Below are 72,089 nucleotides of genomic sequence, written 5' to 3' on the forward strand. Positions count from 1 at the left end.
TTGAGAATTTACCTGAACCCCCGAAATCTCAATAGGAGCACTAGGACTCTAGACACATGCTAACAAGTCTGGCTTTACATGGGTTCTGGGAGTCAAACTCAGGTTCCGAATCATGCACAGAAGCACTCTACCACTTGAACCTTCTTCCAAGCACTTCACTCTTTCCTCATGTTGGACATAAACTCCTATGTCTTTCCCCATTGAATTTTTTTTGTATATTTTTAAGTTCTGGGTTTCTTTTAAAGATTTATTTATTCATGTTATGAATATGAGTAAACTGTTGCTGTCTTAAGACACACCTGAGATGGGTCACAGATGGTTTTTATCCTCATGTGGCTGCTGAGAATTGAACTTGGAACCTCTATAAGAGCAGCCAGTATTCTAAACTGCAGAGCCATCTCTTCAGCCCCTTGGTTTTGTTTTTGAGATAGGGTCTCAGAGTGTAATCATCACTGTCTTAGAAACTGCTATATTGGCCAAGGTGTGACAAATGGTAAATGTCACTATCAGACTAATCATCTGAGAAGCACAACCATGTGATCTCTGTGTTACTCTCCTGTTATAACTGGACACAAGGATTTCATAGTCTTGTGATTAAACCCGGAGACAACACATGAAGTAAGTTTTTCTCCACTTCTTTTCTATCGAGACAACCTGGTCTATCCTGTGGCTACTTATATGGTATTTTCTCTCAGAAAATCTCAGTCTCCAGAGTCTCACAGAGCTCCAGGAAACTGAGCATGGGGGCTCACATCTATAATCTCAGCACTTGGGAGGAAGATACACATGGATCTCTGTGAATTCCAGACCAGTCTGGTCTACACAGCAACAAAAAAAGGAGAACAGAAAGGCTCTCTCCTGATCACCCGGCTAAACGGGAGCAGTCACCCTGCTCTCAGTGACTATACAAGGCATTTCTCTCAGTATCTCCTGGATCCCCGGAAGACCTTGTTCAGCACATAGACACAAGTCACAGAACAGAGCTGCAAGCCTTTATTAGAATCAGTCTAAGAGACTGAATGACGAATAAACAGGATCAGGAATTCATCTTCAGGAGAGAAAGAGGACAGCAAGATAGTACTTGGATCACACATGTTGCAAAGATGGGTTGCCCAAAACACATTAATATCTATTCTTCTAATTAACCAGCTAGAAGGTCGAAAATGTTCAATATGTTTTCAGTAGTATAAAATGCCTGGCATTCTTGGCTGGAGACCATGGCTTCCTGGAAAACAAAAAGGCAGAGAGGGACAGAGTTGGCTACAGACAAGGTACAGGACCTCAGCAGGGCTCCCTAACCACCCACAAAGAGACTGCTCCTTATCCACAGGAAAGAAAACCCCATGCAGTGATTTAGGTCTCCAGTAACAAATTCTGCCTCAAGTGAAATGGAGCCCACTCACACCCTTCAGGAGGAAGTCTGAAAACCACCATAGCCAGACAGGAAAGAAGGGGAGAAGGTTCTGGAAAGCATGATAGGGGCTAGGTCTATAGAGGGACAGTAGAGCTGAGTATGAGTTTGGTGATGTCTCCCACACCTGAGAACCTCTCTCCAGGCACATTGGCTGTGTAGCCATGTTAAAAATATGTCCCCCATGTGGACTTGTTAGAGGAAAACCATATTTGATAGCACAGTGATTTTTCAAGACCTGATACTCAAGCAAAATACTTTGGGAAATAGGGTGAGAGCTACACTGTTTAAAATATACATCTCTGCAATCCAGTTATGCTTGAAACAAGAGATGACCAGAGACAACAGTGGTGAGCAACTGTAGGCACTTCCTGGGGTGGGGGTGGCATTTCAGATGTGGTGTGAGGTTTTGTTATAGCACAGATTATGCCCAAAGAAATGGGATTCATCATTGGCTGGGGAATAATAGATGCCAGAGAGTTTCCAAAAAAAGACACTGGAGAGAAATTTCAAGCATCTTAGAGTAGAGATGGGTGTACCAAACCTTTGCAGAGGCCATTCCAAGGACTCCCCTGTTCCTGCTATCGGTGAGAACCCCATGTTTACCCAGCATGTGGGAGTGAACTGCAGGATGGTATAAGGAACAGGCTGGCTGTGTACCTGGCATGCTGCTTTACATGTACTAGGGTGGGCAGGGTTTCAGTTCTCAGTTGCAGGTCACATGACATGTAGTAATGGTTGCATCTATCACTTGTACACAGCCTTACAGCATTTGTTGCATGGGTGAGGAGAGGTAGGCAGAAAATTACCATAATTTTGGGTTCCAGAAATACGGTTCTTAATCCTTCCTCTTTGTAGCAGTCCTGGATTTTTTTCAAAGGCCACCTTTTCTCCTGCAGTAGCATTGAATGCCTGGAGTTCTTGATGCATCAAAAACCTTAATCCAGAGACAACACTTGTATAGCCTTTGAAGTAAGGAACACATGCTTCTGCTGCAAGCACAGAGAGAAAAACACCATTAAAAGACAATGGGATGTTGAAAGCAGAGGCTCAACGTTCCTTGCAGCATCTACAAATGCCTTAACTAACTTTTCTCATAGTCAAACCCTCCCAAAGGCTTCACACTCCCAGAAACAACATGGTTTACATAAGATACACAGATATAGGAGAAAAACATCCATAAGTGGACAGACCTTGATATCTGGCCTTCACATAAACCTAACACTTGCCTCTGCTTCAACTGTGCATCTAAGGTCCCTTCATGATGAGTATCATCATCATCACACCTCTGTGTCAATGTCCCACAAACCCAACTACTTTAACTCAGAGCAGAAAGCATCAATTGTCTTCTGCAGTTCCTTGCCAATGGACGCCTAGGTCTGTCTCGGGCCCCACTTAGATATCTCCATGGAGCTGAGATGGGGTGAACAAGGGTACCACTCTCACTTGTGTGGAAGCTCAGCTCTCCAGTCACCAGCAAGCCCAGCACAAGAAGTGTCCCCTTCATGGTGAAGAGTGCTAAATGCTCCTCTCAGTGCAGATCCTCTTCTTTATTAAAACATTATAGCTCAGAGGCCAGCCACACCCAGCTTCAAACATGCCTCCAGGAGTTCCAAACACCTTTTGGGCATGAACCTAGCACCTGGGGATCTCCTTCCAACTTTCATAGAGGCAGAAGCATGGGGGCCCACCCACTCTGAAGAACAAACAGCCTGAAACAGCCTGATGCCATCAGTTTCTGGAGAGTTGTTTGTACCTTTGCCAAAGAGGATTTAGAGCTGATCTTTGCAAGCAGCCCAAGTGCTGAAAAAATGATTCGTGGTCCTGTATTACTTGTCACCTGTGCTTCCTTGTCAAGCTCCTTACCTATTTTTGATCCAATTGTCCAAGCTACTGAGACCTTTGTATTGAAAGGCTGAGGACATGAAGGCACAATCTACCTCTCTGTGACACTCAGCCAGGGTAGTCCTCAGCTCTTTGGCAGTGTGGATATCCTTGGGGTCTGATGATGATTTTGTATCACAAATTCTGCTTCACTCTACTGTAGCTCATTCCTGTTGTCCTGTTCACCTTGTCCATTCTCAGTTCTGTTAGGAATCATGTCTTAAAAAGGTTTGAACAGTATTGTCCATATGGTGAGAGCACTGAGTGGTAGGGTGAGGGATTCACTCCTGTACATGTTCTCTGCTGTCCACAACCCCTGAAGCTACTGTGATCTGCCTGCCTGTAAACTACACTGCTCCACAGGCCACAGGAAGTGCTGTGTGTATAGACTGTCTCAAGTTCAGGAAAACATACTTATCCTAAGGAAGACATTTCCAGCACAGATATGATTGTCAGTTCTGTGTGGTAGTTTCTGTCTCTTAAGACAGGAAGGTCTTAAATTTAGGCTCACCCTGTTTGCAGTGTGTGATGGTTAATCTTGATGATCGTTCTGACTGGGTTGAAAGTTGCAATAGAAACAAAGTTCTGAGTGGGTGTTTTTAGGTTTGGTCAATTGAGGTGGGTAGACTGACTTTTATGTGGAAGCATTTATATTGTTACATATAGGGTGGACAGAGGTAAACAAGCTGAGAAGAATCATTCATGCCTCTCTGCTTCCTGATTGTAGATGTGACTAACCACCTCAAGTTCCTTCCCTGTGCCTAACTGACTGTGATGGACGGTATCTCTTCAAATTTTGATTAGAAATGTTGCTTCTCACCTGGCATTTTGTCAGTAGTTCACTACAACAGTGGCAGAATAGTTTTTTAGCATGTGCAAAGCCCTAGGTTTATTTTACCAGTACCGCACACATAAACAGGAGCAACCAAAGAGATAGCTCAGTGTGCAAATTGCCTCTTTTGCAAGCATAAAGTCCATTGTTCAAATCCCTAGGACCTATAAGAGAGGTGGCATACATGTCTAATCCCATGTGATCCTCATGTTCAATTAGAGACCTGGTCTCAAAAAATCGTGTGGAAGGCTGTTGAAATAGCTCAGTGATTAAAAGTGCAGTGATTAAAGGTGCAGTGATTGAAGGTGAAGACCTGAGTTCAAATCCCAGAAACTACCTGGTAGAAGAAGAGAATTAACTCCTCCAAATTGTCATCTGACCTTCACATGGACACACACATGCACACGTCTTAGTACTACTCTCCATACACAGGCACATACACAATTACACAAACACATGAACAGACATCAAGAATTGTCTCTGGAACCTGGCATGAGGAAGCATGAACAGGCTCCTAATTAACAAATATAAAACAATTTGAACAAAAAAACTAAACAATATGATATTGGACTCTACTAGAATTTTGAAATAACATATAAACCCATGCTGTTGTGAATGGTTGTGTGGCATATAAATGAGCATCGAAGAATGTCAGTGTTCTTACATCTCACAGAAGAATTCTAGAGGATCTGTAGATGTTTCTGCTGGGAGTAAACCTCCCTTCATTCCTTCACTGTGAGCTACATGTTCTCAAGAAAGCAGCATGATGGGCTTGGGGGACAGGCCAGTAAGTGAAGTAGTTGCTTGGCATACACTCTTGAATCCATGATTTTCAACCCTCAGAACCTGTGAGGACAGCTAGGCATGAAGTGACCCCTTGTAACTCCAGCACCAGAGAGCTGACTAGGCAGTCCATCTAGCCATTAGCAAGCTCCAGTAAGAGTCCCTATCTCAAAATATATAAGGTGGTCTCAGCTATAAAAAGGACACAAAGTCACTTCCCAGCACCCACATGGTAGCTAACAACCATCTGTAACTCCAGTTCCAGAGGATCCAGTGCTTTCCTGTGACCTCCACAGGGAAAGCATTCAGTATTGCATAAGACTCTCATACAGGCACAATCCCCATACACATACATTCAAACTAAATAAAATGTCAAATAAGCACACACATGCATATATGTATGAATACACAGATATAATGTATATACACACATCTACATGGTGGAGGGCAACTGAAGGTCCTCACTCTCTTTCCCTGGCCACTTTGTACATACAGATATAAATGTCATGTGCCTTAGTTAAGATTATTTTTACAGTGATACAACACCATGATCAAATCAGAGTAGCATAGGGCCACTGGGCAGTAGACACTTGCTTAACCACATGATGCCCTTGTCTCCATTCCCAACTCTATACAGAAGAGAGAAGTCCACAGTGGGCACATTCTATAGTCCATCTCAGCCCTCAGGACATGCAAGGTCATAAAAACAAAGACCAGTGGACCAAGCAGAGAGCTCACAATTAGATCTCAATACTTGGCACCTAATAGACCAAACAGTTACAGAAGGTAAATCCTTTTGGCTCAGATAACCAGTAAAATTCAAAGGCTTTGGACTCTAAGTCTTCAGCAAAGTTCATTCTGTCACCATGTGCTGTACAGATATGACAGTCAAGTGCATTTTACAACAAACTATTTAATTGTGCCTTATCAAAGCACATATAATCTTTACTTTTAAAATTAATTACCAACCAAATTCCTTAAGCACAAACACTTATGTAACAGGGATGGGAGAAGAGTAGTTTGAAACCATGGCTGCAAAATATGAGAAGATAGTGTTGCATGTTTTAAGTCAGGTCTTGTTTATAGACTTGAGAGAAGTGAGATAACCCTTTGACCAGTCTAACCAGCATTTGTGAAGACCTCCTATGTGTGCTGACTCTGGGAGAGAGGAAGCCCTTGCTCTCCTGAGCCTTCAGACATCTAAAGAACAGCAAAAGTCAGCCAAGGAAAGAGGAGCTATAGAAGAGGAAATGGGATTCAGAGCCTTTGCTATGGTGAAGGTCAGGAGTGTTCTTATATACAAGGTATCCATGTGGACTGTAGGGTTGTAAATCAGGTTGTGTTCATATGACAAATGACCCAAGACTAGGTCATGTATGTAGGAAAGAGTTTAATTTGCCTCATGGTCTAGAATCTTGAAGGGAGAGAATAGGGCAACTTCAGGTACCCAGGGACTTGTGTTATATGAACAAAGGGTGAACTGCAGAAAGGCAACAGGGGATTGTGCAAGACTGAGAGCAGAGGCTCTACCTTCCTTCTCAAAGACCTACCATATATTTCTCAGTCCTGGCACAGCAGGGAAAAAGACTCAATATGGGTGTTTGGTGTTTGCCTTAAACATGGTTAAAGCTATAGCTGGCCCTCCCTCTAATATGTTGGGTTTTTGGTGCAGTCTGGGGATTTAAGTGACAAATTTTCCAGGAAGATGAAGGGAAAACATTTCAGGCAGTGAGGGCAGAGCATATGAAGGCCCTGGTTCTCTCTTGGGTCACAATTATGGAAAAGTGGTGTCATACCTAATGTAGAGACTCTATAAATGATAAACATGCTAGTTAAATGGTAAATTCCAGGTTCAGGTGTACATAGAGCAGTCAGATGAGTTGCAAATTCCAAAGGAATGAGGTGAAGACATAGTGCTTCCCACCTGTGGTCCCCACTTGTGGGAAGTTAAGGCAGGTGTGTCCCAGTTACCTGTGTGGGATCCCCTCAATCACAAAGAAAAATTGTGCTCAGGTCGGGAGATGCTCTCCCAGAATGCCTTCAACTTCTTCATTGCCCACCATGTTTCACAACAAGGAGCAGAAAGTGGCTATAAATGAAATATATTTTTTAGTTAGCCTCTATAAAAGACACAAAGATTTGTATATTATTTGATTAGGTGTAAACCTACATTAGACAGGTTGTGTACTATTTTGACTTGCATACAATCCATAGGCCCAATTTTAATTGCTGTTTAAGTGTTGCCCAGGGTTATTTCTGCTCCATCAGCCTGTACTCATGGTCCACAGCTCCTGGTCATGTGCTTCTGAGCCATCAGGACCCATGGCAGCCTTCCCCTTTCTCCATCTTCTTCCTCTTCCTCTCTCCTCTTCTCTTGCCTTATGACCCCTACCTGTGACACCCAGCCCAGAAAAAAAGCCCAGAATACCTCTCTTCTCTCCATCATTGCCTGGCATTCACATTTTCTTAGATAGTCAGAGATTTAGATGAACTGATTTACTAAGCAACATCTGGTGTATGTGAGAATTTGTTAAGGAGATTGGCAAGTAGTTGGAGGTTTGGGAGATTCCTTTCCCTGGGGTCCAGTACTCAGCATTTGAATACACATCAGCAAGGGACTAACTCCAACAGGTAGCTGGTGGTAGAGGCAGCAGTGGTATACTCTCCTGGGCAGCCCTATTACTATCATGGAACCCTGAGGCCTACCTGTGCTGCAGATCCTCCACATCATAGAAAGGAATTGGAGCCTTTCTGGCACTCTGCCATGATGAGTCTCCAGTCCCTAGTGTAGTCTCCAAAGACTGTACAGTTTCCTAGCCCTCTTCCGGCAATTGGGGTCTAATTATCCTGTCCTCTGGATCCCTTGTGTTCTTCCTCAGAATCTGCCTCTGCCCTCTCTACATTCCATGATCCTACCTACTGTCTCCTGAATTTTCCCTATCAAATGCTTCAGCAACCATAGAGCAGTAAGACTCTTGGCCTATTTCAGAGCTCATCCTGCTAGCCCTTCAGCCTTCACATGTCTACCTCAGGCTTTGCTTTGCTGTCTTCAGCCTCTTGCATTAGTGTTTGTTCAGCCCACACTTCCTAAAGAAGGACAAAAGAGCTGTCAAAAGAACCCTTTCATGAAGCCTAAAATAGAAATGCCAGGGGGGGGGGCAGTCTATCTCCTGTCTGAGTGAATGGGCTTAAGCAGTCTGCTTCCAAGGTGGGTGGAGCAGGGGGCCTACCACAGCCTTGCCTCTTAGAACCCTTCCCAACTGTCCCCTTATGTCCCTGTGCAGTTGGAGATGCTCTCCTTCTGGCCCAAGTATAGGGGGTTGAAGGGTCATCTGGAATTCTGTGGTAGCAAAGATCAGCTGGACACACTGGCACAGATGGACTGATGCTGAGCCTTCAGGAGCTTGGGAATCCAGCTGAGATTGGACTCTAATTTTTACAGGGTAGCTGTGGAATATTCAAAATGGCCATCATGCAGGTTTTTTTTTATCAGTAGTCAGAATAGCTAGATCAGCAATGCATAGTCTGGCAGTGACCAATTAGGGGACCAGGTAGCTCAGAACTGAAATATCCTTGCTTAGTTATGAGAAAATGAGTACAAGGCACTTGAAGTGAGAACTTAATGAACATACTAACGATGTTTATTAACAGGGTGTATCTGTGTAATTTTGGGTAGCCTAGAACTCTTTGTGTAGACCAGATTGACCTCTGACTCACAAAGATAGGAGGCTCTTATTCCAAAATACTGAGATCAAAGATGAGAATTACCATACCTGTACATTGCAAACTGATTTTGACAATGATTTCCACCAGCTCCAAAGATAGTTGAATCTGCCACACATACACATAAACAGACAGACAGACAGGCCCACAGACAGACAGAAGCCAGATAGTTAGGTAGGCAGGCAGGACCACACACTCATTTCTCAGGAAGCTTATGAGGTCAAGAACAACCTGGGCTAGATCTTTAAAAAACAACAACAACAAAAACAAAAAAAAATAAAAAACAACAAACAAACAAAACGGAAAACCTCAACAATGGGTTTAAGAAGTCAAGTTTAGGCAGAAGTGAAAGGACTTGCCTTTTATTCCACTATTCACATGGGAGGGAGTCACAAAGACTTCTGTGAGTTCAAGGCTAACCTGATCTACATATTTCCAGGACAACCTGGTCCTAGAAGGTAGGCCCCCTGCTCCACCCATCTTGGAAGCAGACTGCTTAAGTCCATTCACTCAGATAGGAGATACACTGGCCCCCCTGGCATTGCCATTTTAGGCTTCATAAAGGGTTCTTTTTTAATTACGTATTTTTCTCAATTACATTTCCAATGCTAGCCCAAAAGTCCCCCATGCCCTCCTCCCCACTCCCCTACCCACCCATTCCCACTTTTTGGCCCTGGCATTCCCCTGTACTGGGGCATATAAACTTTGCAAGTCCAATGGGCCTCTCTTTCCAATTTTGGCCGACTAGGCCATCTTTTGATACACATGCAGCTAGAATCAAGAGCTCTGGGGTACTTGTTAGTTCATAATGTTATTGCACCTACAGGGTTGCAGATCTCTTTAGCTCCTTGGATACTTTCTCTAGTTCCTCCATTGGGAGCCCTGTGATCCATCCAATAGCTGACTGTGAGCATCCACTTATGTGTTTGCTAGGCCCCGGCCTAGTCTCACAAGAGACAGCTATATCAGGGTCCGTTCAGCAAACACTTGCTAGTGTATGCAATGGTGTCATTGTTTGGAGGCTAATTATGGGATGGATCCCTGGATATGGAAGACTCTAGATTGTACATCCTTTTGTCTCAGCTCCAAACTTTGTTTCTGTAACTCCTTCCATGGGTGAGTGTTTCCAATTCTAAGAAGGGGCAGAGTGTCCACACTTTGGTCTTCTTCTTCAGTTTCATGTGTTTTGCATCTTGTAACTTATATCTCGCTATATTAAGTTTCTGGGCTAATATTTACTTATCAGTGAGTACATATCATTTGAGTTCTTTTGTGATTGTGTTACCTCACTCAGGATGATGCCCTCCAGGTCCAACCATTTGCCTAGGAATTTCGTAAATTCATTTCTTTTAATAGCTGTGTAGTACTCCATTGTGTAAATGTACCACATTTTCTGTATTCATTCCTCTGTTGAGGGGCATCTGGGTTCTTTCCAGCTTCTGGCTATTATAAATAAGGCTGCTATGAACATAGTGGAGCATGTGTCCTTCTTACTGGCTGGGACATCTTCTGGATATATGCCCAGGAGAGGTATTGCGGGATCCTCCGGTAGTACTATGTCCAATTTTCTGAGGAACCGCCAGACTAATTTCCAGAGTGGTTGTACAAGCTTGCAATCCCACCAACAATGGAGGAGTGTTCCTCTTTCTCCACATCCTCGCCAGCATCTGCTGTCACCTGAGTTTTTGATCTTAGCGATTCTGACTAGAGTGAAGTGGAATCTCAGTGTTGTTTTGATTTGCATTTCCCTGATGATTAAGGATGCTGAACCTTTTTTCAGGTGCTTCTCACCCATTCGGTATTCCTCAGGTGAAACTTCTTTGTTTAGCTCTGAGCCCCATTTTTTAATGGGGATATTTGATTTTCTGGAGTCCACCTCCTTGAGTTCTTTATATATATTGGATATTAGTCCCCTATCTGATTTAGGATAGGTAAAGATCCTTTACCAATCTGTTGGTGGCCTTTTTGTCTTATTGACAGTGTCTTTTGCCTTGCAGAAGCTTTGCAGTTTCATGAGGTCCCATTTGTCATTTTTCGATCTTATAGCACAAGCCATTGCTCTTCTATTCAGGAATTTTTCCCCTGTGCCCATCTCTTCAAGGCTTTTTCACACTTTCTCCTCTATAAGTTTCAGTGTCTCTGGTTTTATGTGGAGTTCCTTGATCCCCTTAGATTTGACCTTAGTACAAGGAGATAGGAATGGATTGATTCTCATTCTTCTACATGATAACCACCAGTTGTGCCAGCACCATTTATTTTGACAGCTCTTTTGTCCTTCTTTAGGAAGTGTGGGCTGTGTTGAGAGACCCTATCTCAGAAAAAACCTACAACAACAACAAAAATGTCAAATTGAAGGATGCCTACAAAAGCAAGGTAAGCATGGGTTAAAGAGACTGGTTCAAGGGAAGGCACAAAGCATATAGAAGATAGAGGCAGAACAAAGACAGGGCAGGGGTCACATGTCCAGTGGTCTGAAGTTTGGCTTGTTTAGAACTGACTATGAATATGGCTCTTGAGGTTCCCAGTGTGACAGGAGGATATAGGTCTCATTCTGGAGGTCTGATTGAGAGACCATTTGATACTCTCCCTACTCAGACTTTCCCTTTGCTGTCAAATGACAAGTCACATTTTTCATGTCTTAAGAAGATTAATAAGAAGGCAAACAAGCTGAGATAGGTTATTGACCAGAATCTTGCCAAAATACATATCTCCCAATGACGCAAGCACACACCCCCAGGAAGTTCCAAGATGTATACTGGGAGGGGCATTGAGAGGCTCAGACACAGGATGCTCCCTTCCCACAGGCAGTTAAAGAAAGGGACCAAGGCGTGTAGGATCACCTGCCACCATTATCATGAAGCTTGCTGGTGCTGTGGTGATCCTCAGGCTGCCCTACTCCTCCTGACTTCAGGGGGAGGTTGGTATTACCATGTGGGGGTCAGGGATGCAAGCAATCCAGGATCTCACACCCTCTGTCGCCTGCGATATACTGATGCAGGTCTTTCAAGTTAGGGTCACCTTGTCTTTGTGTTCCAGATTGTGGCATTTGTCCAGCTATAAAAGAGGATGTTCATCTATTTTTAAATGGAACTTCAGAAGAGTATGTTGAGTACGTGAAACAATACAAAGATGACCCTGTAATACTGGAAAATAGTGAAAAAATCAAGCAATGTGTTGGTAGCACCTTGACAAAGGAAGACAAGATACATGCAACTACTTTCATAGTTAGTATCTATGTGTCTGGTTAGAGGCAAAGCTTGTGCTCTTACACACCACTGAAGCTTCACTGAGAATCAAGAAATGTGACACACCTGATTGAGGATGTCAGGAGGATAGGGCAGGAAGGAACTCTCAGGCTGCCTGAGCTGGCCCTGGCTGCTCAGCTCAACCAAGCCACAGTAGATCCATGACTGAGTTTGGCCTCCATCAGCCTTCCTGACGCAGCCTTCCAAGTCTAGCTGCAGAAGCTTGACACCTGGAACCCTTCTCTAGCCTGGGTCTTTTATCCTAAATTTTGAAGCCTACCACTCCAGCTCCAAAAAAGTGATATGTTATCCTGTTCTCTGAACTTTGAAGGCCACTTTGTGGAATCCACATGTGGACATACAAGGGTAGAATTAAAGTGAACCCCCTCATGTCCCTAAAACAGGTGTGTTAAGGCCTGCCTTTAGCTGCAGATATTTGAGGGTCATCATCAACATTTGACAGCAGTCAGTTTGCTTGTGGGGCCCCAGCTGCACAGAGGCTCACATGGGGCTCTGTCAGCTCCTCCCCATTAGGTCCCACTGGGACTATGTTGTATTACAAGTTGGCTCCTCCCATCTGGCTGGATTTGAGGCTTTTTACAAAGCTTGTCTCAACAGGTTGAAGACAAGCCTCCCTGATCTTGGTCAGATACAAGAGCAATTGCAAATTTGCTGCAGGTCTTTCTAGGAGGTGTCTCAGTGCATGGTCAGTGGGGCATGAGGTCTCCTTCACTCCTAAGGTCTCACTTGGATTGCTGTTTGCAAGAAAAAATAGAAGCCAGCCAGTTATGTTGATGGCTACAACTTTGCTCTCAAAGAAGCCACTTTTCTGCTCATCTGCATAGATGAAGCAGGCTATAGCCCTTCCCTCCAGATGTCTAAGAACAGGAATCCAACAATAAAACCTTGCAATTCAGAGGGGAGCCTGGATTTTTGGATTCAAGGTTGGGTCTAATTGGTTGAAGGATATTGCAGGGACAACCTCTGGGACATTGAGATTTCACAGCTCAATTGTGGTACTGCCAATATGCAAATAATTTCTATGATTGTGTGATATTTGGAATTCTGGGAACTCTTCAGAAGGTTGATAAACACTAGGGCCACAAGAGTTGGGTGTTTGCTTGTTAATTGGTGGCTGTTGTTGGTTATAGATTGTTAAGTAGTTATCCTCAAAGAAGTAACAAGAATAAAAATTTCACATCCTGATGATGTAGGTCAAACTTGTCCCAAAGACTCAATACCCCTAATCAACAGGAAGTATTCAAATGATATCACCCACTTTGTAACCTCTGGATTAATGCATGGATCTCTTTTTTTCCATATCTACTGTTAGGAATACAAAAGGGTACAAGGAAAGAGGTAGAGAGAGCATAGAAGAAAGAACACACAAGGAAGGAAAAAGACAGCTATACCCTGTAGTCTATAATAGTCTCAAACATGCTTACAAGTTCAAAGTCTCTTCTGAGATTCATGCAATCTCTTAACTGTAATTGCATGTAAAATAAGATAAAAATGTAAATCACATAATTCCCACAAATATGTCACAGGATAAATTTTACCATTCCAAAAGTAGCATAGTAAGGAAACACTGGACCCAAGCCAAACAGAAAAGCAGCTGAGAAAACTCCAAACTCTGCATTCTGATGTGTGATGTCAAAGCACTCTTCAGATTTCCAATTCCTTTCAGCTTGTTGACTGCAACACACTTCTTTTTCTTGGGCTGGTTCCACTCCCAGTTAACAGCTCTCCTCAAAAGGTTTTCCACTGCTCTGGTACTGCTGACATCTTGGGGTCTCCAAGGCAATCCAAACTTCACCTTCATACCTTCGTTCAAATGCCTCTCTTGGTCTCCATGCAAAGATATTGCTGACAAATGCCTGACATCAGAGGCTTTCTTGAGTTGAAAAAGTAGATCCTATAAGCCCTTTCCTGACACTGAAGCCAGAACCACATGGCTGGAGCTGCTAAGGTTTGCTGTTTGTGGGGGCTGAAACATGATTCACTTGATCAATCACAACTTCACCAGTATTTTGTTTTTTATAATCTCCTTTACTGCATGTGTTTGGCTTTCCTGGAACTTACTCTGTAGACCAGGCTAGATTTGAACTCTGAAATATTCCTGTCCTTTAAGGGTGTATGCCATCATGCTGCACCATAAGCATTTCTTATTTCCTTTTCACAAGTTAGAAGCTTAGCTTGTCACCGCTCTTTTATTCCATTTAATATCAGACCTTCCATAATCTGTTTACCTTCCTTAACACAAGATTTACCTCTATTCCACTTCTTGTTACCACTTTTCTCCTTGTCCTGAACATTTTCTAATTTTCCTTGCTTAGCGTGCTTATTTTTGTTATAAATTTTCATAACACTAAGGACTAATAACCACACAATAAGTCAATTCTAGGCTGTTTTGAGATTTCCTTTGCCAAGAGAATTAATAAATAAAAGTCTTTACTTTAGCCTCAGGCTGACTCTTTGGACAAGAGTAGAAAGCACCCTCATTCTTCAACAAAATATCCTATGAACCATCTATAGGCCACACATTTATATTCTCTGAAACCACTTTAAACAAGGTCCCACCTTTCAAATCACCCTCAACACTTCACTCTTGAGATTTCCTACTAAGGTAGCCTACCTGTTAAGCCCTTCTTCCCTAATTCAAAATTCTAAAGTCCATATTCCTCCAAATAAAAGCATGGTATGTCAGTACCCCAGTCCTTGCATCTAACTTTTATCTTAATTATCTTTTTATTGCTATGGAAAGAACCTTGATGAAGGCAATCATATTAATGCAAACCTTTAATAGGGGCTGGATTACAATTTCCAGGTTCAGTTCATTATCATCCACGCAGGAAGCATGGGAGTGTGCAGGCAGGCATATTACTGGAGAAGAAGGTGAGAGATCTGTTTTGCCCTGCAGGCTGCAGAAGGAGACTGGGTATAACATGGGGATATCTTAAGTACATTTAAGATGTCAAAGGCTGGCTCCACAGTGACACATTTTCTTCAATAAGACCACACCTACTATAACAAGGCCAATTTTCATAATAGTGCCACTCAGTATGGGTCAAGAATTCAAACATATGTATCTCTGGAGACCATTCTTATTCAAACCACCAGAAACTCCCACTGCACCTTTTAAATCATAGTTCAGTCTACATGCACATCTATAGTACATATGTAGAAAAGAGTGTGAAGGACAGTGGTGTGACTGGAGCCTGTCAAGTGCTGTCATCTTTAGCCAATTCACATTAGGTGTGACAAGTAAGCAACTGTCAATAAATGGTGTGACTTTAATTTGTTCAATGCCTACTACTTTTTCCAGACAGGGTTTCTCTGTGTAACCCTGGGTGTCCTAGAACTCACTCTGTAGACCAGGCTGGCCTTGAACTCAGAAATCCTCCTCCATCTGACTCCTAAGTACTGGGATTAAAGGCATTTGCCACCACTGCCCTGCCACTGCCTCTTTTAATTATGGTTCTTAAATGATTCAACCTCCTTTCTACACATCTCAATCAGAGGTAGTAGAACAGAAAGGATAAAGGGCAAGTAGACCTGTTTTAAAATGGTTCTTTGGAGCGAATCCATATGTGTTGTCAGCAAATCAGCAGACCAACTTCTTAGATTTGGCATATGCTGCTTGTATAATGTTCATTTGGTCCCAAAAACTTCACAAAAAAATCTGTATGTCCATCCACATGTAAGACACTGAGGGAACTTGCCTCTAGTTTGTTTTGATAGGTAAATAGAGGCCCAGCATACCACCAGAAGTTTTTTGGTGTTTCTCTCTAGGGGTACCCAATGAATGGAGCTCAACTACATTATATAAGGCAGAACAATACATGTGTGTAGTCGACAAAGAATCCTTGATCACCTGTCCTTTCACATGCTTGTTTCAGTAGAACATCCTTTCATCTGTGTCTGCTTCAGTGAAAAGTTCCTTCATGAATCTGCCTTAGCCTTTCATTTGGGTTTGTTTCAACACAACCTTCCTTCAGGTGTTTGCCCAAGCATAACACCATCCAAAACAATTGGCTTGCCAAAGAACCCTGAAGTTTCTACTTCAAATGGGGCTTGAAGGTCAAAACAACTGGGCCGGATCTGAGCCCTGAACACCCCTACCATTTTAACCTGCTCCCTTTTGAGATCCTGATCATACCTCAATTCCCTTGGTGTTTACTGGGCCCTCCCTGGAGTTATTCCAACTTACTGATAGGAACCTCTTCTTGAGGCTCCAAGCCCTTCAGTCAATTAAACATGAGATTTGGCCCAAACTGTGTATCTTAAATGTTCCAGGAATGCCCAGACCCCTTACCACTTCCAGACTGGTGAATGGGTCTACATAAGGAGGCATCAGCACAGTTGCTGGACCTCTGGTAGAAGGGACCCTTCCTGGTGCTGCAAACCACTCCCACAGCCCTCAAGGTGGACTTTATCAGCTTGGGTGCACAGGTCCCATGTGAAACCTGCAGAAGTCCCACTCCATGGGAACACTCACTGGATGGTACAGAAGAAGGATAATCTGCTCAAGCTCAAGATCACTCAACCTTGATTGTGCCCACCTGGTGGTACCTTTGTATTCTGGTTCCTTCTCCCCTCTTATGTGCACATCTGCCAAACCTGTTACAGCACTCACTGTCTCTATTCTGTTGGGGATGGGGATGGCCAGCACAACCACTGGGAACTCAGCTTTGCTCTTACAAAGGAAAAATATTATAAAAGTCTGAAGGCAGCCATTGATTTAAATATAGGAGAAATAGAAACTTCCATCAGGCACCTTCTTAGTAACTAACCTTGAGGGTCTAATTGAAAGTCAACCCCTATATACAGGAAAATAAACCTCTTACTTTTGCATCAATCTGAGTTTTCTTGTCTCACTTGGGGCCATTGTGAAATAATTACTGCTGACTAAGGGTCAGAGTCTTAAAGTACACACTCGCAAGGACATACATACACTTAATGTGATTGACTTATTTTGGAAGACAGGGTTTCTCTATCTCAGATCTATCCTGAAACTCACTCTGTAGACCTGAGTGACCTCAACATCAAATATCTGCCTGCCTCTGCCTCCCAAGTGCAGGGTGTAAAGGACTGAACCACTACCACCTAGACAAACATATAATTAAAAAATCTTTTGAAAATCAATAATGAAAATACATCAGGAAAACAAACAACCAAAATGTTACCTCAAGCTACAGAACTCAAGTGAATATGCCAGGATCAATGTCCTGTATACAATGTTTTCATGACCTTGATATAAAAAATCTTCTGACAAGCAGTGCTGGTACACAGCCTCAGTCCCAGCACCATTATGGAAGGGAAGGCATATCTCTGTGAGTTTGAGGCCATCAAGGTATCTGTGTTGAGTTCAAGACAGCCTGAGCTACATAGAAAACCCGGTCTCAATATAGAAAAAAGGAAACTAAAAAAGATGCAAACCCAGTCCCTGAAGAACAGTTTTTTCTAGACATGGCTTAGCAAAGAGAAACATGGTGTCTTGGAATTAAATTCTGTCTATGTATGTGACCAAGCCACCTAAGACAGTCAATGCGTTCTCCAGGGAGGGAATGATGATCAAAAAGAAGAAGGTACAATTAGACAACATTATAACATGACTCCAGCCAATTCTGAGGCTGAAGTAAGTTTATATTTTTCAAGTCAACTTTTATACCATTTTAATGATATGCAAATAGTAAGATAAGTTCTAGGTTAAGGGAAAAGCAACGTAATAAACAAAGTACCAAGATCACTGTTTCTAGGGGCATATCAGAATGATCAACAAATCTGAGACTACTTTTCTGTCCTGACCCAATGTTAAGTTACTTCCAAGTTTCCTGAAGTGGTCCTAAGAGCTCTCCACAAGGAAGTCTTCTGGACTTCATTTCAAATTGCTTTTTTTTTCACATCAATTTTCAAAAATATGAGGGACAAGCAATGTAGCAAAACAAAATGGAATTTTTTTCTTATTTGGGTTTAAGTTAGTCAGTCAGCAAAGATGTTCTCTATTGGACTCTAATAGGACACTGAGTTTGAGTTTCTTACTCATAGAAAAGACACAAACATTGGGGAAAAATTGAAACCAAACCTAAAATTTGAATATGGCGGCTTCATCCCTTGCATCATCTTCTTCTCCCATGGTCCTTTCTAGCCCAAATCCAATGAAATCCAGATCCCATCTATGTCTTTTATGCTTAGTTATTGGCTGTTGGCATCTTTATTTACCAATCAGAAATAACTTGGGGGCAGAATCATAGGTCTACATGCAGACTCTAGTTCTTGGATGGGTGGAGAGTCTACCCTTAGCATTACAACAGACATTAAGATAAAGCCTCAAAAATTCTCCTTTTTAGTCTGATAAATGGCTCCCTTTTCATAGATATAAATTGAATAACATTATGACAGTTATGCAACTCATAAAGTATGATATACACCTATAAAGTCCAGTCCATTATATTTGGCAATTTAGATAAAGTATTTTCTCATCTATGCTAACTTATTGAGTTTACAATTCTGTACCTTCCCAGCATTCCTTCCCCCTGTTCTATAGGAGTACCCAAGCAGCATCCACTGTTCTTCTATGGGTGTCTGCATCTGTCTGAGTCTGATGTTATTTTGAGCTTCTCGGAGGACAGCTTTAATAGACTTGTGTCTGCAAGCATATTAGAATATCATTAATATTGTGAGTGATTGATACTTGTCCATCGGATGGAATTTAAATTTGACCCATTGTTGGTTGGTCATTTCCTCAGTCTCTTCTCCATCTCCACATCCCAACCAGGTCTCTGTTTCAAATGTTTCTTAGTTAAGGTCTTCCAGCTGTGAACAGACACCATGACCAAGGCAACTCTTATAAGGACAACACTGAATTGGGGCTGGCTTATAAGTTCAGAGGTTCAGTTTATTATCATCATAGTAAGAACATGGCAGCATACAGGCAGACATGGAGCAGGAGTTTCTAAGAGTTTTACATCTTCATCTAAAGACTGCTAGCAAAATACTGGCTTCCAGGTAGCTAGGATGAGTGTCTTAAAGCCCATATCCAGAGTGACACACCTACTCCAAGACCACACCTACTCCAACAGAGCCACACCTACTAATAGTGCCACGCCCTGGACCAAGCATAATTAAACCATCACAAAAAGCCAGCCTCTTTATAAAGGAATAGGAAGAAGGTTCAGATGAGGGAAAGCAAAAGAAGAGGAGCAGAAGCACATAGCCTGGAGAAACCACAAGTTATCTGAGGTCTCATAGATGTAGACGATGGTAGTGTATTAGTAGATCTGCCCAATCTTGGCACACAGCATGCATTCACATTAATGGTGTTGTGTTTTCATCGCCTAAGCATATTTGGGATGGACATTTACTGCAAGAGAAGGCTCTTAGTACTGTGCTGTGAGAGATGAGGGCACACAGGCAGTTTTCAGCTTTCTCTGGTTATTTCTTTGTAGGAAAATATTCAAATGTTTCTGGCTACACAGGCCAGAAAGTGGAGAAAGAATAAAGACATGATAGTACCTTGACTTGGAAATCAAAGTCAGTCATTACAGTTCATGATGCTTTCCTCTGGTCAAAGTAGGAATCTCTTCCAATGTCTGGGAGTAGTAGGCATTGGCCAAATAGTGGATTTATAATAGATAGAAGAAATCAGATTCTTGTGATGGTATTAAAAATAATTTCTTTTGTACTGAACCATGTCTTTTATTAAAGCTTGGTTGAAGCAGAATTTCTGTGCCCTCTACTGTGCGTAAATTATAAAATGTGAGAGACTTGTTGTTGTTGTTGTTGATGTTGGTGATGGTGGTTTTGTATTGTGAGTCAGGGTGACTATGTGTAGCCATGGCTGCCATGGAATTCTCTCTATTGACCAGTCTGGGCTCCAACTCAGAGATATTTCTGCTTCTGCCTCCCAAGTGCTGAAATTAAAGATCTGGTCTACCACTGACCAGCATGGTAGGTGCTATTTAATGTACAAAACTAAGAAATCACTGTAGTCAAGATAATGAATACCTTCACTGCTCCTAATGTGACCGCTTTATAGTCTCCCCTTTCCTAATTGACCATCAGGGGGTTCATTGATTGTTTTCTCCTTTTAGAGGATCTTGTAAATAAAATAATTATCATTGATTTGTGTACAACCATGAGGATTTTCCATTAATATAAGTGTGGGATTGTGTGTTGTAAGACAGTTTCTCCTGTGTCATTAGTCCAAGGACTTTTAGCTCCCTTCAGGTTGGGACTGTTGTAAATAAAGCTGTTCTGCGCATTCATTCATTTGTTCCTGTCTTCTGTGTGTCAATATTAAGGCATTAAAGACCTGCATGTCTCATTTCTACATTTGAGACTTTACCTTCTAGATATGATGGAACAAGAAATTCATTGACGAAGGAACATACTACATACATGTATCAAGAGAAGGTACACACAGAGCTATGTGAGAAAAACCATTGTTGGGTGGGAGACAGAAAAACATGAGGCAGAGGCAACACCCTTTTCTTAGGAACTTCTTGGGCACAGGAAACAGTTCTTGGACTTACTGTTTTGAATAATCTCAACAGGTTTCAGATCCAGGACCATGCCTGGTCCTGAGACGGTATTTTAGAAAAATACTGGGTAGGGTGTTAAAAGGTTAAGATGTTCTGTTTTCTCAGAGTCATTGGTTTGCCTGTGAGAGCTTTGTCTCTAGGAAGGCCAGCCTTCTTTAGGAAGCCCTAGATTTTGTCATGTCCCATCAGGAAACAGATGAACAAAGCAATGGCTCCATGCTTGTCAGTCTTAAACACTGACCAATTTGGCTTGTTTGTATGACTTTCAGTCCCTCAGCCTGCTCACCAGCACTTGCTCTGTTCAATGAATCTTCTCATTTTTTTCCACTATTATACAGAATAAGAGTTATGTTACTATGTTGTATTCCATTTTAACAAATGGCATTGAACATTTTAATTTACACAGAGTTCCAGTCCCCTCTCCCTTTTACTTGTTGGGTTGCTGTTTTGTGTTTGAGTGTATAAGAAAGAGTGGGCATGCATATACCACAGCATGCATGTAGAGATCGGAGGATAATTCTCAGCCATTGTTTAGAAGAGGACTCTGGCTCTCTGATATTGTGGAATGCCAAGGTAGCTGGTCGACAAACTTTTTAGAATTTACCTGAGCCTCCAAACTCTGAACAGGAGCACTATGACTCTAGACACATGCTAACAAGTCTGGCTTTACATGGGTTCTGGGAGTCAAACTCAGGTTCCCAATAATGCACTGAAGCACTCTACCCATTGAACCTTCTTCCAAACACTTCACTCTTTCCTCATTATGGGCATTGACTTCTATCTCTTTCCCCATTGATTTTTTTAAGTTTATTATTTTAATATTATATATTTTAAGTATATTATTAAGTTTTGAGTTTCTTTTAGAGATTTATTTATTTAAGTTATGAATATGAATAAACTGTTGCTGTCTTCAGACACACCTGTAGTGGGTCACAGATGGTTTTGATCCTCCATGTGGTTGCTAGGAATTGAACTTAGGACCTCTGGCAGATAAGCCAGCACTTTTAACTCCTGAGCCATCTCTTCAACCTCTTGGTTTTGTTTTTGAGGTAGGGTCTCAGAGTTTAAACATCACTATCTTAGAAACTGCTGTATTGGCCAGGGTGTGACAAATGGATAAATGTCACAATCAGACAAAGATTATCTGAGAACCACACCCATGTGATCCCTGCATTAATCTCCTGTAATAACTGGATACAAGGAGTCCATATTCTTGTGATAAAGCCCGGAGACAACACATGATGTAAGTATTTCTCCACTTCTTTTCTATCCTGACAACCTGGTGAATTCTGTGGCTACTTACATGCTATTTTCCCTCAGACAATCCCAGTCTCCAGAGTCTCACAGAGTAAACTGAGCATGGTGGCTCACATCTATAATCCCAGCAGTCGGGAGGAAGAGACACATGGATCTCTGTGAATTCCAGGCCAGCCTGGTCTACACAGCAACAAAAAAAGGAGACCAGAAAGGCTCTCTAATGATCAACCAGCTAATCAGGAGCAGTCACCCTGCTCTCTGTGACTACACAAGTCATTTATCTCACTATCTCCTGGATCCTCTGAAAAACTTGTTCAGCACATAGACAGAAGTCACAGAACAGAGCTGCAAGCCTTTATTAGAATCAGTCTAAGAGACTGAATGATGAAGGAACAGGAACAGGAATCCAACTTCAGGAGAGAAAGAGGACAGGTCAGCAAGATGGCACTAGGATTACACATGTTGCAAAGATGGGTTGCCCAAAACACATTAACTCTTCTATTCCTCTAATAACTTGGAAAGAAGGTCTAAAATGGACCTTATGGAGCCACTATTATAGAATGCCTTGCACTCAGGGCTGGAGTCCATGGCTTCCTGGAAAACAAAAAGGGAGAGAGGGACAGAGTTGGCTACAGGCAAGGTACAGGACCTCAGCAGCCACCCACAAAGAGACTACTCCTCATCCACAGGAAAGAAAATCCCATGCAGTGATTCAGGTCTTTAGTAACAAATTCTGCCTCAAGGGAAATGGAGCCCATTCACACCCTTCAGGAGGAAGTCTGAAAACCACCATCATAGCCAGACAGGAAAGAAGGGGAGAAGGTTCTGGAAAGCATGATAGGGGCTAGGTCTATAGAGGGACAGTAGAGCTGAGTATGAGTTTGGTGATGTCTCCCACACCTGAGCCCCCCTCTCCAGGCACACTGGATGTGTAGCCATATTAAAAATATGTCCCCCATTTGGACTTGTTAGAGGAAATTCATTTTTGGATAGCACTGTGGTTTTTCAATATCTGATACTCAAGTAAAATACTTTTGGAAATAGGGTGAGAGATGCACTGTTCTAAATATACATCTCTGCAATCCAGTTATGCTTGAAGCAAGAGGACAGGAGACAACAGTGGTGAGCAACTGTAGGCACCCCCTGAGGTGGGGGTGGCATTTCAGACATGGTGGGAGGTTTTGTTATGTCACAGATAATGCCAGCAGAAATGGGATTCATCGAAGACAGGGGAACTATAGACTTGAGAGTGGTTCCAAAAAAGACACTGGCACATAGAGAGAAATTTCAAGCATCTTAGAGTAGCGCTGGGGTTCCAAAACCTGTGCAGAGTCCACCATCCCAAGGACTCCCCTGTTCCTACTATGGGTGAGAACCCCATGTTTACAAAGCATGTGGGAGTGAACTTTAGGGTGGTGCAAGGAACAGTCTAGCTGTGTACATGGCATGCTGCTTTACATGTACTAGGGTGGGCAAGGGTTTCAGTTCTCAGTTGCAGGTCACATGACATGTAGTAATGGTTGCATTTATCACTGGTGTACAGCCTTATAGCATTTGTTGCATGGGTGAGTAGAGGTAGGCAGAAAATTACCATAATTTCAGGTTCCATAAATATGTTTCTTAATCCTCCCTCTTTCTAGCAGTCCTGGATTTTTTCAAAGGCCACCTTTTCCCCTGCAGTAGCATTGAATGCCTGGAGTTCTTGATACAATCTTTTTACGGAGAGAGCACTTGGATAGCATTTGAAGAAAAGAACACATACTTCTGCTGCAAATAGTGACAGAAAAACACCATTAAAAGACAATGGGATGGTCGAAGTACAGGCTCAATGCTCCTTGCTGCATCTACAAATGCCTTAACTGACTTTTCTCAAAGTCAAATCCTCCCTAAGGCTCCAGTCTTTAAGATATTACATAGTTTACATGAGATACATATATCTAGCAGAAAACCATCCATGAGTGGACAGGCCTTGATATTTGACCTTCACACAAGCCCAACACTTGCCTCTGCTTCAACTGTGCATCTAAGGTCCCTTCATCATGTATATCATCACCAGCACAACTTATCTCCACATCCCACAAACCCAACAGTTCTAACTCAGTGCAGAAAGCATCAATTGTCTTCTGCAGCTCCTTGCCAGTGGACTTCCAAGGACACCTAGGTCTGTCTCAGGGCCCCACATAGATATTTCCAAGGGACTGAGATGGGGTGAACAAGGATACCATTCTCACTTGTCTGGAAGCTCAGCTCTCCAGTCACCAGCAAGCACAGCAGAAGTATCCCCTTCATGCTGAAGAGTGTTAATGCTCCTCTCAGTGCAGAGTCTCTTCTTTATAATCCATTAAAGCTCTGAACCCAGCCACACCCAACCCCAAACCTGCCTCCATGTGTTCCAAACACATTTTGGGCAAGAACCTAGCACCTGTGGATCCCCTTCCAACTTCCATAGAGGCAGATACATGGGGGCTCCTCCCACTCTGAAGAACAAACATCCTGAGAGAGTCTGATGTCATCAGTTTCTGGAAAGAAGTTGTTTGTACCTTTCCCAAAGAGTGTTTAGAGCTCTTCTTTGCAGCCTGAGTGCAGAACCAAATACCGTGTGGTCCTGTTTTATTTGTCACCTGTGCTTCCTTGCCACAGTCCTTACCTCTTTGTGATCCAATTGTCCAAGCTACTGAGACCTTTGTATTGGAAGGCAGAGGACATGGAGGCACCATCTACCTCTCTGTTACACTCAGCCAGGGTAGTCCCCAGCTCTTTGGCAGTGTGGATATCCTTCGGGGCTGATGATGATTTTGCACCACAAATTCTGTTTCACTCCACAGTAGCTCATTCCTGTTGCTGTTTGCCTTGTGCCCTCTTAACTCTGTTAGGAACCATGTCTTAAAGAGGTTTGAACACTCTTGTCCACGTGGTGAGAGCAGTGAGTGTTAGGGTGAGGGATTCACCCTGTCCATGAACTCTGCTGTCCACCACTGCTCAGGCTACTGTGAACTGCCTGCTTGTAAACTACACTGCTCCACAGGCCACAGGAAGTGCTGTGTGTATATACTGTCTCAAGTTCAGAACAACATACATACATTTTCAGCACAGATATGATTGCAAGCTGTGTGTGGTAGTGCATGTTTCTTAAGACAGGAAGTTCTGTTTGCAGTGTGTGATGGTTAATCTTGATCATTCTGAGTGGGTTGAATGTTGCCATGGAAACATAGTTTTGAATGGGTGTTTTTAGGCTTGGTCATGGAGTTGGTTAGACTTCCTTTTATGTGGAAGCATGTACTATGGTTACATAAAGGGTGGAAAGAGGTAAAGAAGCTGAGCAAAATCATTAGTGCCTCTCTGTTTCCTGATTGTAGATGTGACCAACCACCTCAAGTTCCTTCACTGTGAATAACTGACCGCGATGAACTGTATTTCTTCAAACTGTGAGCAGAACTGTGGCTTCTCATCTGGCATTTTGTCACTAGTTCCCTACAATATTTGTAGAATGTTTTTTAGCATGAGCAAAATGCTTGGGTTATTCCACAGCACCACACTTATAAACAGGGGCAACCAAATAGTGTGAAAGTTGCTTATTTTGCAAGCATAAATGCCTGGGTTCAAATCCCTAGGACCCATGAGAGTGGTGGTACCCATACCTAATCTCATGTGAGCTTCAGGTTCAAGCCTTGTCTCAAAAGGTAAGGTGGAAGGATGTTGAGATAGCTCAGCAGTTAAAGGTGCAGTGATTGAATGGAAAAACCTAAGTTCAAATCCCAGAACCCACCTGGGAGAAGAAGACAATTAACTCCTACAAATTGTCATCTGACCTTCACACACACACACACACACACACACACACACAAACACAAACACATACACACAGACATGTTAGTACCACTGTACATAAACAGGCACATACAGAAGTACACAAACACATCAACAGATATCTAAAAATTTCTGTGGAAACTGGCATGAGAAAGCATGGATAGGATAGGCTCCTAATTGACAAATATAAAACAATTTGAACAACTAATTAAACAACATGATATTGGATTGTACTAGAATTTTGAAATAGCCTATAAACCCATGGTGTTGTGAATGGCTGCATGGCATATAAATGAGCTTGGATGAAAGTGTTCTTACATCTCACAGAAGAATTCCAGAGGATCTGTAGATGTTTCTCCTGTGAGTTGACCTCCATTCAGTGCTTCACTGTGAGCTACATATCCTCAAGAAAGCAGCAGGGTGGGCTTGTGGGACAGGCCAGTCAGTGAAGTAGTTGTTGGGCATACACTCTTGAATCCATGATTTTCAAGCCTCAGAAACTGTGAGGACAGCTAGGCACAAAGCAACCCCTTGTAACTCTAGCACCAGAGAGCTTACTGGCCAGTCCATCTAGCCATTAGCAAGCTCCATTAAGAGGCCCTGTCTCAAAAAATATAAGGTGGTCTCATGTGGGAAGCCGTTGCAGAGTGGCAGTTGCAGAGTGGCAGTTGGCTACTACTGGCCACCACACATAAATAGGCAGTGAAGGTTCTTTTGCCAAGACAAGTTAACCAATCAGATGTGAGACTCGCCTCTCCTAGGCCTATGTAAGCAGCACCAGTTCTGGGCTCAGGGTCTTTTCGCCTCTACAATCGAGCTCTCCCAATAAACGTGTGCAGAAGAATCCTGTTGCAGCGTCGTTCTTCCTGGCCAGTCGAGCGCGTGCAAGAAGTGGTGCCGAAAACCCGGGAAAAGAAACATCTTCAGGCACGAGCGAAGACCCCCTGCTACAGGGAGGATTCAGAACTGCATCACGGGGAAGGAGCGGTTAATAAAGGTTCCTGTAAAACAGACTGCTGAGAAGGATCCAGCATGGATTCAGAACTCTTCAGCTGGGGAACGGTGGTAATGAAGTGTTCCTCCAAAACAGACTGCTGAGAAGGATCCAGTGTGGATTCAGAACTTTTCAGCTGGGGAATGGTGGTAATAAAGGTTCCCGTAAAACAGACTGCTGAGAAGGATCCAGCGTGGATTCAGAACTCTTCAGCTGGGGAACGGTGGTAATAAAGGTTCCAGTAAAACAGACTGCTGAGAAGGATCCAGCGTGGATTCAGAACTCTTCAGCTGGGGAACGGTGGTAATGAAGTGTTCCTGCAAAACAGACTGCTGAGAAGGATCCGACTGCGTGGATTCAGAACTTTTCAGCTGAGGAACGGTGGTACCAGGTGAAGAAAATCTACTTTGGGTTCGTGAAAGATCAAGATGAATCCGAAGATGATCCTTCTCCTGATGATTGAGACCAGGATAAGTATACCTTTGTGGGCCATAAGTTCGCCCTAGGTCATTTAGCAGTTACTGTCACACAGTACTGCGGTATCCAGAGACGGGCAACTTTCCTCGTGCACAGACCAACCTAAGATGACGGGAAAGGCTGTGACATTAGAGGAACGACCTAAAACAGGAGCCACGGCAGATGGACATAATTACACAGGCCTAGACCAGCCTCATTTTATTAAAACAAAAAGGAGGAGATGTGGGAAGCCGTTACAGAGTGGCAGTTGCAGAGTGGCAGTTGGCTACTGCTGGCCACCACACATACATAGGCAGTGAAGGTTCTTTTGCCAAGACAAGTTAACCAATCAGATGTGAGACACGCCTCTCCTAGGCCTATGTAAGCAGCACCAGTTCTGGGCTCAGGGTCTTTTCGCCTCTACAATCGAGCTCTCCCAATAAACGTGTGCAGAAGGATCCTGTTGCAGCGTCGTTCTTCCTGGCCAGTCGAGCGCGCGCAAGAGTCCCAGCTATAAAATGGACCCAGAATCATTTCCCAGCACCCACATGGCAGCTAACAACCATTTGTTTCTCCAGTTCCAGAGGATCCAGTGCTCTCCTGTGACCTCCACAGGGAATGCTTTCAGTACTGCATAAGACACTCATGCAGGCACAATCCAAATACACATAAAGCCAAATAATATGTCAAATAAGTACATACATATGCATATATGTATGAATACACAGATATAATGTATATACACACATCTACATAGTAGAGAGCAACTGAAGGCCCTCACTGTCTTTCCCTGGCCACTTTGTACATACAGATATGTCAGTTGTCTTAGTTAAGATTACTGTTACAGTGATACAACACCATAATCAAATTAGAGTAGCATCGGGTCACTGGGCAGTAGACAATTGCTTAATCACATGATGCCCTTGTCTCCATTCCCAACTCGATACAGAAGAGAGAAGCCCACAGTGGGCACATTCTACAGGCCATCACAGCCCTCAGGACATGCAAGGTCATAAAACAAAGACCAGTGGAACAAGCAGAGAGCTCACAATTAGATCTCAGTACTTGGCACCTAATTACCCAAACAGTTACAGGAGGTATATCCTGTTTGGCTCAGATAACCAGTGAAATTCAAGGGCTTTGGACTCTTTGTGTCCTCAGCAAAGTTCATTCTGTCACTGAGTGTGCACACCTCCGCTATGGCACAGTGGGGACAAAGGCTCAATGTGGGTGTTTGGTGTGTGCCTTAAAAATGGGAAAGCTGTAGCTGGACCTCCCTCTGATATGTTGGTTTTTTTATGCAGTCTGAGGATTTAGGTGACAAATTTCCCAGGAAGATGAAGCGAAAGCATTTCAGGCAGTGAAGTGCGTTTTACAACAAACTACTTAATTGTGCCTCATCACACACATATAATCTTTACTTTTAAAAATAAATACCAGCCAAATTACTTAAACACAAACACTTCTGTAACATAGGCTTGGGGGAAGATTAGTTTGAAGCCAAGGCTGCATTATATGACATGATAGTACTGTGTGTTTTAAGTCGGGTCTTGTTTATAGACTTGAGAGAATTGAGATAGCCCTTTGGCCAGTATAAACAGCATTTGTGAAGACCTCCTATGTGTGCTGACCCTAAGAGAGAGGAAAGACTTGCTCTATTGAGACTTCCAACATCCAAAGAACACCAAAAGTCTGTCAAGGAAAGAGGAGCTATAGAAGAGGAAGAGGGATTCAGAGCCTTTGCTATGGTGAAGGTCAGGTGTGTTCTTATATACAAGGGATCCACATGTACTCTAGGGTTATAATTCAGGTTGTATTGCTATGACAAATGACCCAAGACTAGGTCATGTATATAGTAAAGAGATTAATTTGCATCATGATCTGGAATCTTGAAGGGAGAGGATCAGGAAACTTCAGGTAGCCAGGGACTTGTGTTATCTTAACACAGGGTAAGCTGCAGAAAGGCAACAGGGGATTGTGGAAGACTGAGAGCAGAGGCTCTACATTCCTTCTCAAATACCTATCATACACACCTCCGCTATGGCACAGTGGGGACAAAGGCTCAATGTGGGTGTTTGGTGTGTGTCTTAAACATGGGAAAGCTGTAGCTGAACCTCCCTCTGATATGTTGGGTTTTTTTATGCAGTCTGAGGATTTAGGTGACAAATTTCCCAGGAAGATGAAGCGAAAGCATTTCAGGCAGTGAAGGAGAGCATATGAAGGCCATGGTTCTCTCTTGGGTCACAATTATGGGAAAATGGTGTCATACATAATGTAGATACTCTATAAATGAGAAACACGCTGGTTAAATGATAAATTCCAGGTTCAGTTGTACACAGAGCAGTCAGATGACTGACAAAGTCCAAAGCAATGAGGTGAATACATAGTGGTCCCCACTATGGTCCCCACCTGTGGGAAGTTGAGGAGGTGTGGCCCCATTACCTGTCTGGGATCCCCTCTATCACAAAGATGACAATTGTGCTCAGATAGGGGGATGCTCTCCCAGGCTGGTTTCAGCTTCTTCACTGCCCACCATGTTTGAAAACAAGGAGTATAAACTGGCTATAAATGAAATATATATTTTAGCTAGCCTCTATAAAAGACAGAAAGGTTTTGTTTATTATTTGATGAGCTGTAAACCCAGATCAGACAGGTTTTGTACTATTTTGTCTTGCATACAATCCATAGGCCCCATGTTACTTGCTGTTTAAGTGTTGCCTGCGACACCCAGCCCAGAAAAAAAAAAAAAAGCCCAGAATGCCTCTCTTCTCTCCATCATTGCCTGGCAGTCACATTTTCTTAGATAGTCAGAGATTTAGGTGAACTCATTTACTAAGCAACATCTGGTGTATGTGAGAATTTGTTAAAGAGATTGGCAAGTAGTTGGAGGTTTGGGGGATTCCATTCCATGGGGTCCAGTACTTAGCATTTGAATACACAGCAGCATAAGACTAACTCCAACAGGTAGCAGATGGTAGAGGCAGCAGTGGTATACTCTCTTGAGCAATCCTCTTACTAGCATGGGACCCTGAGTCCTACCTGTGCTGTAGATCCTCAACAGCATGGACAGGAAGCTGAGCCCTTCTGGCACTCTGCAATGATGAGGCTCTAGGCCCTAGTGTAGTCTCCAAAGTCTGTACAGCTTCCTAGACATCTTCTGGCCATTGTGTTCTAATTATCCTGTCCAATGGATCCCTTTTGTTCTTCCTCAGAGTCTGCTTCTGCCCTCTCTTCATTCCATGACCCTACCTGCTTCCTCCTGCATTTTCCCCATCAAATGTTTCAGCTACTATAGAGCAGTAAGACTCTTGGACTATTTCAGAGCTTATCCTGCTGACCCTTCAGCCTTCACATGTGTGCCTTAGGCTTTGCTCTGCTGTCTTCAGCCTCCTCCATTGGTGTATGTTCAGCCCACACTTCCTAAAGAAGGACAAAAGAGCTGTCAAAAGAACCCTTTCATGAAGCCTAAAATGGCAATGCCGGGGGAGGGGGGGCAGTGTATCTCCTATCTGAATGACTGGGCTTAATCAGTCTGTTTCCAAGGTAGGTGGAGCAAGTAGCCTACCACAGCCTTGCCTCTTAGCACCCTTCCCAACAGTCCCCTTATGTCCCTGTGCAGTGGGAGGTGCTCCTCTTCTGGCCCAGGTAGAGGGGTTTGAAGGGTCATCTGGAAATCTTTGGTAGCAAAGATCAGCTGGACACACTGGCACAGATGGACTGATGCTGAGCCTTCAGGAGCTTGGGAATCCAGCTGAGATTGGACTCTAATTTTAACAGGGTAGCTGTGGAATATTTAAAATTGCCAGCATGCTTGCTTTTTGATCAGTAGTCAGAATAGCTAGATCAGCAATGAAGAGTCTGGCAGTGGCCAATTAGGGGGCCAGGTACCTCCAAAATGAAATATCCTTGCTTAGTTATGAGAAAATGAACACAAGGCACTTGAAGTGAGAACATAATGAACACACTAATGATGTTTATTAACAAGGTCTTCCTGTGTAATTTTGGGTAGCCTATAACTTTCTGTGTAGACCAGATTGACCTCTAACTCACAGAGATAGGAGGGCTCTTACTCCAAAATACTGATATCAAAGGTGACAGTTACCATACCTGCTCATTGCTAACAGATTTTGACAATGATGACAACTAGCCCCAAAGAAAGTTGAATCCACCAGATATATACATAAACAGACCAAACGACAGACAGACAGACTGACAGATAGACAGACAGGCAGAAGACAGATAGTTTGGTAGGCAGGCAGGTCCACACACACACTTCTCAGGAAGGTGATAAGGTCAAGACCAACCTGCAAGATCTTTTTTTAAAAAAATCAAAAACTAAAAAACAACAAACAAACATAACAGAAAGCCTCAACAATGTGTTTAAGAAGTAAGGTTTAAGCAGAAATGAAAGTACTTGCCTTTTATTCCAATTTTCACATGGGAGGCAGTCACAAAGACTTATGTGAGTTCAAGGCTAACCTGATATTCATATTTCCAGGACAGGCTGGTCTGTGTAGAGACACCATAACTCAAACAAACAAACAAACAACCCAACAACCAAGAACAAAAAGATCAAATTACAGGATGCCTACAACATCAGGAGAAGCATGGATTGAAGAGACTGGTTCAAGGGAAGGCATGAAGCATTTGGAAGGTAGAGGCAGAACAAAGACAGGGCAGGGGTCACATCACCAGTGGTCTGAAGTTTGGCTTGTTTAGAACTGACTATGAGTATGGATCTTGAGGTTCCCAGTGTGACAGGAGGACACAGGTCTCATTCTGGAGGTCTGATTGTGAGACCATTTGACCCACTCCCTAGTCATACTTTCCCTTTGGCTGTCAAATGACAAGTGATATTTGTCATATCATAAGAAGTTCACTAAGAAGGGAAACAAGCTGAGATGGGTTGTTGACCAGGATCTTTCCAAAATACATATCTCCCAATAATGTAAACACACCCTCAGGAAGTTCCAAGATGTGTATTGGGAGGGGCATGGAGAAGTTCAGACATGGTCACCTCCTTGCCCACTGAGCAGACCAAGGCAGTAATACAAGGGGAACAAGCTGTGTAGGAGCACCTGCCACCACTATCATGAAGCTTGCTGGTGCTTTGATGATCCTTGAGGCTGCCCTATTCCTCCTGACTTCAGGGGGAGGTGGGTATTACTGTGTGGGGTCAGGATGCAAGCTATCATGGCTCTCACACCCTCTATTCCCTGGGATATACTGATGCAGGTCTTTCAAGTGAGGGCCATCTTATCTTTATGTTCCATATTGTGGCATTTGCCCAGCTATAAAAGAGGATGTTAATCTATTTTTTAATGGAACCTTAGAAGAGTATGTTGATTATGTGAAACAATAAAAAAGATGACACTGAAATACTGGAAAATACTGAAAAAAAATCAAGAAATGTGTGGATAGCACGTTGACAGAGGAAGACAAGGCACATGAAACTGCTTTCATCATTTGTCTCCATGTGTCTGGTTAGGGGCGGGGCTTGTGCTCTTGCACACCACTGAAGCTTCACTGAGAATCCAGATATGTGACAATCCTGATTGACGATTTCAGGAGGATGGGGCAGGAAAGGACTCTCAGACTGCCTGAGCTGGGCCTGGCTGCTCAGCTCAACCAATCTACAGTAGATCCATGACTGAGTTTGGCCTCCATCAGCCTTCCTGACACAGCCTCCCAAGCCTAGCTGCACAAGCTTGGCCCCTGGCATCCTTCTCCAGCCTGGGACTTTTATCATAACATTTCATCCCTACCACTCCAGCTCCAAAAAAGTTATCCTGTTCTCTGAACTTTGAAGGCCACTTTGTGGAATCCACATGTGGACATACAAGGGTAGAATTAAAGTGAACACCCTCATGTCCCTAGAACGGGTGTGTTAAGACCATGCCTTTAGCTACAGATATTTGAGGGTCATCATCAACATGTGACAGGAGTTAGTTTGCTTGTGTGGCCCCAGATGCTCACATGGGGCTCAGTCAGCTCCTACCCATTTGGTCCCACTGAAACTATGGTGTCTCACAAGTTGGCTCCTCCCATCTGGCTGGATTTGAGGCTTTTTACAAAGATTGTCTCAACAGGTTGGTGACAAGGCTCCCTGGTCCTGGTCAGATACAAGATCAATTGCAAATTTGCTGCAGGTCTTTCTAGGAGGTGTCTCAGTGCATGGTCAGTGGGACATGATGTCTCCTTCTTCCCTGAGGTCTCACTTGACTTTCTGTTTGCAGGAAAAAATAGAAGCCAGCACGGCATGTTGATGGCCACATCTTTGCTCTCAAGGAGGCCACTTGCCTACTCACCTGCATAGATGTAACATGCCATAGCCCTTCCACCCAGGTGACTAAGAACAGGAAACAAACAATAAAAGCCTTGAAATTCAGAGGGGGATCTGGATATTTGGATTCAAGGTTGGGTCTGATTTGGTTGAAGGATATTGCAAGAACAACCTCTGTGACATTGAGGTGTCACAGCTCAATTGTGGTGCTGCCAAAATGCCCTGCAGAATGCATTAGAGAATGCTAAGAGACCATAGTCACTACACTAGAGTGTCTGTCACCCTCATGGGACAGTGTCCACAAGGCACATACATGACCTCCCAGACTGAACTCCCCAGGAACATGGAACTGAATAGGACCAGGAATACAAAGGGTCTGTTGAGGTCCACAGAGGCTTTAGATAGCAGAATCTGTCCCTGTTCCCTAGTGTTTGGTACATTAGCATCACTTGGTGTTGTGCGTGTCTGTGTGTCACTGTGTGTCCCATGTAGAAAATAAAATAAAAGTACCTATTTCAAAGGCTGTTGTGAGGCTTCCTGCCCCTCACAGTAAACAGAATTTCAGCCTGGAACTCATATTGGGCCTGGCCAGAACAGAATTCAGGTTATCCTAATATCAACTACCCTGTTTGTAGCACAGTTAAATCTCCCTATATACATAAAGAATATGTTAACCACAGAATGAAATTCCTCAAAAGTTTAGCACTGGGAACAGTGATTTGTTTATATTTTCTTCAGGAAATGAAAAACTTTGGATGCAATGAAAACTTGTTAAGATTTGAATTGAGTTGGGGAGGTCTCCTGAAAACCTTGATCAGTAAACCAAAAAGGTGCTTATTTCAGTGAAAGCATCTCTGTTTACAAATTCTTTGTGAAAATTGCAGAATTAATTGCTTAAAACAGATACAGGTAAATGTCGTGAGAATTTTGAACTTTTGGTTCCTTTTAAAAAAACCACAGATATACTGGAATATGGATTTGTTTTAATCCCAGGTGTAGGATATGAGGGGAGCCTCACATTTTCCACTGTTTTGACTATGATTTGTTTCACTCTCTAGTACAGGCATAATTTTGCCAGCTGCAGAGTTTATGTGATTTGTGATGTGTCCTATGGGGACATTTTAGAGGCTGTATAGTTGCTATGGTCCTGAAAGGGGTGCTTGATTGTTATTGGTCATGGTCTTTGAAGTAGTCAGGTGCAAAATAGAAATAGTAAGAAGAAATTGTATATCCTGACAAGAAATATCAATGTTGCCCCAGGGAGTTCATTGCTCAAATTATCAAGAAGTAGTCTAATGATAATATTGCCACCTTTCTGACCCCTGACTTTATTCTGGGACTTTATTTCCTTTTCCCTCCATGTTGTTTTCAAAACAAACAAACAAAGAAACAAATAAAAGAACAAAAACAGTCTCTCATCCAGTGTTAGGAGTTTGAAATGATGGAAGAAAGAGGATGGGGAAGGGTGGAAGAAACAAGAACCCACAAAGTAGCTAACAAAAGGTACAGTGAATTCTGATCACACACCAATAGCCCTATCTCCTAATACTGCCCCATTAGAAGTGATTTTGTGTGGAAAGTTTCAAGAAACATGAAATTTTGAAGCCACAGCAGTTTCACTGTAGGTTCTTATAAGCCTAACTACATTCCTACCTTTCAGCCACATCCTACAAGATCATTATTTTTCTTGAATGTTTTGGAAGTTTTCTTAGAAGGGTCAGATCTTTTTCCATAGAAAACATCCTGTGCCAGAGAGAATCCATTGCTGGAGCTCTGCTTCTGTTCCTGGGTAAGCTTTAGCCCTATACATCCTCTGACAGCTTTGAAAAAGCAGCCATGATACTGAGCTATACAAGTTGGTCAGCATCTTCAGGAAGCTGAAGAAAACGACAAATGCCACCTGCATATTGTTGATATTCAGAAGAGTTTTTCTAAAACCCCCTGAATTATTGGATGACCATCAGAGAAAGGAAAATTCCAAAATGCCTATGAACATTCACACTAATTTATGTTTTGGAGCAGATAAATCCTAACATTATATATATATATATATATATATATACATATATACACGCACCTATACACACACACACACACACACACACACACACACACACACACACATATATATATATATATGTCTAATATATATGTACACACACATATATATAATTTAACTCTTATTATTTGTAATTAATATATTATAATATAATATCTAAAATATCTAATATTATACAAATGTATTTAACATATATATGTGTAATTTAACTCTTGGGCTCTAAATGTAGCTATGTGTACAGAGTGCTTGCCAAACATGCACAAGGACCTGGGTTTGATGTTCAGAATTCCACAAAAATGTGACGGTGGCATACATCTGAGTAAACACCACGTGGAGGTACAGATTGGAATATCAGAAGTTCTTCATCATCCTTAGCTACATAGCAGGTTTGAGGGCACCCTGAGTTACAGCAGAGCTCCACTTCAAAAATTATTCTTAAAAAGCTCACTTTTTGGAGTTAAAAAGATGTGTTAATGGTTAAGAGAAATGGCTGGTCATTCAGAGGACTCAGGTTGATTCCCATGTACCACATGGCAACTCAAAACCTGCTATGATAAAATTGATATAATACATCACAATACACAATAATACATAATGCATGATTTGACTCTATCTGCCTTGGGGATTTAGGAAGATAATGTACATGGTGGCAAAAGGAGCAGATGTGATAGAATGAGGTGTTTTGGAAATGGAAAAATACCAGGACCAGGTGCAAGGAGATAGATGAACATTACTTGGGATGATTTAAGGTTTACATAGGTTTAGGAGAGAGGGGGCAGAAATATCCAGGATTGGCAAAGATCATTGGTAGAAGGCTGGGGGTACCAAAATACCCTATAGCATGGGAAATAATTTCAGGAATCTTAGATGCTAGATGAATGGGTTCTTATCAGAAGGAAGTTAAACTTGCAATATTAATCATGGTCTTATGGAATTCTGCAAGTAGAGGTATGAATGAGGTTTGAATTCCCCAGACAAGGTAGAGAAGGGTTTGTATAAGCCTAGAGCATATGCATGCCATGTTTTAACAGTGCATAAACCAAACGAAGAAATATGTAGAGAGATTTTAGACCCACTTCTGGTAACTTGGTAGGAATTTGAAATTGAGCCAGGACAAAGAAGTAGGCTTCATGCAAGTATTTGACTTTAGGCTAGGATAGGGAAGTAGGCTCAGATATCTTGGTCATCCAGTTAAGCCCCTATAAGCAGTGATCATGGGACTTTGTTTACTTCCTTGCTTGTTCCTTAACTATTTGTGTGTATTGCCTTGTTTGTTCCTTAACCTAGAACTGACTTTATTACTTGCCTGTAATTAAAATGGTATACAAGCAGACTTGGGAAAAAACAAACCTGCTTCAGTCTCAGAACCTGCTGGGGTCATGCTACAATGTTGTCTAATTTTCTTTTTTCTTTTTAATCCTTGCTCCTGCCCTGGAGAACCTTTTGACTGACTGAGCTGACTTTGTCAGATCTCATCTTAACGTTGGACCTCTATTAAGTGGAATAAAGTGAAGGACACCTTGGGGATTGGAAGTGCAGAGGTAATTCTCATAGATGCTCTTAGTCTTTGGACCCTGAGTAGAGATAGTTTACACCCTAGACATGAGAAAGTATAGGTTTCAGAAAAGCAGTCCTTCCTAATTGTCCAGGGATGGTTTGACAATGAATGTAAACTGTTTCAGAGCTCCTCTAAGGACAAACAGAGGTTAGGAGATATGGTGTTCCTCTCTGGATCCTAGTGGAGGAATGCTTATTTCTGGTTCTGGTTCTTTTAGGTAGGATATCTAAGTCCCTTTGACACTCTAGTTCTCTCCTCTCTGTCTGTTGTTTGTCCTTGGCATGCCAATCTGTCCATGTCTGTCAGTTTATGTCTGTGTTTTTGTTCCATTGTTTGTTGCACTGTGTTTCGTGTTCAAAAGAAAAAAAATCGTTAAGACTTAACTGCTGGTTGTTTACCCCTTGATTTGTTTTTAACTCACTGAAAAAAATACTCTCAGTTGGTCTTTGGACCCCTAAACCTGAAGCTAGGAGTCTAGCACAGCTGGAGAAGCTCTGTTAGGAGCTGATTGTCTAGACAAGCCCTCTTAAAGTGTAAACCGGCCAGCAGGTTCTCAGCTTCTATGGTAAGGAAGCTGATATCTATTTCCTTCACAAAATTCTGTGACTATCATTGTTGGGTTCATAAGGTGACAAGGTGTTCCTCTCTTGAAATTAGAGCTAGGAAAAAAGTAAGAAAATTTTATTTTGTCTAAATAAGTAAATACATTCAGCTACTTCGGGTTTATTTCTGACTGTTGTAGGAAATATTTAATATGCCAACCTGCCATCTCTACTGCCCCGTGGGTCCACATTCCCACGCTAGTACTGGTGCTGGCAGGCCTCAACACTATGTTCCCACAGGGTCATGCCCCATGTATTCTCACCTCTGAGCTACTCTCTCCCATCTAGCGAATTTATCTAGTTTCTACTCAGCTGTTCACACACCCCATGATAAGCCATCTCAACACCTAATTATCCAATAGAAACATGACTCTCAAAGCTTAGTTATCCAATGAGATTTATATAACAATGAAATTACAATTTACTACATGTCAAAACAATAATTTCTGAGCCAAGTGATAAAGAGAAGACTTTAACCCAATTTTTCTAACCTTGTGAAAATCTTAACTACTCGTGGCTTTTTAAAACCATGCTCGGTGGGACCTCTCTATTGCCAGGTGTGGTGGCACACACCTTTAATCCCAGTACCCAGGAGGCAGAGGCAGATGGATTTCTGAGTTCGAGGCCAACCTGGTGTACAAAGTGAGTTCCAGGACAGCCAGGGAAGAGAAACCCTGTCTCAAAAAACAAAACAAGCAAGCAAACAAACAAACAAAACAAACAAACAAACAAAACAAGCAGAAACAGAAAACAAAAAACAAAACATGTTAAGGTAGTTTTAAAAAATCAGGATCTTCTTCGTGTTCATCTGTCTCCATGTTGGCTTCTCTCCCTCCTCCTGTTACCTCTCTATCTCTCTCCCTAGTTCCTAGCTCTGCCTCCTTTTTCCTGTCTAATCACAGGACTGCTACTGCCCTAACGTGTTTGGACAGGGAAAATCCTGCAACATCTGACTGATTTTAAATTATGTTCTGCATGTCTTTGCTATATATTATTGGCTTATAAATTATTGGGGATAATTAAAATTTTGTAATGTTGGTTAGAGAAATTTGGCTTAAAACTGGTAACTCAGGTTTGGAGTCATTCAGAACAACAACATGGAACTGGACAGATGGCTCAGTGGTTAAGAGCACTGACTGCTCTTTCATAGATCCTGAGTTCTATTTCCAGCAAGCACATGGTGACTCACAAACATCTGTAATGGGATCTGATGCCCTCTACTGGTGTATCTGCAGACAGTTACAGTGTACTCTTATGAATCACATAAGAAAATTAATCTTATGAAAAAATGAAGAAGAAGAAGAAAGAAAGAAAGAAAGAAAGAAAGAAAGAAAGAAAGAAAGAAAGAAAGAAAGAAAGAAAGAAAAACAACACGTGGAATGAGCTTTATAGACCAGGCAAACAGGACTTTAAAGATCCCTATAAATTGAGCAACATTGTATGTAATTCTTATCTTAGAATCTAGACTTATAAAATATAGGATTTAAGGCCATGTCTCTGTGCTGAGGTATTTGAGACTGCACCATTATGTGTTTGTCTGTATGAACTGGCAGCCAAAATTTGTAGCGGGGGTGATGCCTTTGCTACTGATTTTGGAGAGAATGGAATGTTTGTTGGAAGTTGAGTTTGCTTTCCAAAGTTGTGGTTTTACTCTGATGTTTCCAGGGAACCTTGAAGATTGTGGTTTAAGCACCAGTGTTCTATTGGCTGCAGTTTCTAGTTTGATCCCAGGCTCAGGATTCTAACTTACATATTTGGAATTAGGAGGACAGATCAGGCTGTGTGAAAGGTTGATGAGGCTATGTTAGTTATGAAGGCATTATAGCCTAACTTGCCTACTCCATCTGCCATTAAGGAAATGCATATAGAATTATTGTGGATTTGGAGGATTGTTTTTATACTAATCCTTTGCATCCTGTTGAGTGTGGGAGGTTCACATTTAGTGAGATTGTTTGTAATTTTAAAGAACGAATGAAGTGATATCATTAGAAAGTTTTGCCTCAAAGAATGGCCAATAGCCCTGTACTATGTCAAAAATTTGTTGCTGCTTCAATACAAGAAGACTTTGAATCTTTCAGTGTATATTATTCATTATATGGATGGTATTATATTAGCTGATTTCTCTGAAGGCATTGTACTACAAGCCTTTGCTCTTATACAACAAACTTTGAAAGCTTGGTGATTTAAAGCTGCTCCAGAAAAGATTAAAAAACCATATCCCTCTCAATATTTGGGACATCAGTTATATCCTTAAAAATGTTGGTACAGAATATTCATATAAGAAAAGATAATTTACTTACTTTAAATGCTTTTCAAAAGCTGTTAGGGAATGTTAATTAGCTAAGAGATTATCTTAAGCTTACCTCAGGAGAACTTAAGCCTCTGTTTGATATTCTTAAGAGGGATGCAAATTCTAATTTTCCTCGACAATTAAGTGATGTGGGATGAATAGCTTTCCAGAAAGTAGATGAAGTTATTAGTCAAAAACATATACATTATATACACTATGATCAATTGTTGGGTGTTTGTGTTCTTGCTCCTTCTCATGCACCCACAGCAGTTCTTTGGCAAAAGTTCACATTAATGTGAATTCATCCTTCTTCATTTCTTTTTTTTTATGGCAATATTTTCTGTTTTTATTTTAAAACAAACAAATCATCTCATTTTTTATTTATAATATAATACATGTGTTATATGTATACAAAAGATCCCTTTGAAGATTTCAAGAGTTATGAAAAATCCTAGATTTCAAGAGTTTTAGAATAAAAAATTTTTTGAATATTTACATTTTTAAAATATTTTTATTATTTTCTTTATTTACATTTCAAAAGTTATCCACATTTCCAGGTTTCCCTCTAAAAATCCCTTATCCCACCAGTCCCCCTTCCCTCCTGCCCCCAATCCAACCACTCCCATTAAAGAACCTGGCATTCCCCTATACTGGGGCATAAAACCTTCCCAAGACCTAGGGCCTCTGCTCCCACGGATGACTGACTAGGACATCCTCTGTGTCTTCTTCAGGTTTTCTATTCCTGCACAAACATCATAACTTCGAAGCAAGTTGAGAAGGAAAGGGTTTATTCAGCTTACACTTTCTACATTGCTGTTGAAACTGGAATTCAAGCAGGACTCCGCCAAATTTAGGAAATTAGTCTGAACAGGTGAGAGGGTGCACCACAGAACCGGACAGCTTCTGGGACAGGCTGAGGCACAGAGCTGCTGAGGCAGCACCCTTTTCGGGCTGCAGACAGCCGGCCACCCTTCCGACCAGAGGACAGGTGTCCACCTAGCTCGGAAGCCCTCAGCCTCAGGAGCAGCGGGCCCCATCTTGGTTCCGGTACTCTGCGGAACTTAGGAACTTAGTCTGCAAAGGTGACAGTATGCACCACAGAAGCTGACAGCTTCTGGGACCTGCCAAAGCAACACAGTTTCTGGGAAAGGTCCTGTTTTGGGCCTTCTTCTTCGGCCAGGAGGAGGTCAAAACACAAGATATCTATGCACCTTCACTGTAAGAGGAGAGCTTGCCAGCAGAGAGTGCTCTGAGCACTGAAACTCAGAGGAGAGTGTCTGTCTCCCAGGTCTGCTGATAGACTGTAACAGAATCACCAGAAGAACAATCTCTAAACAGAGGCAACTATAACAACTAACTCCAGAGATTACCAGATGGCGAAAGGTAAAGGTAGGAATATTACTAACAGGAACCAAGACCACTAACCATCATCAGAACCTAGCATTCCCACTTCACCCAGTCCTTGGGAACCCCAACACACCCGAAAACCTAGACCCAGATTTAAAAGCATATCTCATGATGATGGTAGAGGACATCAAGAAGGACTTTAATAACTCACTTAAAGAAATACAGGATGTACTGGCTAGTTTTGTGTCAACTTGACACAGCTGAGGTTATCACAGAGAAAGGAGCTTCAGTTGAGGAAATGCCTCCATGAGATCCAACTCTAAGGCATTTTCTCAATTAGTGATCAAGGGGGAAAGGCCCCTTGTGGGTGGGACCATCTCTGGGCTGGTAGTCTTGGATTCTATAAGAGAGCAGGCTGAGCAAGCCAGGGGAGGCAAGCCAGTAAAGAACATCCCTCCATGGCCTCTGTATCGGCTCCTGCTTTCTGACCTGCTTGAGATCCAGTCCTGACTTCCTTGGTGATGAACAGCAGTATGGAAGTGTAAGCCGAATAAACCCTTTCCTCCCCAACTTGCTTCTTGGTCATGATGTTTGTGCAGGAATAGAAACCCTAACTAAGACACAGGAGAACACTGCTAAAGAGTTACAAGTCCTTAAAGAAAAACAGAAAAACAAAATCAAACAGGTAGAAGTCCTTACAGAAAAAGAGGAAAACATGTCCAAACAGGTGATGGAAATGAACAAAACCATACTAGACCTAAAAAGGGAAGTAGACACAATAAAGAAAACTCAAAGTGAGGCAACACTGGAGATAGAAACCCTAGGAAAGAAATCTGGAACTATAGATTCAATCATCAGCAACAGAATACAAGAGATGGAAGAGAGAATATCAAGTGCAGAAGATTCCATAGAGAACATCGGCACAACAATCAAAGAAAATGGAAAATGCAAAAAGATCCTAACTCAAAATATCCAGGAAATCCACGACACAATGAGAAGTCCAAACCTACAGATAATAGGAGTGGATGAGAATGAAGATTTTCAACTCAAAGAACCAGCAAATATCTTCAACAAAATTATAGAAGAAAACTTCCCAAATCTAAAGAAAGAGATGCCCATGAACATACAAGAAGCATACAGAACTCCAAATAGACTGGACTAGAAAAGAAATTCCTCCCGACACATAATAATCAGAAGAACAAATGCACTAAATGAAGATAGAATATTAAAAACAGTAAGGGAGAAAGCTCAAGTAACTTATAAAGGCAAGCCAATCAGAATTACACCAGATTTTTCATCAGAAACTATGAAAGCCAGAAGAGCCTGGACAGATGTTATACAGACACTAAGAGAACTCAAATTCCAGCCAAGGCTACTATACCCAGCCAAACTCTCAATTACCATAGATGGAGAAACCAAAGTATTCCACGACAAAATCAAATTCACACATTATCTTTCCACGAATCCAGCCCTTCAAAGGATAATAACAGAAAAGAAGCAATACACGGACGGAAATCATGCCCTAGAAAAAGCAAGAAAGTAATCCCTCAACAAACCAAAAAGAAGACAGCCACAAGAACAGAATGCCAACTCTAACAACAAAAATAAAAGGAAGCAACAATTACTTTTCCTTAATATCTCTTATTATCAATGGACTCAATTCCCTAATAAAAAAACATAGACTAACAGACTGGCTACACAAACAGGACCCAACATTCTGCTGCTTACAGGAAACCCATCTCAGGGAAAAAGACAGACACTACCTCAGAGTGAAAGGCTGGAAAACAATTTTCCAAGCAAATGGTCTGAAGAAGCAAGCTGGAGTAGTCATTCTAATATCGCATAAAATCGACTTCCAACCCAAAGTTATCAAAAAAGACAAGGAGGGACACTTCATACTCATCAAAGGTAAAATCCTCCAAGAGGAAATCTCAATTCTGAATATCTACGCTCCAAATGCAAGGGCAGCCACATTCATTAAAGACACTTTAGTAAAGATCAAAGCACACATTGCACCTCACACAATAATAGTGGGAGACTTCAACAAACCACTTTCATCAATGGACAGATCGTGGAAACAGAAACTAAACAGGGACACAGTGAAACTAACAGAAGTTATGAAACAAATGGACCTGACAGATATCTACAGAACATTTTATCCTAAAACAAAAGGATATACCTTCTTCTCAGGACCTCACGGGACCTTCTCCAAAATTGACCATATAATTGGTCACAAAACAGGCCTCAACAGATACAAAAATATTGAAATTGTCCCATGTATCCTATCAGACCACCATGGCCTAAGACTGATCTTCAATAACAACATAAATAATGGAAAGCCAGCATTCACGTTGAAACTGAACAACACTCTTCTCAATGATACCTTGGTCAAGGAAGGAATAAAGAAAGAAATTAAAGACTTTTTAGAGTTTAATGAAAATGAAGCCACAACTTACCCAAACCTATGGGACACAATGAAAGCATTTCTAAGAGGGAAACTCATAGCGCTGAGTGCCTCCAAGAAGAAACAGGAGAGAGCACATACTAGCAGCTTGACAACACATCTAAAAGCTCTAGAAAAAAAGAAAGCAATTTCACCCAAGAGGAGTAGACGGCAGGAAATAATCAAACTCAGGGGTGAAATCAACCAAGTGGAAACAAGAAGAACTGTTCAAAGAATTAACCAAATGAGGAGTTGGTTCTTTGAGAAAATCAACAAGATAGATAAACCCATAGCTAGACTCACTAGAGGGCACAGGGACAACATCCTAATTAACAAAATCAGAAATTAAAAGAGAGACATAACAACAGATCCTGAAGAAATCCAAAACACCATCAGATCCTTCTACAAAAGGCTATACTGAACAAAACTGGAAAACCTGGACGAAATGGACAAATTTCTAGACAGATACCAGGTACCAAAGTTAAATCAGGATCAAGTTAATGATCTAAACATTCCCATATTCCCTAAAGAAATAGAAGCAGTCATTAATAGTCTCCCAGCCAAAAAAAGTCCAGGACCAGATGGGTTTAGGGCAGAGTTCTACCAGACCTTCAAAGAAGATCTAATTCCAGTTCTGCACAAACTATTCCACAAAATAGAAGTAGAAAAAACTCTACCCAACTCATTCTATGAATCCACAATTACTCTGATAAATAAATCACAGAAAGATCCAACAAAGATAAAGTACTTCAGACCAATTTCCCTTATGAATATTGATGCAAATATACTCAATAAAATTCTCGCTAATCGAATCCAAGAACATAGTAAAGCAATCATCCATCCTGCCCAAGTAGGTTTTATTCCAGGGATGCAGGGATGGTTTAATATATGGAAATCCATCAACGTAATCCATTATATAAACAAACTCAAAGACAAAAACCACATGATCATCTTGTTAGGTGCAGAAAAATCATTCGAGAAGATCCAACACCCATTCATGATAAAAGTCTTGGAAAAATCAGGAATTCAAGGCCCATACCTAACCATGAAAAAGCAATCTATAGCAAACCAGTAGGGAACATCAAAGTAAATGGTGAGAAGCTTGAAGCAATCCCACTAAAATCAGGGACTAGACAAGGCTGTCTCTCCCCATACCTATTCAACATTATACTTGAAGTCCTAGCCAGAGCAATTAGACAACAAAAGGAGATCAAGGGGATGCAAATTGGAAAAGATGAAGTCAAAATATCACTTTTTGCAGATGATATGATAGTACATATAAGTGACCCTAAAAATTCCACCAGAGAACTCCTAAACCTGATAAACAGCTTCAGAGACGTACCTGGATATAAAATTAACTCAAACAAGTCAAAGGCCATACTCTACACAAAGAATAAACAGGCTGAGAAAGAGAATAGTGAAACAACACCCTTCTCAATAGTCACAAATAATATAAAATATCTTGGCATGACTCTAACTAAGGAAGTGATAGATCTGTATGATAAAAAACTTCAAGTCTCTGAAGAAAGAAATTAAAGAAGATCTCAGAAGATGGAAAGATCTCCCATGCTCATGGATTGGCAGGATCAGCATTGTAAAAATGGCTATTTGCCAAAAGCAATCTACAGATTCAATGCAATCCCCATCAAAATTCCAACTCAATTCTTCAACGAATTAGAAAGGGCAATCGGCAGATTCTTCTGGAATAACAAAAATCTAGGATAGCAAAAACTCTTCTCAAGGATAAAAGAACCTCTGGTGGAATCACCATGCCTGACCTAAAGCTTTACTACAGAGCAATTGTGATAAAAACTGCATGGTACTGGTATACTGACAGGCAAGTAGACCAATGGAATAGAATTGAAGACCCAGAAATGAACCCACACACCTATGGTCACTTGATATTCGACAAGGGAGCCAAAACCATCCAGTGGAAGAAAGACAGCATTTTCAACAAATGGTGCTGGCACAACTGATTGTTATCATGTAGAAGAATGCGAATCGATCCATTCCTATCTCCTTGTACTAAGGTCAAATCTAAGTGGATCAAGGAACTTCACATAAAACCAGAGACACTGAAACTTATAGAGGAGAAAGTGGGGAAAAGCCTTGAAGATATGGGCACAGGGAAAAAATTCCTGAATAGAACAGCAATGGCTTGTGTGTAAGATCGAGAATTGACAAATGGGACCTCATGAAACTACAAAGCTTCTGCAAGGCAAAAGACACCGTCAATAAGACAAAAAGACCACCAACAGATTGGGATAGGATCTTTTCCTATCCTAAATCACATAGAGGACTAATATCCAATATATGTAAAGACCTCAAGAAGGTGGACTCCAGAAAATCAAATAACCCCATTAAAAAATGGGGCTCAGAACTGTACAAAGAATTCTCACCTGAGGAATACCGAATGGCAGAGAAACACCTGAAAAAAATGTTCAACATCCTTAATCATCAGGGAAATGCAAATCAAAACAACCCTGAGATTCCACCTCACACCAGTCAGAATGGCTAAGATCAAAAATTCAGGTGACAGCACATGCTGGCATGGATGTGGAGAAAGAGGAACACTCCTCCATTGTTGGTGGGATTGCAGGCTTGTACAACCACTCTGGAAATCAGTCTGGCGGTTCCTCAGAAAATTGGACATAGTACCAGCAATACCTCTCCTGGGCATGTATCCAGAAGATGTCCCAACCGGTAAGAAGGACACATGCTCCACCATGTTCATAGCAGTCTTATTTATAATAGCCAGAAGCTGGAAAAAACCCAGATGCCCCTCAACAGAGGAATGGATACAGAAAATGTGGTACATTTACACAATGGCATACTACTCAGCTATTAAAAAGAATGAATTTATGAAATTCCTAGGCAAATGGATGGACCTGGAGGGCATCATCCTGAGTGAGGTAACCCAATCACAAAGGAACTCTCACAATATGTACTCACTGATAAGTGGATATTAGCCCAGAAACTTAGGAAACCCAAGATATAAGACACAATTTGCTAAACATATGAAACTCAAGAAGAATGAAGACTGAAGTGTGGACACCATGCCCCTCCTTAGAATTGGGAACAAAACACCCATGGAAGGTGTTACAGAGACAAAGTTTGGAGCTGTGATGAAAGGGTGGACCATCTAGAGACTGCCATATCCAGGGATCCACCCTATAATCACCTTCCAAACGCTGACACCATTGCATACACTAGCAAGTGTTTGCTGAAATGACCCAGATATAGCTGTCTCTTGTAAGACTATGCAGGGGCCTAGCAAACACAGAAGTGGATGCTCACAGTCAGCTATTGGATGGATCACAGGGCTCCCAATGGAGGAGCTATTGACAGTACCCAAGGAGCTAAAGGGATCTGCAACCCTATAGGTGGAACAACATTATGAACTAACCAGTACCCCAGAGCTCTTGACTCTAGCTGCATATATGCATATGATAGTCGGCCATCACTGGAAAGAGAGGCCCATTGGACTTGCAAACTTTATATGCCCCAGTACAGGGGAACGCCAGGGCCAAAAAAAAAAAAAAAATGGGAATGTGTGGGTAGGGAAGTGGGGGGGGGATGGTATGGGGGACTTTGGGGATAGCATTGGAAATGTAATTGAGGAAAATATGTAATAAAAAAAAGAAATAAAAATGTCTCCAGACAAAATGTCAGCTAAAATTAAACAATAAATTGTGTTGGTTACCATTAAGATTCATCATGACATCCTTCCCATGGCATGGAAATTTGTTACAATTAGTTATTGATCAAATTAACTCATAATAAGTTTAATTGTCTTTCACTTGCTCAAACAAGGAGCAAAAATTCATCCTTAACTGATCTGTATACCTTGTATACTCTGTATGAATATCTTATTAGTACTCATATTTTGTTGTACAATTCATATATTGCAGAATATGAATATGCAGTTCTGATAAGAATCATCCTTGGGACTGCTGAAATGACCTGATGTTCTTACTCCCTGCCTCCTGAAGCTATTTCAAGAGACTTGCTCCCAGAACAGCTTCAGGAATAGCTGGTGATTCCTGATCAACTTAGTTTATGCAACCTTTTAGACAATCCAGTCAAAACTTCGTTCAAGTACTGAGCCTTCTAAGCCTACAGAGAGTGAAGCTAAACATAGTTTTCTTAAGTCTAACTGATTTTTCCCATTTTCCTACCCTTCCCAACTCATTCATATATATATATATATATATGTTTTCATTGCCCCATTGATAGAAGAAGCCATGGAGAATCATCATTCCTTTTTCTTGGGGTTGAGTGTCTGGTTAAGGCTATTTTATAAATTGTAGTTGGGTTGTCATTTTAAGAGATAATTTGGAAATGGTCATAATTTTGAACAGGGAGGATACTAAATAGAGAGCTTAACGTGGGGACTTCTAGCATTCCTTTCCTCTTCATTATCTTTTCTTTCTCAGGTAAAATGAAGGGGGTTGAAGGGGATAATAATTATAGTATCAATTTTGAAGAAAATGACTTTATAATTTACTCTTATTCTGAGATGAATACTTTTCAAAATCATCCCAGCCAACAAATCAGAATCTTACTCTCACCTAATGTCTGTGCCACCTTCCAAGCAGAACCATTGTTCATTGAAACAGTTGATGAATGACTTCATGGATAAACCATCTTAATACACAGACCATTTCCTAAATGAATTTAACCTGATCCCTGCAGGCTGAGAATGATGACAACCACTCAAGTCAAATAGCTTTGACTCTAGCAGAACACCTATATCCAAAAAACGGTGCCTACAGTTCATTCCTTGGCAGAGCAAATCTGTCAACTCTCACCTTATCTACTATGGAGATAAAATCCTTAGGTGATATGAGGGACATTAAAGTACTATTACCATGAATTCCAATGTCCAAAAACTGTTCTTATTTTGTGTTTATTACCACAGTAAGAGCCAAGCTTTTAAGCTCTACTAAAAACAAAACAAACAAAATGACTTTATATATTTATGTTCATTGAAAAATCTAATAGTGATATATTATTTTAAAATATCATACAGATAATATATTTGGAGTTATTTAAAATTTATACTGAGAAAACCGTATGTATTTTCAGTATTACTGTAGACAAACATCTACATAAGACTGTTCCATTGCATGTTGTTATATGTCAAATAAGTTTTAAAATACTCATTTTTGTTTTTCTAATATTTTATACATTTTAAAGAATATGATAAAAATGAAAGTTATTGCACAGTTGGGTTATAATAGGGAAAGGAGAATGTGATGCATGTCTATTTTCTATAAATAAGTTTTTAAACCTTAATAAATTCAGATAAATTGAAATTATGTATCTTTCATCATCATAATGCAATAAAATTTAAATCAAAGATAAAAATAAATTAGATATATGGGATAAATTATTAATTTTATTATTTTTTCTGTGTGTAACATATTTTATTTTTTCTGTTTCTTTTTTATTAGATATATGAATTTTATTCTTAAACAAAGCATTTCATAGCCATAATTTTATATTGGTAGAAATCTTTATTATTGATGCAAAAATGAAGTTATAATTTCTTACACTGGTACAAAATTTATACATTGATATAGGTTTAAGGTTTTCATTGGTATAAACCTTTGTACATTGATACAAAATTTAAAATTAATTTTGTTACTCTAAGATCGGCATTGTGCCTATGCAGCTCATTTAAGAATACAAGGCTTTGGCCCTATTTTCTATTGTTTGCTATTGCAAACTCTTTAGGATGAATAAATAATGCTGGTTAAGTTCCAGATAGTGAACTCATGGTTATATTAGATTCTGATTTAATTATAATAAAGTCTTTTCAATATTATTTAATTAGTTATTTCTAAGAGTATTCAAGGTTTAAGGGTTCAGATATACTTTATATATATTGTCTTCAAAAGCATTGGAAATTTACAGAATATGACACTTAAAATGAAGTCAATATTTATAGAATTTTTGACTAGGAGATATACTTGCTCCTGATAGTACACCCTTCATGGTACAATAAAGTTATTGAGTATTATAACCTCCATATAGAGTTGTTCCAATTGTGGCAAGGTAGCCACTAGGCAATAATTGCCCTAATTCATTTACAGACAAAAAATACTGCCCAGCAAAGGACACACAACGCAGGATAGTCAACAGTTTACCTCTGCCAAGGATGTGTTCTGCATAATCCCTGTTTCACTCAAGGTCTGCCAGATGGCTCTTGGCCAGAAGATGTTTTGACGAATAGGAGACTGTCCAGGTATTCAGATGCCTCTGCAAATTGGTTACGTTTTGGAAGCTATGTTATTGTGCTTCCTACATATTCAGTTAATATTTAATTCATTCTTGGATCTCTGACCAGGTGGAAGACTAGTTATAGTCTCATAATCAAACTTAAGTTGTTTAGCATTAAGGAAGATGGTATAGATGAAAGGATGTTTTAAAAATAGTAATGCAAGGTAAAATCAAAACATAATAATGGTTTAGAATTGCAAACTCTTTATGTTAGGAAGATGGTAGTGCAATGGTGACCCACGCTACCATCTCGCCAGCAAAACTCACGCAGGCCACTCGGATCCTTCTGCAGTACAGCTTTAATACATCTCGAGAGATAGATGATCAGCTTCAGGAGAGGAGACCCAGAGAGCAGAAAACCCTTCCCTTTTATAGGCTGCGAAAAAACGGTTGGAGACGTGCACCACTGGGATTGGCTGCCCACTATCAGTCAGTTAACGCCACGAGAAAGGCAGGGCTGAGGTAATGGAACGATACCCTGACACCTGCGCACATTTTACTATGAGCAACGGATGTCAGCGCCATCTTGTATCGGCGACTGTGAGGGCGGCTCCTCACACAATGGACCTAAATTGGTAAAACTGATGGACTGGTCATTATTATTGTATGTCATACCGCATTGTTTATATTATTATCTTTAATGTATATCTAAGAGAACAGGCTTTCTAATGGACAAAAGGGGAGAATTTTATAGATTTGGTCTAATTTTAATTTGGTGTTCAAAATTACATGGTATCCACACGTCTTTATGGATGATGCTGAGGAACCCTGCTCCAAGTTGGGTATGGTTGGTAAATAAAGTTGTCAGTAGCCAATGGCTGGGCAGGGCAACAAGGATGAGACATTTGTGTTCCCAGAGGCATTGAAAAATGTGCCCTTCCCCCAGCCTTGAGTAGGCTAAAAAAAAAAAACCCAGGATGGTTTTATAACCTAGCTGGAATCATCTGGCTTTGCCACATTTACAATTTCCTACAGGAGCTTTGAGGAGTTGACTGCCCACTGAGCATGCTTTGCAGCTCAATCCATATGAAACAAAGAATAGGGTCTGTAGGCTTTCCCTATATGAACACAGTGCTGAAAATTAAACTTTGAGCCTTGATCAGAAACATTGTCTTGACTCCCTGTTTTTCTCACACCCAACCTTTTAAATGTCCAGCCCCCCTTTCAGGTAACCCAGTTGATCCATGGCTGCTGGACAGCTACAAATTGCAGCTGAATGAGGGCACTAAAATCAGGGGGTCCCACTGAGAAATGCTCTCTTGAGTGGAGCTCCACAGAAAACAGAAGAAAAGTAACAGTATCCTGCATGGTGGTAAGCAGCAAACAGCATTAATGCTAGCACTGGTTGTAAAGTTTATTTATTTATTTATTGGAGGCTGTTGTTGCAGGAGGTGAATTAAGAGAGGATACAGGCTAGGTTGAGTAAGTGTTGACCCAATATAGAATTACCCTAGGGGGTGACAGCACAATTGGGATGGGGAAATTTTATATAGGCATTTCACTGCAGCCAAGAGCTGCATTAGGTGAGAGGAGCAGGGTTTAAAAAACAGGTGTTAGAAAAATTCTTAGCTCAAGAAGATTTATGCTGTGCATGGGTCCCAGAAGTAAGAATGGGAAATAAACAAATGGCATGAGAAAGATAGAGAGAGAGAGACAGAATAGGTTTCAGAAAAAGCAGTTGTCACCTGGCCAGAAAGCATTAGCAAAAAGAAGGAAAATGGTCAGAGTTCTCTTTGAGACAGGAGGAAATCAGGAGACATCCTGCTTCTTCTCTGTCTCCTACTGGAGATATCCTTAGTTCAGGTTCAAGATCTCTTCCCTGTTTGTGTATTGTTCGTCCTTGTTTCAACAATCTGTCCATTTATGTCTGGTTTTATTTCATAGTTTGAATAATTGTTCTGTGTTTCATGTTGAAAAGAAAAAAAATGGTTAAAACTTCATCTGATGGCTATCTACCCCTTGATTTAGTTTAACTTGTTTAGAAGTCAGTCTCCATTTGGTCAGCAGGAAATGATAAACTATCCTGGACTGTAGCTGGGAGTTAAGCAGAGGTGGAAAATCTCTGTCAGGAGCTGAAATGCTGTTTTTAAAGGGGCCAGCACTTCTCAAGTTCAATGCCAAGTAAGCTGATTGCTGTTTTTTCCTAGAATAATCTCTGCAACTGTGATTACTGGATTCAGCAAGTGACAAGATTCCTTTTCTCTTGAAATTACAGCTAGAAAAGATAAGAATTTTTGTTTGGTCTTAATATACAAGATATTTTTAGTCACTTCATTTTTGTTTCTGCCTGGTTTGAAAGGTATAAATATGATCTGCATGTCTTGGTTATAGAGTATTGGCTTTTAAGTTATTGGGTATGATTAAAAATTTGTAATATTGGTAACAGAAAGTTAGCTTAGAACTGATAAGTCAGTGTTGGAGACATTCTAGAGAACAACACACCACATGAGCCAACCCATGAAAAGAAATCCCTAATGATACTCTAAATTGGTATAAATTTTATGTAATTCTTATTTTAGAAACTAGACTTATAAAGGATAGGATTTAAAACAATTTCTCTTTAATGAGGTATTAAAAGTTGCACTTTCATGCATTCATATATAAGAATAGAGAGCCAAACTTTGTAACGTGGATGTAATGCTGTTAGTATTGATTTTTAAAGAGAATGGATTGGATACACTTTTAAAAATTGGGTCTTACTTTCCAAAGTTTTGGTTGTGCTCTGGTGTTATAAGAGAAATTTGGATATTATAGTTAAACTGCCAGTGTTCCATTGCCTGCAGTTTGCAGTTTGACTACAGTCTCAGGATTTCTAACTCACCCATATGTGTAATTAAGAAAAAAAAAATCAAACAATTAGAGATGATTGCAAGAGTAATAAAAGATTTAAAAACAGGTGTAGCACACTATTGGTCTGCTGCCCCTTTTGCACAAGCTTTACTGGGTACAGTGGTAGAAGAAAATGAAACTCTCAAGATTGGAAAAGAGAGCTCAGTGGGAGTTTATCTGAGATCAAACAAGGTGATGAACATTTCAGGAATTTGTAGATGAACTGCTAAAAGCAGCTGGTAGAAATTTTGGAGATGGAAACTGGACCCTCATACAATCAGGGTGTGGCTATGGCTGCTACCTTACAAGGGACTACAGTATAAGCAATGCTGTCACAACATCAAGGCGAAAAGGAATGTTTTAAGGCATTTTTAGGAAACACTGTCCAAAAACTAGAGTCATAGACAGGCAGCAGAATCACTCACATGGAATCTGTCCTTACTTCAGAAAGGGTAAAGAAACATTTACATTTGATTCAATGCAAAGCCTCAGAGTAGGAATGCTTGGGTGGCATTCCTTTTGTCTTGGTAAAGAGTGAGAGAAGACAAGGTGGCTTTGGTTCCTCTGATGTGTACTGGGCTCAATCTACTAAATAAGAGATTTAACCTTAAATTACTAATTGAAGAAAAAAGTTTTAAAGGATTGTAGACACTGGAGGTGATGTACTCACTTGCCTTCAAGGGATTGGTTATTCCATTAATCTATTTTTAAATTTAATTTTAGTTTTTATTAGATATTTTCTTTATTTGCATCTCAAATGCTATCATGAAAGTTCCCTATACCCTCCCCCCACCCCGCCCTGCTCCCCTACCCAACTACTCCCACTTCTATCCCTGGCATTGCCCTGTACTGGGGCATATAAAGTTTGCAATACCAAAGGACCTCTCTTCCCAGTGATGACCGACTACCATCTTCTGCTACATATGCAGCTAGAGACACGAGCTCTGGGGGTACTGGTTAGTTCATAGTGTTGTTACAAATGTAGGGTTGCAGACCCCTTCAGCTCCTTAAGTGTTTTCTCTAGCTCTTCATTGGGGGCCCTGTGTTCCATCTAAAAGATGACTGTGAGCATCCAATTCTTTATTTGCAAGGTGCTGGCATAGCCTCATAGAAGACAGCTATATCAGGGTCCCTTCAGCAAAATCTTGCTAGCATATGCAATAGTGTCTGGGTTTGGTGGCTGATTATGGGATGGATCTGGGGTGTGGTAGTCTCTGGATAGTCCATCTTTTCGTCTTAGCTCCAAACTTTGTCTCTATAACTACTTTCATGGGTATTTTGTTCCCTATTCTAAGGAGGAATGAAGTATCCACACATTGGTCTTCCCTCTTCTTGATTTTCTTGTATTTTGAAAACTGTATCTTGGGTATTTTAAGTTTCTTGGCTGATAGCCACTTATCACTGAGTGCATATCTAATGATTTCTTTTGTGATTGGGTTACCTCACTCAGGATGATATCCTCCAGATACATCCATTTGCCCAAGTATTTCATAAATTCATTGTTTTTAATAGCTGAGTAGTACTCCATTGTATAAATGTACCATAATTTCTGTATTCATTCCTCTGTGAGGGTCATCTAGGTTCTTTCCAGCTTCTGGCTATTATAAATAAGGCTGCTATGAGCATAGTGAAACATGTGTTCTTATTACCAGTTGGAACATCTTCTGGGTATATGCCCAAGAGAGAGGTATTGCTGGATATTCTGGTAGTACTATGTCCAATTTTCTGAGGAACCACCAGACTGGTTTCCAGAGTGGTTGTACAACCTTGCAATATCACTAGCAATGGAGGAGTCTTCCTCTTTCTCCACATCTTTGCCAGCATCTGCTGTCACCTAGATTTTTGATCTTAGCCATTCTGACTGGTGTGAGTTGGAATCTCAAGGTTATATTGATTTGCATTTCCCTGATGATTAAAGATGTTGAACCTTTTTTTTTTTTTCAGGTGCTTTCCTGGGGGAAGGACAATAGGACACTCAATCATCATGCAATCAGACATACCTCCCAGAGACTGCCAAACAGCTTCCAGACTAACCTCTGTGCAGTGCTTAGCCTTACAACTCTACGGAGCGATGGCTTCATTGTTCATTCTTCATGGCAACAAGCCAAATCTGAGGTGACTGCCCTGCTTCTACTGTGGCAAATGCTTGCACCACCACGGCGGCAGTGCAGACCTGGGCATTCCGCAACTGACACATACACCATACACACAACACACATGGCAAAACAAGGGCCACAGCGGGGGCACCTATTCCAGCCCATTCTTTCCGGATGCTAAGTCAGGATCCACTTGGGTAGAATTCACAGTGACAATCACCGAGCGAAGCTCATTCATCTTGCCATCAAAATTTGCAGTCCAATTTTAACACCGACAGTATCCCCCATCTGGGTTCCGCACCCATCAGGGGCAGACACATGCTCATCACCAGCAAGATCAGCTTCTTCATTTTGACAGCATCGCACTAGCCGCTCCGGAACCCACACTGGCTCTGCGCTATTCTGTGGAAACATGCAAACAGATCCTCTCACCCAGGCCAACACGGGATCCGGACCATTCCATGGTCCTGTAAGCACATCCTTCCATTTAGCATACCCCAGTTTACTGGGGCTGGTATTAGCATGTCGTTCAGCAGCAGAGCGACCTTCCTTATCCAATTGCAAAAAGTTTAAGGTAAAAAGAGCTAAGGAGAGTCTTATTTTGGGGGTATGGCCATAGCCTATTACCCCTTTTTGTTTTGTTAATAATTCTTTTAAGGTTCTATGTGCTCGTTCAATGATTCCTTGGCCTTGAGGATTATATGGCAGGCCGTGTTTAACTTGTACTTCCATCTGTTGACAAAAAGACACCAGGGTTTTGGTAGTATATGCAGGGCCATTGTCTTTTTAAGTTGTTGGGGCTTACCCCAAGCTGCCCAGGCCTCCAAACAATGCTGTATAACACGGGAGGCCTTTTCCCCTGCCATGGAGATGCATAAACTATTCCTGAACATGTGTCAATGGATACATGAATGTATTTCAATTTTCCAAATTCTGAAAAGTGTGTCACATCCATCTGCCACACCTGTAGAGGGAGCAATCCTCTAGGATTCACTCCATAAGAAGGTGGGTGTTGAAACTCTTAGGCAACATCCACAGATAGTGACTACATCCCAAGCTTGTGCTCTAGAGATCCCAAATTTTCTCTGCAGAGTTTTAGCATTAACATGAAATTTAGAATGAAATTGTGAGGCTAACTCCATAGGGGATGCTAAAAATATGAACTCCATACGAGTACAATTATCCACAATATCATTTCCCCTACTTAAAGGTGCTGGAAGCCCACTATGGGCACGGACATGTCCAATATATAATGGTTGGCAACTTTCCCACAGCAACTTCTGTAATTGTAAGGCCAAGGCTTGGACGGTACTATGAGCTTTTATTTGGCCAGCCACTTCTAGGGATAAAACTATATTAACTACATATTGTGAATCTGAAATTAGATTAAAAGGAAAATCAAAATCCTTAATGACCTCAATAACTATTTGTAATTCTACCATCTGCGGAGTACAGGGATAATACTGTCTGACCACAGAATCTTTCCCCTCTACCATATATACTCCACATCCGGTTTTTGATCCATCAGTAAACATGTTAACTGCATCCTTAATGGGTGTTTTCCTCACCACTTGAGGGAAAATGACTGGATATTTTTTTAAAATGTCATTAACGGATGTTTGTGATAATGATTATCAAATGGGCCCTCATTAATACAGGCTAAAATAGCCCACTCATAAATATTTGCTGTTAGGACCTTTTGCTGATACCCATCATAAGGGATTACAATAGAGCTGGGTTTTATACTAAAAAATTGTAAACAATGCTGAATTCCCAACAAGGCTAAAGAAGCCACTGTTGTAGGGTAATGATCTAATGTCCTCACAGCGGATATTTTGGAATGGATCCATAACAATGGCCTTCTTGCCACAATAATCCTGTGGGTTGTATCTTAGTAGGTAATATTATCAAAATGATGGGTAACCCTTCTCTACAACGCTGAAGTTGGGCTTTAATCAATTCTTCTTCCACTAGGGAAAGGGCCTTTCTAGCCTCAGGTGTTAATTCCCTTTTGGAACTTAACTCTGAGTCCCCTTCTAAAATTTGAAACAGGTTTAAATTTAACATTTGGGATCTTCAAATAGGGCTGAATCCAATTGATATTGCCTAACAATTTCTAAAAATCATTTAACGTATGTAAGGAATCAACCCTCATCTGTATCTTTTGAGGCCAAATGGCCATAGGGGCGATCCTTGCTCTTAAATAGGACACTATTTTATCTTGTTGCATAACTAATTCCTTAGCAGCTTGTAATTTTTCTGAGGATAATGGCCACTGAGGCACCCACACCGGCTCCTCAGTTTTCCAGGTTATGGGAATGCATCCCCCAGCGGCCCCTAGGAAAAACCCATTGCTTCCCGAGGCTTTCTTTTAATTGAGAGAATCCGGGACTTCCTTCCTTGCAACCCTTTTCCCAGCCCGAAGGATGGGTGCCATCCCATGTCTTTCATCATCTTCTGGGAGGCATCAGAATATTCATTAGTAAGTCTTAACTGTAGATTCTTCAACAAATCCCTACCCCATAAGGTAATGGGCAGCTCAAGCACATGTGGTTGAAACATCCCATCATGCTCTTCCTTATCTTTCCAAGGGAGCATCCTGGCACTTATGTCTGGGCTCTTTGCATAGCCCAGGCATGGTAATATTTGTTCTGACTCCTGAATTGGCCATCCTTTTGGCCAGTCCTTAAACTAAAAGGCATTTAAAAAATTACCCAAATGGCTAGAAAAAGAAAGTAATCCATAGACTGTCCCTATTACTCTCTTACTTTTACTACCCTCTTACTTTCACTTTCTCATCTCCAGAGCCTGAGAGCCTAATTGTCTCTTACCGAGAGCCTTATTGTCTCTTTACTGAGAGCCTAATTGTCTCTTACCGAGAGCCTAATCCCAACCCCGGGATGGTGAGTTACTTACCATACTCATCCTATCAACAGACCCTGACTGCAGAAAGTTCTGAACCTCTTCGGTGGGGGAGTCGGGTCCCAGGTATCGGCACCACTTGTTGCGTCCAACTCAATCAGCAAGGAAAACGCAACCACCAGTTCTTCTTAAAGCAGTTTACTCAGGCAGCTTCTCCCTTCAAATCCCCTGCACCTTGGGGTACAAGCGTTTCTATCCACTCAAGCCACAACCATGCCTCAACCAATCACCACAGGTCACATCACCTCACCAGGCAGGCTTGCTCAGCCAATCAGAGATTAAGGATGAGCCATTCACCAAATATGGGCTTGTTTACTGCCTGGCACAGATTTTCGTCCAGCTGGCCAGGGATTCTGGAATGGCTTCCCACAGTGCTTCTCATCCATTTGGTAGTTTTCAGATGAGAATTCTTTGTTTAGCTTTGTATCCCATTTTTAATGGGGTTATTTGAATTTCTGGAGTCCAGCTTCGTGAGCTTTTTGTATATATTGGATATTAGTCCTCTATCAGATTTACACCACTCTGTTGGTGGCCTTTTTGTCCTATTGACAGTGTCTTTTGCCTTACAGAAGCTTTGCAATTTTATGAGGTCCCATTTGTCAATTTTTGATCTTATAGCACAAGCCATTGCTGATCTGTTTAGGAATTTTTCCACTGTGCCCATATTTTCGAGGCTTTCCCCCACTGTCTCCTCTATTAATTTCTGTGTCTCTACTTTTATGTGGATGTCTTTGATCCACTTAGACTTGAGCTTTATACAGGGAGATAGGAATGGATCAATTAGCATTCTTCTACATGATAACCACCAGTTGTGTCAGCACCATTTGTTGAAAATGCTGTCATTTTTTCCACTGGATAGTTTTATCTTCCTTGTCAAAGATCAAGTGACCATAGGTGTGTGGATTCATTTCTGGGTTTTCAATTCTATTCCATTGATTAACCTGTCTGTCACTGTACCAGTACCATGCACTTTTTATCACAATTGCTCTGTAGTACAGCTTAATGTCAGGCATGGTGATTCTACCAGAGGTTATTTTATTGTTGAAAATAGTTTTTGCTATCCTAGGTTTTTATTATTCCAGATGAATTTTCAATTTGCCCTTTCCAAATCAGTGAAGAATTGAGTTGGAATTTTGAATGGGATTGCATTGAATCTGTAGATATCTTTCAAAGGATACCCATATTGACTGTATTAATCCTGTAAATCCATGAGCATAGGATCTTTCCATCTTCTGAGATCTTCTTCAAATTCTTTCTTAAGAGACTTGAAGTTCTTATCATAGAGATCTTTCACTTCCTTAGTTAGAGTCACACCAAGGTATTTTATATTATTTGTGACTGTTGAGAAGGGTGTTGTTTCCCTAATTTCCTTCTCAGTCTGTTTATCCTTTGTGTAGAGAAAGACCATTGATTTGAGTTAATTTTATATCCAGCTAACTTCCCTGAAGCTGTTTATCAGGTTTAGGAGTTCTCTGGTGGAATTTTTGGGGTCACTTATATATACTATCATATCATCTGCAAAGAGTGATATTTTGACTTCTTCCTTTCTAATTTGTGTCCCCTTGATCTCTTTTTCTTTTCGAATTGCTCTGGCTAGGACTTCAAGTACTATGTTTAAAAGGTAAAGAGAAAGCAGGCAGCCTTGTCTAGTCCCTGATTTTAGTGGGATTACTTCGAGTATCTCTCCATTTAATTTGATGTTGGCTACTCCTTTGCTGTATATTGCTTTTATTATGTTTAGGTATGGGCCTTGAATTCCTGATATTTCCATGATTTTATCATGAAGGGGTGTTGAATTTTGTCAAATGCTTTCTCAGCATCCAAAGAGGTGATCATGTGGTTTTTTTCTTTGAGTGTCTTTATATAGTGGATTATGTTGATGGATTTCCATATATTAAACCATCCTTGCATCCCTGAGATGAAGCCTACTTGGTCATGATAGATGATCATTTTGATGTGTTCTTGTTTGTGGTGATTTTATTGAGTATTTTTGCATTGATATTCATAAGGGAAATTGGTATGAAGTTCTCTTCCCTTGTTGGTTTTTTGTGTGGTTTAGTTATCAAAGTAATTGTGGCTTTATAGAATGAATTGGGTAGAGTACCTTCTCTTTCTATTTTGTGAAATAGTTTGAGGAGCGTTGGAATTAGGTCTGCTTTGAAGGTCTGATAGAATTCTGCAATAAACCCATCTGGTCCTGGGCTTTTTTTGTTTGGGAGACTATTGATGACTGCTTCAATAGTCTGACTTGTGAGTGGTCTTTGTTTCTTTTAGTTAGATTCTTACATTTGCCTTTCGCCACCTGGTTATCTCTGGTGTTAGTTGTTAGAGTTGTCTTAGGTTGGAGCTTGTTCATCCTGTGATTCTGTTAGCCTCTGTCAGCAGTCCTAGGTGTCCAGCTCTCTCTTGAGTCTCAGTGGTCAGAGTACTTTCTGCAGACAAGCTCTCCCCTTGCAGGGAAGGTGCACAGAGGTCTGGCATTCAGACCTGCCTCCTGGCTGAAGATTAATGCCCAAAACATGGCCTGTCCCAGAAGATGTGTTTCCTCTGCAGTCTGCATGCTCACCTACACAGACTGCTGCCCGAGGAATGAGTCACCCAAGATGGCTCTCTCACTGGCTCTTATGGTCAGAGGCCTCCAGGACAAACACCACTCTTCTGTCCTGGAAAGTGCCCATTTATCTTGAGCCGGAAACGGGGTCTGTCCCAGAAGCTGTGTTGCTACTGTACTCTGATCACCCTCCACAGAGCTGACCTGTGCAGAATGGTCTCTGAGGGACCTGGGACCCATAATGGCTCCCTCACTTGCCCCTGCTGTCAGAGTCCTCCCAAGAGGGCACCTCTCCTCTGGCAGGGAAAGTGCCCAGATGTCTGGAGCCTGAAATGAGGTCTGTCCCAGAAGCTTTGTTGCTTCTGCCTGTCTAAGAAGCTGTGTCGTTTCTGTAGTCCACACTCTTACCTGCTTAGAGCCCTCCAGGGTGGACACCTCTTATCTGGTAGGGAAGGTACCCAGATGTCTGGTGCCTGAAATAGGGTCTGTCCCAGAAGCTGTGTCGCTTCTGCCTGTCCCAGAAGTTGTGTCCTTCAGCAGTCCTCTTGCTCACCCTCCGCAGAACTGACCTGCGCAGACTGGTCTCTGAGAGACCTGGGATGCAAGATGACTCCATCACCTGCTCAGCCTGTTAGAGTCCTCCTGGGCAGATACCTCTCCTCTGGCGTTCAATGTCCTCTATGTCTGGAGCCCGAAAAGGGGTCAGTCCCAGAATCTGTGTTGCTTCTGTAGTATGCACTCTAACCTCAAAAAATAGTCTCTGATGGAACTGGGACCAAAGATGGCTCCCTCACATGCTCCAGCAGTCAGAGCCCTCCAGGGCAGACACATCTCCTCTAATCCTGAGCCTTCTATTGATTATGATACCAATGATGAAGACAGGTCAAAATCCCTATCAGCCAGCTGAGTTAACCTGGAGTGTAGTATCCACTCTTACTGGTGAGTAAGTATATTCTATCAATTCTCAAAGATACTCCCCATATACATGGTGATCAGACGTTGTGTTTCGTAATTGCCAATTGGCAGCTGAATTGAGTACCTGGGACATTCCTGCAGACAACTTCAATGTTGTTGCTTTTAACTTTTGGAAACAGATTGGTTGCCTTCAGACAGGATTGCTGTCAGCAAGCTCACTATTCACCATGGCAGTTGTCCATTTCTATGAAGAAATGCATTGAATGCATATTCATATGTCCTTTGTGGGTTTGGTCTAAATGGGAAAGAGTTTGCTTTTGAAGACTGTAGCCAGGGAAGAGTAAGAGTGTTCTTGTGCTTCTAGCAACCTAAACCAGAGACATACATCAAAATATATATTTGTCATCCATGATGGGTAAGAAGAAGCAATGAAGACACATTTCTAAGGGAGGCATGATCGCTTAACCATTCTAGCCCCTATTCAGGATTATGGAAAACAAGTAAATATTGTGACCCTGTCCAGCTAGTGATAACTGCTCATCTTTAATGAACAAAAAAGGGAGAATTACGCTTTTTCCCCCATTTTGAGTAGGCTAAGCAAACCCAGGAGGGTCTTACAACTTAGCTGGAGTCATCTGGCCTTGACACATTTGTAATCTCCTACAGGAGCTTTGAGGAGTTGACTGCCCACTGAGCTTGCTTTGCAACTCAATCCAGATGAAACAATGGATGGGGGCTGTAGGATTTCCCTATATAAACACAGTGTTGAAAATTAAACTTTGCCTTGATCAGAAATTTTGTCTTGGCTTCATCTTTCTCTCATACCAGTTCTTTTTCATTTATAGTCCCCCCTTTCAGGTAATGCAGCTAATCCATGGATGCTTGACAGCTACAGAGAATAAGGTGTTAGCCCTCATGCCAGGAAAAGTGTAGTTTCCGTATCTGAGACATAAAGTACAGAGTGTTAGCCAACATGAAAGATGTATAGAAGAGCAGCCCAAGGAGGCTAACCAACTGGGTCTACAGAAACAGAAATGGAATATAGATATTAATAATAAATTGATAATATAGGAGGAGTGTGTTAGCCATGCAGAGGTTTGGAAGTGGCCCAGCCATTGAGCTGTTTAAGGCTTATTAAAATAGAAGGCCATGTGTGTGTGTGTGTGTGTGTGTGTGTGTGTGTGTGTGTGTGTGTGTGTGTTTCATTCGAAATTTCAGAAGATTAGGGAAGGTAGCAAGGAACTCCTGTTTCTGCTGTCACTGTATTGGATCAATTAGAGAAGAAATTAACTGGCAATAGCTGCTGCCACCACCACATCCAAAGTTGCTGTCACCATCACCAGTGGGTGGATTAGAGAAGAAATTAATTGACAACAACAACAGAAGGTGGGGTGCCTTTGTGCCTGATGAAGTTGCATTGGAGGATGGTGTCATAGTCAGCTTCAGGTGTCAATTTGATACAGTATAGAATCACCTAAGGAATGGGGACATCAGCAGAGGTCCTGCCAGGAGTAACCATACTGGTACCAAATAATAAAATAAAATAAAATAAAATAAAATAAAATAAAATAAAATAAAATAAAATAAAATCTTGCACATGATGTATTTTATTTTTCAGAATTTGAAAAACTATATTCTTTTGTTGTATACCATTGATGTATATTCATTGTTTCAATGGGTAATCGCTTTAGGTTCTGAGAAAGCTGATTCTGTAATTGCACATTACTGAAAGTAAGGCTATTGTGAAAGTACCTGTACAAAAAAGACTGACAAATATCCCCAATAAGGTGAAAGACTGACAAATACCCCCAATAAGGTGAAGCAATTCTTTGCTTATTATAATATGAAGCATCTTGGTGGTTCACCATACAATCGTAGAGGACAAGCAGTTCTAGAAAGATCTAATCACACCTTAATGAATGATTATTTAACAAAAACGAAGAATTTGTTCAGAGACAGAACATATAGTGCTTTCTCAAATATAAATTTTTGAATATTAATGAGTAAGAAACAACAATACCTAAAATACAATCAGTTATAGAAAAAATGGTGGAATTAAATCATTCTATATGGTATAAAGATGTGTTAACATCAGAATGAAATCCCTCAAAAGTTTTGCAACAGGGACACAAATGTCGTTACATTTCTTCGGGAAATGAAAATGTGTGGATGAGAGCAAAACTCATAAAGATTAGAACTGAGCATTGGAGGTCTCCTGAAACCTTGGGCACTAAACCAAAAAATAATGTATTTCATTGGAAATGTCTGTTTTCATAATTTCCTCTTAATGCAGCTCAATTTAGCCCTGTGTATCTTTGTCCACCTTTGCAAAAGCAATCACGATACTGAGTTATACAAATGGGACAGAACCCTCAGGAAGCAGTATAAAATAGCAAATGCTACTTGTGTATTGATGGATATTGAGGGGAGATGAACTAGAATCCCCTGAATTGCTTGGTGGCCTTAAATGAATGAAACCATATTATCTGCCTATGGATATCCATATTACTTTATGTTTTGGTGGAGATAAGCCTGACATCATTACACACACACACAAACACGCACACACATTTGTGTGTACTTATGTGTATGTGCATTAGCATATGTATGTATATATATACATATATATAATATGATTTAACTCTTATTTATTATTTGTTATAAACATAACATTATATTCAAATATTAGATAAATTATAATATATTTTACTATATAAATATATTTAAGATCAGATGTTAGTTAACTATTGGGCTAGAAATGTAGTTAGATGGATAAAGTGCTTGTTTGGGTGAGGTTTGAATTCCCAAGCCAAAGGTTAGAGAATGAAAAGCCAAGACCAGGAATGGGAGTAGGTGGATTGGGGAGCACAGGGACAGGGGAGAGGATAGGGGATTTTAGGAGGGAAAAACTAGGAAAGTGGATAACGTTTGAAATGTAAATAAAGTAAATATCTAATGAAAACAAGAAAAAAAAGATTAATGAGTCTCAAGTTATTCCATAAAATAAATAAGGAGAACTCAACTAGTGAAGCCAATATTACCCTGACACCAAAGTCAGACAAAGACACAACATGAAAAGAAAATCATAGGCTACTCTCTATGATGAAATTAAACACAATATTCTCAGTAAAGTCATGTTGAACAAAATTCAGGAACACATCATTCCAAGAACACATCATTCCAGAGGTGGTTCAACATACATCCCAGTGCATCATCAAAAACTCAAAGACAGGAATAAAAATAGCATTTAAACTAATTCAGGAGGAAGCATCTGTTAATTTTTACTGGATAAATTGCAGTGGAGTCCATGAAAAAAAAATCCACTTATTCAGGATAACAACTGAATAGGAATGGGTGATATATATATATATATATATATATATATATATATATATATATATATAGAGAGAGAGAGAGAGAGAGAGAGAGAGAGAGAGAGAGAGAGATTATGAATGATAAAGTTGCAGGCCAGTTTAAGAGAAAAGTAAAACAAAAAAACCTCAAATTATATGCATTAAGGTCAAGAGTAAGACAGAAGGGTCCCTACTCTCTACTTCTATTTGATATCATGTATGGACTCTTCACGGGAGAAATAAGGTAAGGGAAGAAAATAAACAGGACAAAAGAAAAGAGAAAGAAACCTAAGAATCCCTATTTGCAGATGATGTGATTTTAGGCCACGAATCTGTTAAGTCCTAGGTTAAGTCCTTACCTGTGTAAGCAGCCTTTCTGTTCTGTTACTAATGATATAAGGACACTTTCTCATGTGCTGTTATGAGGAAACTTTCTCTTGCCTGGGGTGGTTGCATATTCTGTTATGTTCTTTGCAATGTTGTTCTTGGAAACCCATCACAGTAGAAGTCAGTTAGAGCTGCTTTGTATAGTTAGCCACAATATGCTTGGGCTATAACCAACCACATGTAGCACTTCCTGCACCTTATTATGCCCTGTTTTGATTTTCCTTTTAGTCCGTGCCCCTGGGATGGAACCCACCATAAGAGAGATACCTACACCAATATAAGAAGCTATTTGGAATAAGACTTCCATTTTGGCTTGGGGTCAAATAAAGTTCCTAAGACCTCCCTGGGAATTGACATCCTACTATTTCTACTATTAGGCAGAAAGAGACATGTGTATGGGTAAAGACATCCTGATTAGAAGTTAAGAAATATATGTTAGGTAAGACAAGCCTGCTTCCACATTTCAACACCCCAAGCAATGAGAGCAGAATAAATGTACAACAAAGATATGTTCTTAAGGAAGTGTTACATCCCTTGATCCTGATTGGTGGAGATAGTTGGCACAGATTTTTATGGATTGCAAATCTTAAAAGCTATGGAGGATCCTGCCTCATGGTCAGAGCTAGCTCCTGAGTCTGGTCTGCATCCTTGATCAACCAATAAAGCTCAATATACTATCCTTGTCTGACTGAGATCCGTATGCATATGGTTTGTGAGGCAACACCTGGACCCCAACAGAAACACATAGAGATAAACACTTTCAAAAGTGGCCCTTCCAGAGGGGCAGAATATAAAATAAACATACAAAAATCAGTACCTTTTTATATACCCATGAAAGACATACTGAGGGGGAAAAGAAACAGAAAAGTTTTCATATTCAAAATCACCCCAAGACTATCGCAATGTCTTGGAATAAACCAAACTAAGGAAGTGGAATACAAGCTTGCAATACAAGCTTTAAAAAAGAGCAAAATGGAGAAAAACAGAAGAAGATGAAAAGACTTCCCATGCTCAGGGACTGAAAGGGTAAATATTGTGAAAATGCAATTGTCACCATAATGCCTGCATTATTCTTTACAGAAATTAAAAAGACACCCTAAAATTCAAATGGAAACATTAATGGCAATGAAGTTTTGAGAACTAGTGATATGTCTTGAAGTATCACTATTCCTGATCTCAAATTATGCCACAGATCCATAGTAATAAGGACACTTTGGTACTACCCTAGAAACAGTCGTATAGGGCACTGAGATAGACAGAGGATATGGATAGAAACCCACACCACTCTAGCTACCCCATATTTAATTAAGATGCCCATAGAATACATCAGAGAAAAGGAAGGCTCTTCAACAAGGGCATCTTCTTGATTAATGATTAATATGGCTGAGTCCAACCCACTGTGGGTTTGTGTTCCTACACTTGGGCAGGTGGTTCTAGGTTGTACAAAAAGTAGGCTGAACAAACCATGCAGAGCAAAGAATTTTCCCTCCTCACCCTCTCCTTTAGTTCCTCCCCTGACTTCCTCTACCTGAATATGATCCAGCTGAAATTTGAAGTAACTCCTTTAACCCTGAGTTGCTTATGGTTATAGTCTGTATCACTGCAATAAAAAGCAAACTAAGATTATAAAGCAGCCAGTGAATTTTGAATCTCTTCTACTTTGAAATTGAACGAGGTATGTAGCCTGGACCATTTCTAGGATGGGTTTTCCAAAAGGAAGGATTCACTCCTTTTGATGATGAAACAAGTTTATGCAACTCAAATTTACTACCGTATCTCTGATAATGTAAGGCCCCGTATCACCACAAATCCTCAATGGGTTCCATGTAATATTAGGAGAATAAAGAACAAACAAGGATGCATTTGTTTTAGTTCTTCATCTTCAAAACACAAGAGCCCCATGGAGCAAAAACCTTCAAAGTTGGGGCATGTCCCTCCTTCCAAGCCGATCATCCAGTCTACTCAGTAAAATGCCTCACAGAAGGTGTCCCATTGGCGGCTCCTGTTAAAATGGAGCCATCACACCTTCTCCTCATTTTCGGACCTCACGATAGTTTCAGAAGCTGTACACAAAAAAGTGACAGAGTAACTTGCCAGGGTCAGCTATAGCAGCCACATAGGAGCTATCCAAGTTGCCGGCAACTTCTTTCAGGGCTCAGGTTCCAGCTTTCTTGAAACATCACTGCACAACCTGTACTACGGGAGTTGTCTAAAGTGGCATAACCTCCTCTCCAGCCTATCCCTCTCGCCCACCCCCAACAAAACCTCAAAGAGATGGCACACAGAGAAAATAGTCTGCAGACAGGAACGACTTCCCACCCTAACATATAGGCCTGTTGCAGTGAAAAATCAGATGAATATAAACCCATCATTCCCTGAAGAGGAAATTCCACTAATCACTGGGCTTCCCACAAAAACGCCCTAATCCCAGGACAGGGAAGATACAAATCCCTGAGCTCCCTAAGCTTAGGACTTGAAATACCATCAACCACTACTCTGGAAACCTCTGCCCTTAGAAGCATCACCACCTCAGAAATCCCATATAGGCATGGTAACTTTGCCTGGAGCAGAGGGCAGCTGCCCGGGATTCATGCCTCCATACCACGGGCCCTACAATAAATTTATTTTATGAGATTTCCTGCCTGGAATTACTCTCATCAGAAGAAGGAAAGAAGAAAAAAAGCAAAGAAGAGAAAAAGCAAAGACATGGAGCAGGGCTTAGGCTCCTGAGCTCCTGAGCTCAGCTTGGGATACCCTTCCCTGGCTGTAATGCCTCTGCTGTGGAGACTTCCTTTCAAAGCTGTGTGGTTCTTGACCTTCCATGTCTCAGGATGCCTTTCCACTGGGATAATTTTTTCCTGTGGCTCCTAGGCTTCCTGGTCCCATTATACCCACCTATGTTAGCAGAAACACTTATCACCCCCTCTACCATGGCAACTTGAATTTACACTCAACAACTGCACATGTCTGGAAAATATTTACATATTGCCTGCTGCTCTCACCACTTTTAAGAGCCTAGTCTCCTGAAGTCTTTCTACCTTTGGGGGTGTGTGAATGTGTGTGTGTGAGAGTGTATGTGTGTGAGAGAGAGTGTGTGTGTGTGTGTGTGTGTGTGTGTGTGTGTGTGTGTGTTTGCAGTATCAAGGGTCCATGCCTGAGCGAAATCATTCAATATTTGTCATTCTGAGTCTGATTTATACACTGTTAAAACATGCCATGCATACACAATAGACTTCTGTAAACAATGAATGAGAAAATTATCTCATTTGCAGAAAATGAGTGAAACTACAGATCACACTGAATCTGGTAAGCTGTTTTATCTGTCTAGCCTATTTACTCGTTTCTAAAGTAGGCTTTTGAATTTTCTTTCTTTCTTTCTTTTTGTCTGTGTGTACAGGTGCTTCCCCAGCATGTATGTATGTGTACCTTTTGATGCTTCTTGACTGTGGAAGAAAGGAGAGGCCATCAGAGTCAGTGGAACTGGAGCTATAGTTGGATTGGTAAATGTTGCTTTACTAAATAAGAACAAAGCATACCAATTATGTGCTAGCTTTCTGGCGCTCAGTGCAATTTGGAGGACTCCCTTCATTGGAGTGGCTTTTCACTTTCTGACCTTTGCCTTGGGAATTCAAACCTCACCCAAATGTCTACTTGTATAATTCCACATAGGCATGGTTAAGATTGTAAATTCAATTTCCTTCTGATAAGAATCCATTCATCTAGCACCTGAGATTCCTGAAATTATTCCTCATACTATGAGGTATTTCAGTACCTTCAGCCTTCCACCAATGACATTTGCCCATGCTGGATTTTTCATCCCCATCTCTTCTAAAACTATGAAATCCTTAAATCTGTTCACTGTTGCCAAACATGGAGGGCAAAGAAGCCCAGGAGAGCATCCCAAAGCTTATGTTATATAAGTGTTTGTGTTATGTAATTTGATTGATATTAAATTTTAAAAGTAAAGATTGTAAGTATTTCATATGTCAGAATTAAGTAGTTTATTTGAAATGACACTTGATGTCCCTTTCCCTACATCAACCAGTGGCAGAATAAAGTTTGCTGATGACTTAACCAGGTCAAAGCCTTTGACATGTACTGGTTATCTGAGCCAAACAGGATTTGCATTTGGTAACTGTTTGGGCAATTAGGTGCCAAGTACTGAGATGTAATTGTGTGCTCTCTGCTGAGTCCAATGTGCTCTGTTTCTATAACCTTGCATTTCCTGAGGGCTGAAGAGGCCTGTAAAATTTGCCCACTGGGGGCTTTTCTCTGTGCGGGGTTGGAAATGGAGACAAGGGCATAGTTTGGCTAAGCAAGTATCTACAGCTGGTTGACCCAACAGTAGTCTTAACTAAGGCACATGGCAAACATACGTGTTTGCATGAGGTGGCCAGGGACAGACAATAAGGTGCCTTCAGTTGTTCTCCACCATATAGACGTGAGTATATATTTGTGTGTTTAAAATACATATATATATATATATATATATATGCATACATGCTTATTTGAACACATGTGAGGATGCTCTCCTGGGCAATTTGCCCTCCATGTTTGGCAACAGTGAACAGAAGCTGGCTGTAAATGAAATATATGTTTTAGCTAGCCTCTATAAAAGAAAGATTTGGTATATTATTTGAAGAGCTAAAGCCTAGATCAGATAGGCCCATTGATGTTTAAGTGTCGCACAGGGTTATTTCTGCTCCATTATCCTGTCCTCATGGTCCACTGCTCCTGGTCACGTGTTCTTGAGCCATCAGGCCTTATGACAGCCTTCCCCTCTCTCCATCTTCTTTCTTCTCCTCTCTCCTCTTCTCTTGCCTTCTGATCCCTACCTGTGACACCCCCCAAGCCCAGAAAAAAAAAACAGCCCAGAATACTCCTCTTCTCTCCAGTATTAGCTGGCAGCTACAATTTTTAAGCCAGTCTGAGATTAAGATAAGCAGTTTACAAAGCAATATTTGGTGTATGTGAAAATCTGCTTACCAGATTACCAAAGAATCAGAGGGTGGGGGATTCTAGATCCTGGGATACAATACTTAGCCTTTGAATACACAGCAGCAGCAGACCATCTACAGCAGCTGGCAGGTGGTAGAGACAGCATTAGTACCTCTAGTGAGCTGTCCTGACACTATCATGGAACCCTGAGGCCTACCCGTGCTTCAGATCCTCCACAGCATGGACATGAAGCTGAGCCTCCCTGGCACTCTGCTGTGATGAGGCTGTAGACCCTGATGTAGTCTCCAAAGTCTGTAGAGCTCTATAGTACTCTTCTGGCCAATGGGGCCTAATTGTCCTGTCTTCTGGATCCCTTTTGTCCTTCCTCAGAGTCTGCCTCTGCACTCTCTTCATTCCATGACTCCACTCTCTCCTGCCCTTGCCCTGTCAAATGTTTCAGCTACCACAGGGCAGCAAGGTGCTTAGTCTGTTTTACAGCTCAACCTGCTGACTGGTCAGCCTTCACACTCCTTCCTCAGGCTTTGCTCTGCTGTCTTCAGCCTCCTCTATTGCTGTCTGTTCAGCCCACATTTCCTAAAGAAGGACAAAAGAGTTCTCAAAAGAAAATTTTCATGTGGCATAAAATGGCAATACCAGGGGCAACAGCTCCAGTGTATCTCCTGGATGAGTAAATGGGCCTAAGGAGTCTGTTTCCGGAGGTGGGAGGAGCAGGGAACCTACCACAGCCTTGCCTCTTAGCCCCCTTCCAAAAAGTACCCCTTATATCACCATGCTATGGGGGATGCTTCCCTTTCTGGCCCACATAGATTGAATGCTCTTCTGGAATTCTGTGGTAGCAAAGCTCAGTTTGATACACTGTCACAGAGGGCTAGATGGTGAGCCTTCAGCAACTGGAGAAACCAGCTGATATTGAACCCAAGTTTTTCCAGGGTAGCTGTAGAATATCCAAAATGGCCATCATGTAGATTGCACACTGAGTCAGAGTAGCTAGAGCTGCAATGCATAGTTTGGGAGTGGCCAATTAGGGTGCCAAGTCACTTGAAACTGAAATATACTTTCTTACTTATAAGGATATGAACATGAGGCACTTGCAGTGTGAACTTAACAAACACACTAATGATGTTTATTAACAGGATTTCCCTGTGTAATTTTGGCTGGACTCCAATTCTCTTTGTAGACCAGGCTGACCTCTAACTCACAGAGATAGGAAGCCTCTTCCCTCCTAAGAGCTGGGATCAAAGGTGTGAGTCACCATACCTGGCCACTGGTAACAGATTTTGACAGTGCTTACCACCAGCCTGAAGGAAAGCTGAATCCACCACACATGCACATAAACACACACACACACCCCTTTCTCAGGGGGTTATGAACTCAAGACCAATCTGGCAAGATCCTTTTCAAAACAAAAACAAAACAAACAAACAAACAAACAGAAACAGAAAACCTCAACCCTTGGTCTAAGAGGTCAAGTTTAGGCTTATTGCATGCTTATTTGACATTTTGTTTAGTTTTCTTTTATGTGTATGGGGAATGTGCCTTCATGAGTGTCTTATGCACTCATGTTTACTTTCAGATGGTTGTTAGCTTCCATGTTGTGTGTGCTGGAAACAATAATGGGTCCTTTTTACAGCTGAGACCATCTTATAATTTTTGAGACAAGGCCTCTTACTTGGGCTCGCTAATTTTGATGGGTGGGCTGGCCTGTGGGTCACTGGTGTGCTCTCTGGTGCTGGCGTTACCACAGGGCACTTTGTGCATGGCTGTCCTCACAGCTCCCGAGGGCTGAAAGTTATGGACTCAAGTGTGCATACCCAGCAGGTACTTCACTGAGTGGCCTTTCCCCCAAGCTCACCCTGCTGCTTACTTGAGAACATGTAGCTAACAGTGAAGGACTGAAAGGAGGTCAACTTCCAGTAGAAACATCTACAGATACTCAGGACTTTTTCTATGAGATGCAAAATCACTCATTTTATTCATGTTCATTTATCTGCCATGCAACCATTCACACCAGCATGGGTTTGTAAGTTATTTCACCACTATAGTCCAATCCAATATCATACTATTTAGTTTGTTGCTCAAATTGTTTTATATTTGTCAATTAGGAGCTTGTTCATACTTCCTCATGTCAGTTTCCACAGACATTTTTAGGTATGTTTTCATGTGTTCGTGTGCTTGTGTGTGTGTGTATGGGCAGAGGTGCCAAAATGTGTGTGTGTGTGTGTGTGTGTGTGTGTGTGTGTGTGTGTGTGTGTATGTGTGAAGGTCAGATGACAAT

At 41.2% G+C, this 72,089-nt stretch overlaps 1 long non-coding RNA gene and 2 pseudogenes across 2 annotated transcripts; 2 read left to right on the forward strand and 1 right to left on the reverse strand.

Moving 5' to 3' along the window:
• Window positions 1-11,487: 11,487 nt before the first annotated feature.
• Scgb1b22-ps lies at window positions 11,488-12,673 on the forward strand (annotated as a pseudogene).
• A 9,337-nt stretch (window positions 12,674-22,010) lies between these two features.
• Window positions 22,011-50,147, reverse strand: Scgb2b23-ps (secretoglobin, family 2B, member 23, pseudogene; annotated as a pseudogene). The gene is made up of 3 exons (NR_045685.1): window positions 50,070-50,147; window positions 23,270-23,445; window positions 22,011-22,272 (listed from the first exon to the last, which is right to left on the reverse strand). The product of NR_045685.1 is annotated as a secretoglobin, family 2B, member 23, pseudogene (transcript).
• A 178-nt stretch (window positions 50,148-50,325) lies between these two features.
• Window positions 50,326-55,308, forward strand: Gm12763 (predicted gene 12763). Its single transcript, NR_169147.1, has 4 exons — window positions 50,326-50,406; window positions 50,959-51,114; window positions 51,950-52,101; window positions 54,576-55,308. It is a non-coding gene; the product is annotated as a predicted gene 12763 (long non-coding RNA).
• The last annotated feature ends 16,781 nt before the right edge of the window (window positions 55,309-72,089 follow it).

Source organism: Mus musculus, chromosome 7, assembly GCF_000001635.26.
Source record: "Mus musculus strain C57BL/6J chromosome 7, GRCm38.p6 C57BL/6J".
In the NCBI taxonomy this organism is placed as follows: Eukaryota; Metazoa; Chordata; class Mammalia; order Rodentia; family Muridae; genus Mus; species Mus musculus.